This window comes from Miscanthus floridulus, chromosome 11 (genome assembly GCF_019320115.1).
Source record: "Miscanthus floridulus cultivar M001 chromosome 11, ASM1932011v1, whole genome shotgun sequence".
In the NCBI taxonomy this organism is placed as follows: domain Eukaryota; kingdom Viridiplantae; phylum Streptophyta; class Magnoliopsida; order Poales; family Poaceae; genus Miscanthus; species Miscanthus floridulus.
In genome coordinates this window covers 72,431,965-72,503,357 of record NC_089590.1, presented here as the reverse complement: position 1 = coordinate 72,503,357, position 71,393 = coordinate 72,431,965, and the positions used below count along the sequence as shown (strand labels likewise).

At 45.1% G+C, this 71,393-nt stretch overlaps 4 protein-coding genes across 6 annotated transcripts; 1 reads left to right on the top strand and 3 right to left on the bottom strand.

Annotated features, from left to right (window-relative positions):
• Window positions 1-23,668: 23,668 nt before the first annotated feature.
• On the bottom strand, window positions 23,669-27,414 carry LOC136491190 (putative glycerol-3-phosphate transporter 1). Of its 2 annotated transcripts, none has more exons than XM_066487430.1 (3): window positions 27,213-27,414; window positions 25,090-26,193; window positions 23,669-24,423 (listed from the first exon to the last, which is right to left on the bottom strand). In XM_066487430.1, the coding sequence occupies exons 2-3, from the start codon at window positions 26,078-26,080 to the stop codon at window positions 23,855-23,857; spliced, it is 1,560 nt and encodes a 519-aa protein (XP_066343527.1). In that variant the 5' UTR covers window positions 26,081-26,193; window positions 27,213-27,414; the 3' UTR covers window positions 23,669-23,854. The 2 variants fall into 2 exon arrangements, with proteins under 2 accessions (XP_066343527.1, XP_066343525.1); XM_066487428.1 differs by having other exon boundaries at window positions 27,216-27,413.
• Window positions 27,415-32,413: 4,999 nt separating this feature from the next.
• LOC136491189 (U4/U6 small nuclear ribonucleoprotein Prp31 homolog) lies at window positions 32,414-36,811 on the top strand. Of its 2 annotated transcripts, none has more exons than XM_066487426.1 (9): window positions 32,414-32,570; window positions 33,063-33,191; window positions 33,312-33,374; window positions 33,453-33,590; window positions 34,178-35,070; window positions 35,165-35,235; window positions 35,350-35,452; window positions 35,944-36,019; window positions 36,477-36,811. In XM_066487426.1, the coding sequence occupies exons 2-9, from the start codon at window positions 33,189-33,191 to the stop codon at window positions 36,585-36,587; spliced, it is 1,458 nt and encodes a 485-aa protein (XP_066343523.1). In that variant the 5' UTR covers window positions 32,414-32,570; window positions 33,063-33,188; the 3' UTR covers window positions 36,588-36,811. The 2 variants fall into 2 exon arrangements, with proteins under 2 accessions (XP_066343523.1, XP_066343524.1); XM_066487427.1 differs by lacking the exon at window positions 32,414-32,570 and adding an exon at window positions 32,595-32,747.
• Window positions 36,812-38,962: 2,151 nt separating this feature from the next.
• Window positions 38,963-60,159, bottom strand: LOC136491188 (BEACH domain-containing protein C2-like). Its single transcript, XM_066487425.1, is given in 33 exon segments — window positions 38,963-39,342; window positions 39,525-39,647; window positions 39,724-40,511; window positions 41,006-41,372; window positions 42,365-42,478; window positions 42,564-42,660; window positions 43,462-43,582; window positions 43,658-43,742; window positions 43,853-44,002; window positions 44,386-44,502; window positions 44,575-44,661; window positions 44,740-44,808; window positions 45,205-45,261; window positions 45,344-45,427; window positions 45,519-45,588; window positions 45,770-45,918; window positions 46,800-46,976; window positions 46,979-47,299; window positions 47,507-47,647; window positions 47,722-48,273; window positions 49,545-49,739; window positions 51,165-51,249; window positions 51,938-52,431; window positions 52,433-52,561; window positions 52,748-53,083; window positions 53,928-54,009; window positions 54,247-54,323; window positions 54,494-54,607; window positions 54,702-54,806; window positions 55,527-55,661; window positions 56,145-56,849; window positions 57,037-57,821; window positions 58,153-60,159. Coding segments are annotated over 33 exon segments (8,652 nt in total). The 5' UTR covers window positions 59,828-60,159; the 3' UTR covers window positions 38,963-39,276.
• Window positions 60,160-67,725: 7,566 nt separating this feature from the next.
• Window positions 67,726-68,568, bottom strand: LOC136494622 (predicted GPI-anchored protein 58). The gene has a single exon (XM_066490798.1). It carries the CDS (start codon window positions 68,566-68,568, stop codon window positions 67,726-67,728), a length of 843 nt encoding a protein of 280 aa, XP_066346895.1.
• Window positions 68,569-71,393: the final 2,825 nt, after the last annotated feature.

Here is a 71,393-nt window from a genome sequence, read left to right as displayed (position 1 = left end):
AGTGGTCTCTCCCATGTCTTGGATCATAGAACTCTAACCAAAGCTCAAAGAGTCCTCTATGAATTTGATGCACATGCTTGTTGTTTTCTATTGGATGCTTTACATTTTGATTTGATGAAGCAAGTAAACTACAAGGGGACCGCTCGTGAGATATGGGACTCCATCAAGGACACCTTCGGTGATTCCTCCACATGGGATGGTGGAAAATTCAAGAAGGAGGATGAGCCTAAGAAGGAGACACATGAGTGTGTTGAGCATAACCACAATTTAGTGATTGTGGAAGATTGCTCCACCTCATTGTCAAGTGAGGATGATGATGATCAATCCACTACAAGTTCACTTGACAAGGTTGATGATGATGCCACAAGTGTTGCAAGTGATGTTGCTACCCTATGCGCACTTGATGGTGATGATGATTCATGCTCGAGCCATGATGATAATGCTACTACAAGCTCTCCATCTACATCACCACATTGCTTCATGTCACAAGGTGACACTAAGGTATCAAATGATAATGTGGTTGATCATGTTGATTCATATGATGAGCTTGTTAGTAGACTTGCTAGCATGACCATGTCTTTAGAAAATGAGAAATAAAACATTGAAATTAGAAAATGAAAACTCATTTCTAAAGAACTCTTGTGAAGAACATAAGAAATTACTTGATGCTTATAAATCTTCACTTGATGAGCTTAAATTGAATCATGAGACACTACTTGCATCTTATGATGAATTATTAGAATAACATGCTTCTCTCATTAAAGTATTCACAAAGAAACTTAAAAACAATGAGAGTTCATCACATGGGTCAATTGATCAATCACATACTATTGCTAACCCTTGTGATGTAGGCAAGAAGCATGTATCCACCTCTTGTGATGATTTATTAGATATGCCATGCTCTTCACATATAGATGCTTGTTCTACTTCTATGTCTTGTGAGACTAACCTTTTGAAGGAGAACAATGAGCTAAAAAATGAAGTGAAGAAATTGAGCAATAAGTTAGAGAGGTGCTACAACTCTCAAGTCACCTTTGAGCATATGTTGAAGACTCAAAGAAACTTTGGTGACAAGAGTGGAGTCGGCTTCAAGACTAGCAAAGTCAATCATCAAGAAAGCCGCAATGACACAAGTGGCATTAGCTTCAACAAGAGCAAGATCAAGGGCAAAAGATGGGGCAAGAGAAGATATGAAAGAGAAATGAAGAAGCAAGAACAAGAGAAGCTCTCTCATTTCATGTGCTTCAAGTGCCATGAAGTGGGACATCTTGCAAATAGTTGCCCCAATGAAGAAAAGCTCAAGTTGAAGAAAGAAGAAGAGAGGCTAAAGCATGTCAAGTGCTTCAAGTGCCGCACTTGGGGTCATCTTACCTTAATGTGCCCAACCAAGCAATTGGTGAAGCAACAAGTGAAGCCTCAACCAAAGCCACAAGTTGAGCAAGAGAAGACACCCCAAGAGCAAATCAAGATCAATCATGAAGATGGTGATTTGATGATAAAGAAGAAGAAAACAAGAAGGGGTGGAAAGGCAAGGCATCCAATGCAAACTCAAGATGCCAAGATGATGAGCAAGAATGAAGATGAGAAGAAAGATTATGCTCACATCAAGTGCTTCAAGTGTGGAAGTACGGGACACTTTGCCTCTAAGTGTCCTACCAAACTTGAGAAGAAGGCTCAAGCAATCCATGAGAGGCAAGGCAATGAGAAGCACCACATGAGCAAGGAAGAGAAGGCTCAATCAAAGAGAAAGTGCTACTCATGCCAAGAAAGGGGACACATGGCACATTCATGTCCCCTAGGTAACACTTCTAAGCCTATTTCAATTGATGATCATGATATGCTTAGGAAGGATGGCAATGGTACCTCATTGGTTGCAATTGCAAAACATCCCGCTACTCATACTAAGGCGTTGCCTAAATATGTTGCTCCTAACTTGAGAGGACCCAAACTTGTTTGGGTACCATCAAAAAGTGGATGATTGATTGTAGGTACCATCGGCATTGAAGGCTTGGTTTAAATGATATTCATCTTGTTGATCATGTAGTTGAGCCAAGTATTGCTAAGTGATGATCATTATCCCAATGCCATGACAAATTGAATGAAGTCCAAATGTGCTACAACATACAAGTGTAAAATTCAAGTTGTGGTGATTTATTGAATTATTTGATGGCTTGCAAATATTTGAGTTGAAGCTTGCTAATTGGATGGTCATGAGTTAACCAAGGTATATCTCTTGTTGATCATTTTATTTGGGTGCATATGAGTTGATTGAATTAGATAAATATGCAATGTTGCTTGCTATGAGATGTTTGAATGGATAAGTTGATTAGTAATCAAGTTTGGATTGATTTGTGATTGGATAAGTTCATAAGATGACATTTAGTAAGTGTTTTGAATGGATATATGTCTTATGAAAGTATTCAAATAAGTTAGTTTTAAGTTTGGTTCATATTTGATGAAGTATAGCTCAATTGCTTGAAATCTATCCTATATTCAAAATCTGAGCTAGCTGTGATCATAGCCATGTTTGAGTAATCAAATCTTATTGGATTGGCTTGAAAATTGGTATACATGCTTTAGACTTATGGTATGAGATGCTGTAGAAATTTCATGGAAATTGAATAAGAAATGCTTCGGTTTTGGAGTGGTTCTTGTCAGCTTTAGTGCAGCAGTTTTCAGCATGTAGCAGTGGTGGAAGAATTAAAATTTAGCAGTCCATATGAAATCAAATGAAGCTAAAATTTTTATGGCTGCTATATAACTTAGTGAAGCTCATCTCCACCAAATTTCGTGGTATTTGGATTTGTACTTTGAGAAATATGCTTACTTCTTTGGAGAGTACAGAATCTGCCAGAAAAGTGATAAGTAATGGATTGATCTAGAGTCACTTTGATTGAAAGGTCCTCAAGTTGGAAACATGTTTACAAGTGTTTGAGGTACCTAAGTTTGGTTTTTGAGATGATCTAGAAGCATGACAAGATATGAGTACAAGGTTATTTGATTGTGGAGTGTATTTTACACATATTTGGTACTCAAATTGGAAAATCAAGATCAAACTCAAGATGAAGTTGAAGGTTAAGTTCTAGTGACTATTGGAAATCATTTGGTAGAAAGAAAAAAACTTAAACAAGAAGAAAGAAAAGGACTTAAAGAAGGAATCAAGGTTACTCATCAAGTTAAGTCCATCACTTGGATCAATCAATCAAGTCATTTCAAGTGAGTGTCAATAATGGTTCTTGGAGAGAGGTCACTTCTCTCTAGTGTAGGGGCTTGCCGCCTATGTGTAGATAAACCAAGTGTGGTACTTGGAAGGCTAACATGGAAGTGGTGATCCGAGGAATATTTGAGATGCTTAGTTGAAGCAATCAAAAGGGTTGATCAAGAAAAAGCAAGCAACACCCAAAAGAGAGATAGTTATTTCAAGTGGTATTTCAAATAGTTCTCTCGTGAAAGCAAACATCAAAAGAGAAAGCAAGTCAACCACAACAAGAAAGTACACTTGATCATAAGTGGTATTCATGTCATATGGGTGAAGAATGAGATTCAAATTGGTATCTATTGGTCTTCACCAAGCTTTTAATTGGACTTCACATTGCTATTGGAGTAATAAATTAGAATCTATGTGACTATTCTCTACTCCAACATAGCAAAGGTATCATTGTAATGTGCATGATCATTTCATCCCTTACTAGTATGCGGTTAGTGCATATAGTACATGCTTCATAGGATCATGCATTACAAATGAAATGTTTGAAATTCATAGCCTACCACTATTTGCTTGAATGATTACTTGATCTAGTGGTTAGTATATGAATTTGTTCATGAGCTAGTGATCCCAAGTACTTGACTTAATTTGAATTGCTAAACAAGTGACAAGTACAACATTGACAAGATAACCCTTGCAAGAGGTGTGAAGAAGCTTGTCATTGGTTCAAACCGGACTTGGAAGCTTAGGCAAATCAATTTAGTTCAAGTCAACATTAAAAGCTCATGATAGTGATAAGAGTACAAGCACAAGACAACAATATAAATGGATATCTAGTTTGTTTGTTTCAAATAGTATGTAGACTCTAGTACTTTATCAAGAATCTACAAATAATGTCTAGATCAACTCTTGGAGGTTGCATCGAGTGGCACTAGGTGATCGAGTTGCAAGCCGGTGGTGCTTGTTACTCTTGGAGGTTGCCACCTCCTAGATGGCTTGGTGGTGGTCTCTATCGAAGCGTGCAAGAAGCTTGTGCGGCGCTCCGGAGAAGTGCTTGTGAGGGGCATTGTGCTCGCCCCGCGGGAGCCGCGAAGAGCAACTCTAGTAAAGCGTGTCATTGAGTTACCCTCACTTAAGGGGTAGGTTCTTGCGGCGCCCGACGTGCGGGCTTAGCGGGTGATGCTAATTAGCCGCCGAACCACCAAGTGAGCGGTCGACACAACGGGGACTAGCGTGTTGGCAAACACGTGAACCTCGGGAGAAAAATCATCGTGTCAACCTTATTCTTCCCGTTGGTTTGCATCCCCATTACACAAGCTTGCAATTACTTTTATACATATTAAGCTTGTGTAGTTGCTCTTGTAATTAGATAGCTTGTGTAGCCTGCTAATTACCTTCTTGCTTGTGTAGCATAGAAATAGCTCCCTTGCGTGGCTAATTTGGTTTTAGAAACCTTGTTAGTCACATTGCTTAGTTTGTGTAGCTAAGTTTTTGTGCTCTCTAATTAGTCATTGGTTGCCTTGTTATTGAGCATTGCTAGTGAGCTTAGTTAGCTTTGTGCTTTTGCTTACTAGCATGTGTAGGAGCTCCCTTGTTGCTTAAAGTACTAGTGGCATAGGTTTGTGTAACCTTGCTCCTAGAATTGGTTAGGTGAGCTCTAGCTAGCCCAGCACCTTTGTTGCTTGATTAGTATCGTTGCAAGGTGCTAGTGAACATAGATAGAGGGGTGTAGTCTTGGCTAGACCAATAGTTTTAATTCCGCACTTATTTCGGTTAGCCAACGTGATTAAGTTTTAAAAAGGACTATTCACCCCCCCTCTAGTCGCCATCTCGACCCTTCAGTGGGCCAAAGTCGAAAGCGAGCGTCATTCCTTCTCGGCCAGGCCTTCCGGTCGGAGACTTGGATCACCCTTTCTGACCTGTCGTTTAGGTTTTTAGGCCGGCCCAGGAGTTGTGCGTCGTTTGTAATGTTGTCTACTAGGTCAAGCCTTTGTTAGGAAGCTGGTCCATGAGGAACCCTAGGTTTATGAATCCGACAGGAGCCCCTGAGCCCCCGAGCGATTCGGGTAGAGTCATCTAGAGGATTTTTGTCTTGACGATGGGTGCGCATGAGCGCACCCGCAGGTGTAGCCCCTGAGCCCCTAGGTGATTCGGGTAGAATCATCTAGGGGGTTTTTTGTATTGCCAACGGGGAAGTTTTGTTTTATCAGTAGGTGCGCGTGAGCGCACCAGCCCTCGAGCCCCTGGGCGATTCAAGCTGAATCGCCTAGGGGGTTTTGTCAGTGGGCGTGTGTGCATGCATTTTAGTCGAGATAGAGTCGTCAACCAAGGCATCGTGTGTAGCCGATACGGTGTTTTAGGGATTGAGCGAGATAGAGCTTGCAGATCCTGGCGTCGGTGCAGCCCGCGTAGCTGAGGCAGTTAGTTTAGAGATCGAATGAGATGGACCTCACGGACCCTAGCAGCGGTGTGGCCTGTGTAGCCGAGGCAGTTCATTTAGGGATCAGACGAGGTAGAGCTCATAGATCCTAGTATCGGTGCAGCCCGCGTAGCTAAGGTAGTTAGTTTAGGGATCGGGTGAGGCGGAGCTTGCGGATCCTGGCGTCAGTGCAGCCCACGTAGCCGAGGTAGTTTAGTTTAGGGATCGGGGAGGCAGAGCTCGTAGATCCTAGCATCGGTGCAGCCCACGTAGCCAAGGCAGTTAGTTTAGGGATCGGGCGAGACGAAGCTCACGGATCCTGGCGTCGGTGTAGCCCTCATAGCCGAGGCAATTAGTTTAGGGATCGGGCGAGACGGAGCTCGCAGATCCTGGCATCGGTGTAGCCCACGCAGCCAAGGCAGTTAGTTTAGGGATCGGGTGAGACAGAGCATGCGGATCCTAGCATTGGTGCAGCCCACGCAGCTGAGGCAGTTAGTTTTTGGGATCGGGCGAGACGGAGCTCGTGGATCCTAGCGTCGGTGCAGCCCGAGTAGCCGATGCAGTTAGTTTAGGGATTGGACGAGATGGAGCTCGTGGATCCTAGTGTCAGTGCAGCTCGCATAGCTGAGGCAGTTAGTTTAGGAATCGGACGAGATAGAGCTCGTGGATCCTGGCGTCGGTGCAGCCCATGCAGCCGAGGCAGTTAGTTTTGGGATCGGGCGAGACAGAGCTCGTGGATCTTGGCGTCAGTGCAGCCCACGTAGCTAAGGTGGTTAGTTTAGGTGTCTTGAGCTCCTGAGCCCCATTGGGTTTAGTAGAGGTCGGTTGAGTTTTGTGCGTTACCCCGTCCTCGGTTTCTCACAACCGGAGGGGCTGAGCTAACGTCGCTTGCCTCGATGGCTTGGGCTTGAGTGACGTGCTCGGTGAGCTCACTAAAGGGTATGCTCTAGTGAAAGCCGGGTCCATCGTTCATGATGGGATTGGCATAGCCCTCTTGTGACATCGTTCTTGTGACAAACCCGGTAGATGCCTAGATCGTTCCGGAGATCGACCGAGGTGGCCTGCTGGCCTCTCCTCGATGGAGATTCTATGGGTTTGGCGAGATTTAGGATCAAACGAGAAGGTTGAGATGACCCTATTTGCTTTAGGGTAGACTAAGCGAGGGCCGCTCGGGGCTCATCTGCATTTTCTCCCCTAGCTTTGTTTGACGCAAGGCGGCCTCGAGCCCTTCGTGGCCGGCCTTCGAACCCCGATCAGTCATAGCTCATGTTGAATGAGTCAACTGCCGCTTCATGACGCAACACGGAGCGTTGTGATGCATTTAACCGCATATGCGATGCCTTAGTTCCCGAGCCCCCAGGCGATTCAGGTAGAATCGTCCGGGGGGCGCGGGCGTATGGAATGAATACGTGTATGGATGTATGAATGACTATATAAAGAAATAGTGGGGGTTGGTAATGTTACCTTGATGACTCAAGTGACGGGGTTTGAAGAGCTCCAATCAGAAATGTCTGACTGGGATCCATGCTTGTCATTCATGATGGAATCGGCAAGGCCCACATGGGGTGTCCCTTTGCTCCTTACCTACCTCTTGGTGTTTTCCTATGCCGTTCGATTGACTTAGGAAGTCTGATGGTCTCTCTTGGGGGCATCCCGTAGTTGGGCCTTTCCAAGTTCCACCTAGGAAGGCGGAGGGCCGCTTGCGCGTGGTGGCGCTTTGTTTCTCACACCTGGCCGTGTGGTAGTGGTGGGCCATACCTAGGCCACGTCCCATCTGACCAGGCGTTGTTTCGTTGAGCAAGGTGTGTCCCATTGTTTCCCATCCGCATTGAATGGGGAAAGGAAGAGGGTTTCTTGCCCCAATCCTTTGGCCTTTCATCAGCTGCTCTGCCTTTTCTTTAAATAGGGGAAGGGTGAAGGAAAAGAGAACTCATAAACTCATTTGTGATTCTGGAGTGTGATGTTTAGTTGGAGGTCCCCCAATGTAGATGAGATGGTGCTGGCCATCTTTGCCGAGAAGGGGCTGGTTCCGCCGAAGGAGGTGGCGCACTAGAGGGTGTCGTACATCGCCGTCTTCATCATCATCTACGAGACTTTTGTCGGGATGGAGCCATACATGGACTCCTTCTGGCGAGTCTTCTCCGAGCAAACCTTGTTAGAGAGGAAGATGCTCAGGACTACGCCGGTGGGAGGTTTCACCCTTGTCGCTGCTCAGGTTGGCCAGTTCATAAAGTTTAATGAGATATCTTCCAGCCACGGTGGCCATACCTCGGCGGGCAGTGTCCCTACCTAGGAGCTACCTCGACTACATGAGAAGGTCAAGAGCACCATGCTCTTCTGTTGAGCATCTATGGGTACGACGCCCTTGAGGTACCCATTGCGCTAGTCGAAGTCAAGGGAGCGGAACCGGGTGGGGTCCTTGAGGTACCGTTGTGCTCACCGAAGTCGAGGGAGCGGAACCGGGTAGGACCCTTGTGGCGGTGGTTATGTCCGGTGGCAAGTGCCGTGGCCTCTCCTTTGGCATCAGCTGATGCTGCCGAGTAGCTATAGTAGTATTTAGAGTAAAAGTAGTCAGCAAATGTAATCGTTAAGTTTGCGGGGGAGCCCCCGTGTGAATAGTTTTTGTATCAATGAATACATCAGTTCTATTTTGTGATAGAATCACTATCCATTCTTTGTTTTTTATCCTAGCATAGCTTTGTTTTTATCCTTTCTTTTTCGCACCTGCCTATTCGTTCCGTAGGCTACAACTTTTAAGAACCTGGGCATGGCCCGCGAGGCTCGGCTGCTTGTAACTGTAGGTCGTGGCGGGGTGCATTCGGTTGCGAGTAAGAACAAAGTCACGTAGGGTAATCAAAGGAATAGAATGCGCTTTCGTTCAGAGACAGTTTTTGCCATGTGATAGTAAAAAAGAGAGGTAGTATTTAGTATTGTACCCTCATGGTGCAAAAAAGAGAGGTAGTATTTAGTATTGTACCCTCATGGCATAAAAAAGAGAGGTAGTATTTAGTATTGTACCCTCATGGAGCCCCCGAGCGGGCTGAAAGTGTTCGGACTGGGGTGCTTTACAGGAGCAAGTATTAAATAAAAGCGGTAAGACCGAATTTAGGGGAAAAACAACGTAGTTGTTCAATGTTTCAAGTGTTGCTGAGAATATTGCCATTGCCATCCTTTAGTCGGTAGGCGCCCGGTCAAATCACTTCGGTCACCGTATAGGGTCCTTCCCATGGTGGAGAGAGTTTGTGTTTTTTCCTTCGTTGATTGGGTCCTTCGGAGCATGAGATCACCGACTTCGAGGATCCTCCCCCTGATCTTGCTTTTGTGGTACCTACGGAGAGTTTACTGGTAGCGAGCGGAGCGGATGATGGTTATCTTATGGGCCTCCTCGAGCAGGTTGCCTGCGTCTTGCTGAGCCTCCATGGCTCGGTCGCGGTCGAAAGCCTTCACTCTTGGGGTGCCGTGGTTGAGGTCAGAGGGCAGCACTACTTTAGCTCTGTAGGCTAGAAAGAAGGGTATGAACCCTGTGGATCAGTTTAGGGTCATTCTCAGGCTCTAGAGGATCACTGGGACCTCTACAACCCATCGCTTGGCGTACTTGTTGAGTCGGTCGAAGATGCATGGCTTAAGTCCTTGGAGGACCATGCCGTTGGCACGCTCGACCTGACCATTAGTACGTGGGTGTCTGACCAAGGCGCAGTTGATCCTGATGTCGTATCCATCACTAAAGTCTAGGAACTTCTTCCCGGTGAAGTTAGTCCCATGGTCAGTGATGATGCAGTTGGAAACGCCGAACCGATAGATGATGTCGAGGAAGAATTTGACCGTCTCTTTCGAGCGGATGTTGGTGATGGGCTTGGCCTCTATCCACTTGGTGAACTTGACGACTGCTACGAGTAGGTGAGTGAAGCGGCCCAGGCCATTTTAAGGGGTCCTACCATGTCGAGGCTCCAGACCGCAAATGGCCAGGTGATGGGGATGGTTTGAAGCTCTTATGCCGGCAAATGAGTTTGTCGAGAATAGAATTGGCATCCCTCACACCTATGGATGACCTCCTTTACATCTCGTAGTGTGGTGGTGAAAGGGTCGAGATGGCGACTAGAGGGAGGGTGAATAGTCCTTTGTGAAACTTAATCACGTTGGCTAACCGAAATAAGTGCGGAATTAAAACTATCGGTCTAGCCAAGACTACACCCCTCTATATATGTTCACTAGCACCTTGCAAAGATACTAATCATGCAACTAAGGTGCCGAGCTAGCTAGAGCTCTCCTAAACAATTCTAGGAGCAAGGTTACACGAACCTATGCCACTAGTACTTTAAGCAACAAGAGAGCTCCTACACATGCTAGTAAGCAAAAGCACAAAGCTAACTAAGCTCACTAGCAATGCTCAATAACAAGGCAACCAATGCCGAATTAGAGAGCGCAATTACTTAGCTACACAAACTAAGCAATGTGACTAACAAGGTTACTAAAACCAAATTAGCCACGCAAGGGAGCTACTTCTATGCTACACAAGCAAGAAGGTAATTAGCAAGCTACACAAGCTATCTAATTACAAGAGCAACTACACAAGCTTAATATGTATAAAAGTAATTGCAAGCTTGTGTAATGGGGATACAAACCAACGGGAAGAACAAGGTTGACACGATGATTTTTCTCCCAAGGTTCACGTGTTTGCCAACACGCTAGTCCCCGTTGTATCGACCGCTCACTTGGTGGTTCGGCGGCTAATTAGCATCACCCGCTAAGCCCGCATGTCGGGCGCCGCAAGAACCTACCCCTTGAGTGAGGGTAGCTTAATGACACGCTTTACTAGAGTTGCTCTTCGCGGCTCCTGCGGGGCGAGCACAATGCCCCTCACAAGCACTTCTTCGGAGCGCCGCACAAGCTTCTTGCGCGCTTCGACGGAGACCACCACCAAACCATCTAGGAGGTGGCAACCTCCAAGAGTAACAAGCACCACCGGCTTGCAACTCGATCACCTAGTGCCACTCCATGCAACCTCACGATGCAATTGTACTAGAATCGCTCACTCATACAATCGGATGATCGCTATCAAGTATGTGTGAGATGGAGGGCTCCTAAGCACTCTCAAGCATGGACACAAAGTCCCCTAAGGTGCTTAGCACCAGCCATGGCCGAAGGCCACTTCTATTTATAGCCCCAAGGGCTAAACTAGCCGTTACCCCTTCACTGGGCAACTGTCGGGTCGACCGGACGCTCCGGTCGTGTTGACCGGACGCAGAACCTCAGCGTCCGGTCGCCTGCAGACGGCCACATGTCCCGATTCCAACGGTCACTTGACCTGACCGGACACAGCAGCTTCAACTGACCGGACGCTGGACCTCAGCGTCCGGTCGTTTATAGTAAGCTCCCCGAGGCGTATTTCTTCGACTAGACACATCCGGTCCACCTTGATCGGACACAGACCAGCGTCCGGTGCAATACCCTCGGTACTGTGCCGACCGACCAGTTTGACCGGACGCATGCTGCCAGCGTCCGGTGCTTTCAGACCCAGCGTCCGGTCAGTTGACCGACGCCAGCGTCTTTGCGACTAACTCGTTTTCACTTCTAACTTCTTCACCCTTGCTCCAATGTGCTAACCACAAGAATTTGCATCCGACGCAATAGAAAATAGGCATTCCACTTTCCCGAAAGCACCGAATCTCAACCCTGCAAACACCATCTCCTTGGTAAATGTGCCAACACCACCAAGTGTACACCACCATGTGTATGTGTGTTAGCTTTTCACAATCATTTCCCAAAGGATGTTAGCCACTCAACTTGCCACGCCACTCGATCCTTGTGACGATGCAAAGTTAGATCACTCGAGTGGCACTAGATGACTGATATGCAAACAAGTTTGCCCCTCTTGATAGTACGGCCATCTATCCTAAACCCGGTCATAAACTTCTCTACACACCTATGACTGGTGAAATGAAATGCCCTAGGTTATACCTTTGCCTTGCGCATTCCATTCCATCTCCTCCAATGTCGATGCAACACATGCACCAACATGATGAACAATGATATGATCCACTTCATATCATCACGTGATCATATTGGTTCATCGATCTTGACTTTACTTGCTCTTCAACGTTGCCATCGTCCATCGGCGCCAAGTCTTGCTCAAGCTTCACCGCCACACGGTCCATCACTCTAAAGCCTTCGACTTGCCCTTCACGCTTGCAACCGGTCCATCAAGCCAAGTCTTGTCTTAATCTTCTCCACCTTGATCACATGACTCAATGTCTTGTCTCATGTGCAATAAGCTCCTTCATCATCACACGTGTGAGCTTTGCAACATCTCCAAGCCATTTTCACCTTCATGGCATATGTTGCTCACACACATGTATCTGTGGACTAATCACCTATGTATCTCACATAAACACAATTAGTTCACCTAGGTTGTCACTCAATTACCAAAACCAAACAAGGACCTTTTAGGTGGGCTAGTAAAAACCTTAGCGAAAGGTTTTTCTGACCAGCGACCTCGGGGTCATGTGATGTTCATAGATCCCGTCATAGATCTCGAGGAGGAGCTGCTTCCCCTGGTTGGTGGGGATGCACTTCATGAGCACCCCCGATGGACTCCTTCTGTAGAGTTCATCACCGATCACGACGAAGGTCTTAGCGCATCGAGTGATCCATCGGGCTTTAGTCCTTTCAGGCGGGAGAACCTCCTTGAGGAGGTAGGCGAGTAGCGGCGCTCGCCAATCGGTTTGATCGAGTGCCAACACAGCGACGTCAGCGGGTGACATTGTCTTGGAGGCACTAGGGTCAGAGACCCCGAGCGTCGGCTTGGCATCGGGGTCAGAGCCCTCGGGCGTTGGCTTGGCGTCGAGGTGTGTTTGGATTAGACCTTCCAGGATGCGGGCGGACGGCTCGAGGAGATCATTAATGAAGATCCTGTTTGGAGATGGATCCCGCCTGGCGGCCAACTTTGCAAGGAAATCGTCATCATCATTGTCCTTTCGGGGGATATGATGCCGCTCGATCCCCTAGAATTTGTCCTCAAGCTTGCGCACCTCCTAACAGTATGCTGCCATGAGGGGGCTTTCACAAGAGGACTCCTTCATGACTTGGTTAACGACCAACTCCGAGTCATCGCGGACGTAGAGTCACGTAGCGCCGAGCTCGATGGTGATGCGTAGCTCGTTGATGAGGGCCTCGTATTCCGCGGCGTTGTTTGAGGCCGAGAAATGGAGGCGGATGGCATAGCAGAGCCTACTCCTGTCTGGGGAGACCAGAACCACTCTAGGCCCCGAGCCGGGCGCCATTACGGACCCGTCGAAGTACATTGTCCAGTACTTGTGGGTGACGTCCAGGGTCGGTAGCTGCGCCTTCATCCATTCAGCGACAAAATCCACGAGAGCCTAAGATTTAATAGCGGTACGAGGGATATACCTGATGTCGTGGCCCATGAGTTCAAGTGCCCACTTGGAGATCCATCCCGTGGCATCGCGGTTGCGAACGATGTCCCCGAGCGGGTATGAAGTGACGACCGTGACTTCATGGTCGGTGAAGTAGTGCAGGAGCTTCTGGGTCACCATAAGCACAGCATATAGGAGTTTCTACACCTTGGGGTACCAGACCTTGGGAGTGGTGAGTACCTCCCCGATAAAGTATACGGGCCGCTGGACCTTAAGGTGGTGTCCTGGCTCCTCCCTTTCGATGACCAGGGTGGCGCTCACCACATGGTTGCTTGCCATGACATAGAGGAGGAGGGGTTCTCCCTGTTCAGGAGCGACGAGAATTAGGGCCGACGTCAGGGACGCTTTGAAGCTCTCTAGAGCCTGCTGAGCTTCCTCAGTCCAGACTAAGGCATCTATCTTTTTGAGGAGCTTGTAGAGTGGCATCCCCTATTCATCGAGCCGAGAGATGAATCGGCTCAGTGCAGTCAGACAGCCGGTGAGCCTTTGCACGCCCTTGACGTTGCGTATAGGGCCCATGTTGGAAATAGTCATGATTTGTTTCAAGGTTGGCCTCGATGTCGCGCTCGGACACAATGTATCCTAGCAGCTTCCCCTTTGGAACCCCAAAAACACATTTCTCGGGATTCAATCTGATGTTGAACCTTCGGAGGTTCGCAAACGTTGCGGCCAAGTTTGCGGTCAGGTCATAAGCTTGTCGGTTTTGGCCGCTCGGCTTGATCAGGCTGATCGAGCGGGTCGATTTGGTCAGCGAAGCATTGTTGCATACACCTTTGGTAGGTGGCGCCAGCGTTCTTCAAGCCAAAAGGCATGGTTACATAGCAGTACGAACTATATGGGGTGATGAATGAGGTTGTGAGCTGATCGAACTCTTTCATCGTGATCTGGTGATAGCCTGAGTAGGCATCTAGAAAAGAGATGATCTCGCAACCCGAGGTGGAGTCGACTATCTGGTCTATGCGTGGCAAAGGAAAGTGATCCTTTGGACACGCTTTGTTGAGGCCAGTATAATCAACGTACATTCTCCATTTTCCGGTCTTCTTTTTAACAAGAACGGGATTGGCAAGCCAGTCGAAGTGGAGAACCTCTCTGATGAATTCGGCCGCTAGGAGTTTGGTGATCTCTTCGCCTATGGCCCTGCGCCTCTCATCGTCGAAGCGGCGTAGGCGTTGCTTAGCGGGCTTTGAGCTCAGGATGAGGTGCAGCGCATGCTCGGCGACGTCCCACGGTATGCCCAGCATGTTAGATGGCTTCCATGAGAAGACATCATGATTAGCGCGCAGGAAGTCAATGAGCTCGCATTCCTATTTGGCCAGGAGCTGGGTCTCAATCCACACCGTCTTGGTTGAGTTAGTGGGGTCGATCCCCACTGCCTTGGTTTCCTCGAGCGGGCGGAAGGCCGTCAAGGAGGTTTGTTTGTTGCAGTCTAGGACTGCTGGGGTCGATGACTCCCTAAGCTACGGGAGCTCAGACGAGTTGATGACTGTGGAGGCGAGCTCAAAATGCTTGTAGGCGCACGTGAAGGTGTGCGAGAAGGTGCTGCTCATGGTGATGACGATGTTCGGTCCCGGCATCTTTAGCTTGAGGTAGGTGTAGTTGGGGATTGCCATGAATTTGGTGTAGCATGGCCGCCCCAAGATGGTGTGGTAGGACCCTAGGAAGTCCACCACTTTGAAGGTGAGGACCTCCGAGCGGAAGTTGGCTCGGTTGCCAAATGTGATGGTCAGGTCGATCTGCCCGAGTGGGTATGCCTACGCTCCTAGAATCACCCCATGGAAGAGAGCCCGCTAGGCGGAGTTTCGACCAGGGGATGCGCATGGCGTTGAGGGTGTCGACGTAGAGGATGTTGAGGCCGCTGCCTCCATCCATCAGCACCTTGGTGAGGTGCTTCTTGTGGACGATGGGGTCGACGATGAGCGGGTAGCGTCTCGGTCTTGCGACGTGGGAGGGATGGTCCCTCTAATCGAAGGTGATCGGAGATTCCGACCAGCTAAGGAAGGAGGGGATGGCCGTCTCGGCAACGTATGCCTCCCTATAGCGCACCTTGTGTTGGCGCTTGGACCAGACGGTGTCGGATCCACCGAAGATCATGATGCATTCATCAGGGTCGGGGAAGCCATCTCCATCCTTGCCCGCCGCGCCTCCTTTCTTAGCTGTCGCCTCTTTGTCGTCTCCTTCTTTCGGCCCATCGGCCTATCGTAGGAAACGTTTGAGGAGCTCACAGTCCTTGTAGAGGTGTTTGATGGGGTAGGCATGGTTGGTGCACAGACTATCCATGAGCTTGTTGAAGTGGTCAGACAGGCCCTGCTGGGGCTGCTTGCCTAGGCGATCAGCTGCGGCGACCAACGCGGTGTTGTCCAGTCGACGCCGATCCTTTTTGTTCTTCTTACCCCTCTATGTGGAGGGGCCCTCGTCCTGGTCCACGCGCTTGGCCTTGCCTTTGTCTTGGCCTCAGTTAGAGACCGCTCCGACCACCTCCTCACCGGAGGCGTGGTTAGTGGTGATGTCGAGCAGGTTGTGGGTTGTATGGGGCTTTAGGGAGCCAAGCTTGTGGATCAGGGACTCGTAGGTCGTCCCAGAGAGGAATGCGCTGATGATGTCCGCATCAACGACATCAAAGAGGGAGTTGCATCATTGCGAGAACCTACAGATGTAATCCCGTAGGGACTCGCTGGGCTCCTGCTGGCAGCTCTTGAGGTCCCAGGAGTTACCAGGACGGATATATGTCCCCTGAAAATTTCTAACGAAGACCCTCTTGAGGTCCACCCAGTCGTGGATGCTGTCGTGCGGGAGAAATTCAAGCCATGCCCAAACATGTTCCCCCATGTAGATGGGGAGATACTGAATGATGAAATAGTCATCATCCACCCCTCTGGCTCGGCAGGCAAGCCGAAAATCTTTGAGCCAAATACCATGGTTTGTCTCCTCGATGTACTTGGTGATGTTGGTGGGCGGTTGGAAGCACTGTGGGAACGGCGCTCTTTGGATACGTTGGTCAAAGGCCCATGGTCCCAGGCCCTCAGGGATGGGACTTTGGTCATCTGGCCAGCGACCATGCCTGGGGCGTGTTTCACCGCTCGCCTCGATGGTTCAGCCGGGACTCATGTCGCCTGCCCTTATCGCCGCCCGGTGGACGTCATCATTATGCTAGGCCTAATGCCGGTTGTTGATGATGCTGCGAGCGTCTTGGTGCGGACCGAGCCGTTCACGTGCTGGAGGTCGGTGTGGGGCGGGCGCCAGGTCGGACCACGACATAGCCATGGCCTCCCAAGCCGTGCTTGGCGGTTGTAGCGGTGAGCGGATGGAGTGATCCATCTGGTGCGTCCTCACTCCCCTAGTGGGGAGCGAGGGCGCGAGTCGGAGTCACGATGTGGAGCTTTCTGCCTGTTGAACAGCGGCGGCTTCTACCAGCGCCCGGAGGTTCCGGTAGGCCACCCGCTCCTTGGGGTCGACGGGCTCAGGAACGCCGCGCAGAAGCATTACCACAACGGCGATGTTCTATGGGGGTCGTACCCCTCATTCATGATGTCATGCTGGACCTGGCGGATGTGACCCCGAGCGCCACTCGTCGGGTCACACGCATGGGGCGCAACACGCTGCACCGAGCGTGCCGACACTAGCGGCGGCTAGTTCTGCCGCCGTTGTCGTAGCTCCTCGGCATGCTCTTGTGCGAGTGCGAGGGCCCCCGCACGCGAGTCTAGAGGGGTGAGAGTCCGCACAGACTCCGCAACCATCGATGGCTGCTCTGGAGCGTCCACCATAGTGCACTCCTAGGACGGACGGTGGCTAGGTGCTACGTTGCCGATGCTAGAGCCATCGCTCTCGACCTCGTCATCTAGGAGTTCGTGGAAAGTGGTGGGAGCATAGCTCGCCATTCCCATGAATTCGGATGTGAGAGGGGACGGCGCCAGCATCCCTCGGAGCCCCCCGAGCGCACGCGTCCGTGGGGGACGTGAGGCCATAGGGGAACCGGTCATACGTTGTTTGCGGTGCGGACAAAATGGTCCCTCTGGATAATCGGCGGGAGATAGTAAATAGAGTAAATAACAGTATGCACATTACTCACAGCGGGGTTTGAGCAGAGAGTTTGCTCAGAATGAAGTGCAGATGCCTCATCGTTGAAGTCATCGTGCATCCCAGAGCCGATGGAGGACGCCCCTCCGACGGGTGCCAAAACAAGTGCCTCCTTGCGGAGGTGTAGTATATCGAGCCAGTCGGTGACAAAGTCCAGGCTTCCGAAGAGGAAGGCCTAGGATGGCTCGAAGATGGGTGGAACCCATATCCCAACAGATGGGAGTGTAGAAAACTCTAGTGAGCCAAAGCGAGTCATATCACTTGAGCCCACCATGGCAAAGGTGGTGGAAAAGTGGGCCATCCGATGACAAAAAAGTGTGAACGTACAACGTCTTTCCTACGGACGGCGCCAACTATTGGTGCAGAAAGTGACCAACACATAAATATTTATAGTTTTGTTGTACGTTGTGATCGGAGGTGGCCTATCACTCAATGACACAGGGTTTATACTGGTTCAGGCAACGTGCCCTACGTCCAGTTTGAGTCGGTCGGTGACTTTATTCCTGAGCCCAGGTGCTCGAAGTTTGCTGTGGGGTTACAAACGAAAGGAAGAAAGATGGAGGGTACAAGAGGTCCGGTCGGACTCTGGTCTGAAGGGCCAAGAGTGACGGGAGCCCCGCTATATGTTTAGTGTTCGAGCGTGTGCTCGATATAACTTTAGAGTGTCTAAAGTTACAGAGGGTGAATCAATGTAAGTGAACTGATCGATCGTTCTGTTGGAAGAGAGCGCATCCCCTTTTATAGATGAAGGGGATGACCTTACAAGTGAGAGAGAGAGAGAGTACGTATGCTGCTAAGTCTTGCTCCCCACGTCGGCGGATACTAGATGATGGTAGGCGCCCACAATACTGTTGAATGTCAGATGCACGTAGGAGGTTGCGTCGTCTTCTTCTGGTATGGCAGATGTCTGTGCCTGCCACACTGTTGATACCCAGAGACATGCAAGGGGTTTTACCATGTTCTCTGAGTACGGTAAATGCCGGCACCCACAACACTGTTGATACCCAGAGGCATGTGGGGGAGCCTTACCGTGTTTGTCTTGTATGGGAGTTGATGGCGCCCACAACACTATAGGGGAAATGTCGGCGCCCACAACACTGCTTGGGTTTTATCGTGCCAGGGAGGTCGTAGGGTACTATCCTGTAGGTGCACAGGGTACGGTCTTTGGTATTGCGGTTGACTTGAATGCTCTGCCTTACTTTCTCCGTCTGTTTCTTGGTCCTTACCGAGCGGGTGTCCCGGTCAGTTGGTCTTAGTCGGCTCTGATTACGTCAGTTGGAGAAGAGCAGTGAGCAGGGGTTTGACACATCCCCAGTCGGAGACGCGGGCCGGAGTCGGAAGCGGTGTTTGGTCTGGCCTTCCGGTCGGAGAGGCCGTCCGGAGGCAGGACGGAGTTGGAAGCGAGGCCTTCCGGTCGGAGAGGTGGGTCAGAGTCGGAAGCGGGCGTCGTTCCTCCTCGGTCAGGTCTTCCGATCGGAGACGGATCGCCCTTTCGGCCTGTCGTTTAGGTTTTTGGGCCGACCCAGGAGTTGTGCACCGTTTGCAACATTGTCTGCTGGGCCGAGCCTTTGTTGGGAAGTTGGTCCATGAAGGACCCCGTGTTTATGAACCCGACACTACTTTTTTACATTACCCCCTTCATTTCAAATTGTTGATGTTTTTAATTTTTCTAGATACATAACTTTTATTGTGCACTTAGATACACATTATATTTAAATTCATAGTAAAAACAATATGTCTAGGAAAAATAAAACATCTTACAATTTAGAACAGAAGAAGTATATAGAGTAACTAGTGGAGTGATGATGAAATGGATGGCAAATTAAAACATAACAAACAAGTGAACCCCTAAACCTACTAATCTAAAGTTAGAAGACGTATCATATATACAACCGCCACCAGCCACTCTATATCCGTCCCTCTAAATTTATAGAAAAAATATAAATATTTGTAATAGCAATTGAGCACATTATAAAACAATAGTTTATGGTATATTTAATAATACTAATTTAATGTTATAAATCTTAATACTCTTTTTTATATAAATTTAGTTAAACCTAAAAGTCTGATTTGAGACAACTATAGGAATTGATATGCTATATCGGCTTTTATGTGGTTGTGGCTAGTGCTACTTTTGACTAGGATATAAACCGCGGCAAAGTGATAACCGATCTAAAAGAGGACGAAGGTGATCAAATTGGGCCCTCGAGTGCCTGTCTTCGTTGTTATTCACGCCTCCCTTCGAAATCGCCTTTTTTGCATTCGCGCGCCCGGTTACGGCCAGTCTGCTACCATGCCAATGCTATCAGAGCACTTTCAACATAGGAACTACTATAGTTTCTATAGATATTAATTGTACTGTTACCTAAGCGTTTTTGCTGATGTGGCAAGGTAGTTATTAAAGAGAGAGGGCAAAAATCATAGAAACCAGGTCTAAATTAGAAACCATGTCTACAAAAGGACAAAAACATGAAGGGATGTGATTGGTAAAGAATAGAGAGGAAATATATATGATTGGATAAAAAATTATTTTGTAGAAACTATTTATTTACATCGTGTATGGAAATGGGACTGCCCTCGTCCTGCTAGCTCTCCTGTCACGATGAGAACGTGGAGCCGGTGCGGAGGCGCTTGGCATCTTGCGAGTTGCGGTGGTTTCCGTCGGCCGGCCATTTTCCTTGGGTGAAAACGCCCCGCTCCGCTGCGCTGCTCGTGTGATCCGGGCTCCGGCGCTCATCCTTTTCCGTCCATCCACCACCCATCAATTTGCTCGCTCGCTCTCGCGGCCTCGCCATCGGTTTTTACCACCCGGGCAGGCGGCTGGTCCGGATCGCGCTCGCGCAACAGGATAAGGGCGGAACGCCCGCGCGCGTGCAAGTGGCTGCGCTGGCGCTGCTGCGGGTCTGATCCGCGGAGCCGGACGCGCGCGTACGTGCGCCACTACTTGCAGATGAGGACGGGGGACGGCGGCCGATGGCGATCGGGAGAGCCAGGTCGACCAGGCTAAACCCCGTTGGAGCAGGCGGGGCACACGACTGCACGAGGGCGGCGAGCTTTCGCTTCGCGGGGACGTCCGAATTCCCAGTTGTTTGTACCAGGGCCGGGCATGTTGGCTTGAACTTATCGGTCGCAGAAGCAGGTGGAGGACCTCCGATGACTGACGAGATCTATCGCAAAGCACATTTCTAGCACCTGCGTTGCTGGATATCATATTGGCAATGCGGCTCCTCGACCAGTTGCTTTCGCCCGCGCCGAGATAAGATTATAAAGCACGAAATCGATCTGCGGTTATAATACATAAATAAACAAGGAGGGGGAACAAATATCTCGCCGTAAAGAACACCCCCCTCAAAAAACTGTTACGGGTAATGCGTGTCCAGCTACGTGCTTTGCCGTGGGCATCTCCGCATCTGAACATATTCGTGCCGGGCTTCATGAACAAGGCTGTTCGTTGCGTTGGCCTCTGCTGCATCGCCGGCGCAGTGACGAGGCCACGACAGTGCATCATTATGCCGTGTCGTCTCTCCGTCGTCTATCTAGTCGTGACCACAGTGGACTGCTGTTTTCACAGTGTGGCTCGCGTCAACGCGTGTGAAGAAAATGAGTCATTGGATTTTTTTTTTTAGCAACAAATGAGTGATTGGATACCTCCATTGCGTATCGTGTGATCACAAGCGCAAAAAAAGAATTCCAGGCCCATTGGTTGCAAAAAAGAGAAAATTCAAAGAATGGCACGACTAACGCAATGTCACGCGAGGGCCTGGAAAGAGCCCAAGTATACAACTGGGCTTAGAATGTACAGCTTATCCGATTGCAGCCCTTTGGACCAACACCCAACAGCAGCAAATCAAGCTTTTTGTCTGCCAAACAAAAGGAAAACGAGGATGCGTTTTGGGCCAATTTAGCACGACGGTGATGATCATTAGGAGTTTATGGCATCTCTCTCTCTCTCTCTCTCTCTGGAGTTTCTCAAAAAAATCTCTCCTTTTTTTTTTTTTGAATTTTGGTTGTGATTGGAGAAATAAAAGCAAAGCACTTACTCTCCATTTTCTAATTTTTTGCTAACCCATAGTGCATAACTTGAATTTTTTTTCTAAAATAAATTGATGAATCATGGGATGTAAAGAGTTTGTTGCATTCATACAACTTTGGGGGTTTGGGTTAACATTTGGGAAGAAAAGAGAAGGAGATTTCTTAAGCTCACCCAAGGATGAAGATGGGGGTGATGATCTCCATGTGCTTCTTGAGATGGTGATGCTGAGTCTTCCTTGATCTTCTTCTTTTTCTTTTTTTTCTCCTCTTTGCTTTCCTTTCTCTCTCTAGTTTTTGCTTCCTCCATTTTGGAGAGAGTGGGGGGATGAGTGAATGAGTGGGTGAGAGGGGAAGCTGGACCAGCTATTGAGAATCTCCATTTCATGCTGACAAATAGGGCCAAGTGGGAGGAGAGGCAAACGGCTCATCTAAATTGATTCTGCTGACTCAGTGGTTTGGACGGTTCGACACAACACAGATTTTGGGATATTGGATTTGGAAGAGGAGAGACTGATATTAGGGCCTTTGACACTCCTTACAAAGTTCGTGGAAACCATCTAAAAGTCAGGGTTTGCTTCTCCAATGATAATTTTGAGAATTTAGCTAGGTCAACCGTCCTATTTGACCAAGTATGACTCTGGTTGACTTGGTTTGACTTAGAAGAGATTAAGGGTTTGAGAGCCGAATTTGGCGCCCTTGTCTAGTAAGAGCAAGATGTAAAACTTGCCATTGGATCGATAAAGTCGTCCATTGCCAGAGAAGAGGTAAAGAAGGTTTATGTTCTCGAGCCATTGTTGATAAAGTTCGTGATCCAACAGTCTAGCATCAGTAGGGGCTCGGCGGAGCTCCACGACCGCGGCCGCAGCCGCGGAGCTCTGGCGAGACCCTACCGCCTGTGTTGCCGGGGCGGTGGAAGGTGGTGGAGTCGGGGGGGCGGCGGCGCCGGATCTAGAGGGAGTTGAGGGAGGTGTCGCCGGAGCTAGGCGGGATGAGGAGCAGCAGGAGTGAAGAAGAAGATAAGATGAGGAAACAGAAGTTGTGCAGTGTGAGAGGCGTGCCGGTGAGACTGTGCGGGCGGAAATTCCACTGCGTACGCATGCGTCCGCTAGCAACGCGCAAATACATAAGAGCAAGTATAATAAGAGGCTGTAAGCATGCTGAATGCTGAGGTGGAGGAGAGAGGGAAGAAGAAAGAGGAGAAGCGGACTGTAAGCTTACAACCGGCTGAAACACAAGAACCAAAAAACTATTTGAGAGAGACAAATGAGTCATGTATTAATAGTGAAGATGTAACTACTATATGGGTGCTGAGAGGTAGACTGAGCCAGCAGCTGATTGTATTATTAGCCTTAATCTAATATCTAATAGATACAGACCCTCAGCTATCAATGTGTGAGAGTTACCGAAGTCTAAAGACTAGCACAAGCAAAGGGTTAAGGGTGGTCTTCAAGAGAGCTCTGTCTGTACGATCTCCAGGATCACATTCAACGTTCCCAATCTAGATCGACAAACACGTACCGCCGCAGGACATTTCGCAGCTAGTACATGCTTAGTTGTGGAACCTTGTGTACTCTCATTCTTGGATTTGCTTTCGCTAATACAGGTTGTCTGACTATAGCTAGTGGAATTGCAGTAGGTACAGCTCCCAACAAAGCACTGATAGAAACGCCCCGCGATGTACATTCTCCTAGTCGGCAAGACGGCAACCATAACGCATCTATCTGTCTATCTATATATATAATAAGAACAGTACCCAACCCCGATAAGGAACAATACCAACACTCTTTTCTTTTTTTCCCCGACGTTTACTGTTGCCCACGCGAAGCGCGGGGTTACCTGTAAGAACTTTAAATTTGAGGGGTGCCACATCGCGATTGCTGTTTATCCGGGCGCCGCAAGGCCCATATCACTGTAATCAACAGTACCATGTACCCGGGTCCGCAACGAACAGTAACAGATCCGCGACCAACCCTCTTTTTCCCTCCCTGACGTTTACTGTTGCTTCGAGCGGGGTTACCGGCTAGTAAGAACTTTAAATTTGTCTGCGATACTGTTCATCCAACGCTCCCAGACTTAAACCACTGTAGATCGGAGGTACCAGGGGCCGCGATGAACAGTGCTAACCCGATAAGAAACAGTTCAACTCGATACGGCATAGTAAATGCCGACAGTGCACACCCGTTCCATATTTTTTTTTTTCCGCACTCCTTCCCACGCGAAGCGTGGGCACCCACGTCAGTAAGAACTTTAAATTTATCTATGATTACTGTTCATCCAGCGCTCCCAAGACCCAGATCACTATAGAGCACCAACACGGGGTACCGGGTCTGCGATGAACAGTGTCCCACCCGATAAAGGACCATGCTAACCCGATAAGAAACAATTCAAACCTGATACGCACAGCAAATACCCGTTATGAAACAGTGTACACCCGTTCCATCTTTTTTTTTTTGCCCGCACTCCTTCCCACGCGAAGCGTGGGCACCCACGCTAGTTCCATATACATATATACCATGACGAACCAGAAGCAGTGAAGCACGGCACACCAGGAGCAAGATCCCAGAAGCGCACCTGCTCCCCTGAGGCCTAAAATCACTGCTCCCCTGAGGCCTAAAATCACAGGTGGTGTGCTCTCCCGCCACCATTCCACGTCACCACGAGACCATAGCCGGCGCAGCCAGCAGAAGCGATCTACGGTTCTTCCATGGAGGACACGGGCAGGTCGCTAGGAGCGGGGGCGGGCGTCCTCCGGGACTCCATCTTGGCGGCCACCTCCGCCACCACCAGCCTCGACAGCAGCAGCCCCGCGACGAGCGCCGACGCCATCAGCATCGTGAACACGGCGCTCCAGCTCCTGGCGGAGATGTACCCCGTCAGCAGCGGGCCGACGGCGGCGCCGATCGACCCCGTGCCGTCGATGATCGCCGTCACGGTGGCCAGCGCGCGGGAGTTGCCGTTGAGGGAGCTGTGCGTGCCGAGGTCCGCGGACACGGCCGTCGTGATCAGCGCGTAGGGCCCGTTCACCAGCATCCCGGTGACGAACATGAGCGCGATGTTCCACGCCAGCGAGACGTTCCCGTAGATGCGGTAAAAGAAGAGCGCCGGTATCGCGGAGAAGGTAAAGCTCGCGGCCGTCAGCGCCCGGGCGTCCAGGTGGTCGGAGATGTGGCCGGCGAGGATGCCGCCAACAACGCCACCCACGTCGAACAGAGTTGACAGTACCCCGGCTTCGGAGTCTGACAAGTATTGTCCACCGATAGCTGAAAACAGAAACAGACATAGTGTTGACGTTAGTATAAATAGTTCTTAGAACCTGCAATACGATGCAGTAAAAAGGCAAAACCTTTTAATTTTTGTATCGTGTATCCATCTATGGCATGACACTGAGTTATTTCAGAATTAGTCAATAGATTCTTTATCTTTCATAGCCTAAAAAAGCAACTATGCACATTGAAACACAGTCTCAAATTGTTCATGCAGCAGCATATTGCCACACACTTGCCAGTAGCACTCACATCATATGTCGCTTTCTTTCATGGTTTGTTTCAATCAAATACCTAACAGTACCTAAGCAGAGTGCAGACTGCATTTCAGTGGAAGTGTGGAACCCAGTGCAACTGGAATGCTATGATGTTTAGAAAAGTCAGCTCCAATTCTACGAAGTGCTTGTCAACATATATAAAGGGTCATAAAGTTTGATTTGCACATCACAAAGGGCTTACAATTTCAATTGCTAATTTGCTTCGACACTAGTATATAATATCTCAAGCACTCACTCTAACTAGTTATGGGCATCATATCATAAGGTTTCTAACTCTAAACACCAAAACATGCTTTCTGATTATCACAGTGTTCAATAGGGGTTCATTTCGTAGCCAAAAAAGAGAGAGAAGCTGTGGTAACTGCAAAAATATGACTTGACAAACCTGTGTGGCTGATATAAAAGGGAAGCCAATACAGGAAGGTATAGGCCACAAGCTTGCAGAAGAAAAGGCAGAGGGCAAAAGGAGCTACACCAGGAATTCTCCACGCCTCAATAAATCCAACTGCCTTTTCTTTTACATCTGGTGAGCATCGTTCCAACAAGGGAGTGTCCATGTCACTCTTCTGATAGTCCTTCAAATGGAGATCCTCCTGGATTCCAATCACATCAGGCCCAACAGGCAAGAAGAGGAACACCGTGAGCCCAACCAGTGCGATCATGATACCGGGCACCGCAAAGGACCAGGACCATCCATACTTCAGCATGGAAGCAGCAATCAGAGAGCCAGATATGTTTCCTACAGATGTGTGAGCATTCCATATTCCCATTATCAGTCCCCTCTTGCTCTTCCCAAACCAGTTGCCAACTACTGCAACCACTGAAGGCCATCCAGATGACTGAAACAGGCCAGACATCATCTGCATGCCCAGAAAGTAGTAGAAGTTGTGTACATCGAACCAGTAGCCGGCTCCAAAGGCGGCGGTGAACAATCCAGTTCCTATCATTCCAATAGTCAGCAGGATCCTCAGATCCACCCTATCGCCCAAATGGCCAGCAAAGAACATGCCAATTGCATATACACCAAGAAAAGCCAAGTCAATCTCGCCAAGCAATGCAGTGCCATCTTCAGCGTTGAACGGAGCCCAACCGCTTGAGAGAGTCGTATTGCTCTCTGCACCTTTCAAATTTTGAAGATAGAGATGACTGGGCCAATGCAACATACCTAGGTTTGTCTTAGGATCAAGAACACTCTTAACAATGCTTGTAGTTTTTCTAGTGGCATGGTAGCTGGCGTATGATAAGAACGTCAGTACTAGTACAAGAGCCTGGCATGATCTGAAGGAGATGGGGCTCCCCCGGACACACTCAAAAAGTTGAATTCCCAAGGGCTTTCTGCTACGCATTTTGCTTTTCTGATGACTTGAGGAGCCCATGAATGAATGCTAAAATTGTGACAACTAAAAGCTAAATGTTGTTAAAACTGTGTCAAGCTTTTGAGCCTCATTCGGCCTATGCTATGAAATTGCCTTGGCGGTGTCGGTGCTGCCTGAAAAGGTCAAATAGAGCCGACATCAGAACCATCCACAAGACCATATATAAGAGCTGACAATTGCGTTTTGTAATACTAAGTAATCCCATGACAATAAGGAAAATAAACTGGCTATCATTTTGACACCAAAAGCTAGCATAAATACTTAAATTTTAATACGAATTAGGTGGGGTGTTATCGCATCGACAATGAGTTCTAAACTATTATTGCAGAACAGTTCTAATTATCGATTTAGTTAATTCAACACCACCCCTTGACATAAGCATAAGCACACACATACAGCTAAAATTAATCCTCCACCAAAATAGAGTAATAGACATACTCCTAATTGCATAGGGAAGGCGTAACCAAACACTAGTGATACTATCAAACAATCCCCATCAGATAAGTATAGTATATAAAACAACCAATATATCCAAATATAGTTTTGCGAGGTATATCCGTATATCTAAACACTTATCTGTAAATACCTTAGCAGTATTAAATTCCTCTGATAGACAGCAGGAGCTTAGTGTCAATCGGCAAAGAATGTCAACAAGTCAACAAGAGGCAAAACTTATGTCAAACATCTACGGAGTACATGAACATCAAAGGCAACACTGCGATTTAATCCGGTCTGCTCCCTACGGTAATCGCCAAACAAAAGGGAAAGGAACGTGCTTTTCACAATGGATTAAACGAACAGCTGGTGGCTGAACTCCATAGGCAGAGAAGGCAAGGAAAATTCGTTCAGATATGCAACTCAGGGAGGGAAAGAAAGGATCAAAAGCGTCAAAGCGAGAGGGAAGGTACGGAGAGCAACATACCAAAGGATCGCGCTCTTCATCAGGAAAAAAAAGAAGAAGAATAGAAAAGGTTGGGATACAAATGAAATCAAATCAGGTTGCTGCCAAACTAGCGAGGGACCGGCGATCCGTTAGCGCTCATCTCACAAAGTAGTAACTGAAAGCATGCTCATGTAATTTAAAGGAACGGAGGAAGAGCAAGAACACGGGACGAGAGGATTGCGGTCGTACCACCTTGAAGCTAGGAGAAGTGCCAGAGCCGCCGCTGTCGTCGAAGTTTTTCCAAGGGAACGGCAGAGCTGTTCCTGGCTGCGCGGAGCTGTGAGGGAGGCGGCAGGCGGAGGACAGATTTCTGGGGCGCGGCCTCGGCCGTGGCTTCCGAGGAGTTCCGTGTCTTATAGGGAAAGAGAAATCCACAAGAGCCTTTGCCTGGCCGTGGTGAGCCGGGGCTTTTTTTTTTTTTTTTTTTTTTTTTTTTACCTTTTTACCTCTTCTGGTTCAGGTCGTTCCCCGGTGAGGTCACACCCACGATTGTTTTATTTGTTTATTTATTTATTATTAGGAGTACCATGGTCTTCTTCTTGTGTTAAGATTGTCAAACCTTTTTTTTTTATGTCACTGTCACCAGCTCTGCAAACCTCTGAAAACAAACTGACCCAGTAGGATTCTTGTACGTTTTGAGGTGCAAAAAAAAAGGATTCTTGTACGTTTGGTTTACACTGACCGTCTACACCCAAGCAATTTCTATTATGAGCCTACGGTGGTACATAAACAGGTAACAACTAGAAGTATCCTGCACTGTTGTATGAATTCTGCTGTGAGCCTACGGTGGTGCGTCAACAGGTAACAACTAGTAGTAGCCTGCACTGTTGTATGAGCTTTTGAGCTACTACTAGTCGGTGCTTGGCGCGAGGCGATCAAGCAAAGGAGGCTTGCTGGTGCTGCTGCTCCCTACGCACACCGGTTGGCGCACCTACTAGGCCGTTCGGATGGGGAAGAATTCAGCCGGATTTTACTGTTTGAGGCTGAAAATCAATGTTCACTCTGCGAACAGCCCCGCCCATGCATGCATCCGGCAGATTTTGCTGGCGGCCAGTTGGAAGCTAATGACAGAAAGGATATAGCGAGTGGATATTCTCCTGGGGACGGATATTCCCATCCCAGCGCTCGCTAAACGCCTCCTAACCGGATCTTCTGGTTAAGCCCCACAACTGTAGGGCCCTCGCAAACACCATATCATGGCCCGTGCGCATGCATGTGCATGTGCATGTGCATGTGCCCGTTTATTCTATGGTCAAATTGCAGCTACCACAACTTCGATAATATAACATCGTCCGTAAATAGGTTTCATCCGATCCATGTGGTAGCAGGAAACGTTGAAAAAAAAGAAAGAAAAAACTTGCCGGCCGAGGAGGCGATCGAGGATCAATGGATCATCTCTGCATTGTCGTCGTGAATCGCTCAACAGTTGATGCGCGGAATGAAGCCGTGGCGACGTGCCTGCACATGATGGGATGGATGATGAAGATTGAAGAGAATCGAGCGAGGAGCGCGTGAGCGTGCATGTAATCGCAATTCGCAAGCGTCCAAGCGTGCAATCGGTGGCATGAGATGAACATGCTACAGAGAGGAGAGCTACCTTCACCTTGGTCCGTCGTCGTACGGAGGGGTCCCGGTGGAGCGCCATTGCTGGGGCCTGGGAGAGAATAGTAAACGGCCAGGTAAACAACACAAAGAGGAAAGAGCAAAGCAGCTTTTGCCTATTTAGGTGTACGGACAGGCGAGAGATAGTACTGGCGACTCTATTGTCGGTTGATTATATTTATATTCTCGCATAAATAAAAGAACATCGGCTTGAATTATGTACGATTATTAAGTACAGCTGCTAAACCTATTTGCTATACAGCTTCAGATAAAAAGAACTTTATAAAAACAATTGTGGAACACATGCTGGGATCAGATAAGGACTCTGAAGCTTACTCACTCTGTCCCTAGAAAAGAGTCGTTCTCGCTTCCCAAAAAGTCAACAGCTTTTAACTTTGACTAAATATATTTAACAAAATATTAATATTTTTTTTATAATTAGTGTCATTAGATAGATTGTTGAATATACTTTTATAATAAATTTATTTGAAGATATAAATGTTGTACGCATTTTATATAAACCTAGTAAAAGTTGAGAAAGTTTGACGAGCACGATTCCTATATCGACTCTTTTTTTTAAGGGATGGTGGGACTACCTGGAAACCCTGAAGCTGTTCGCTTAGCTGAAAAGTTAGGTTAAAAAATAATGTTCGCTAATTTGTTACCCGATAAGTTCAAACGAACACGCATCCTGGCACGGCGTCCTAAGTCGTCGCTCCGGAATATTGTACGGCTGCCCGGCTAGCTACGCTCCAACTGCAGTCTGCAATGAACCATGGACCCCTGCCGGACTGATGAATCAATCATCCACCGCGCCTTGAGCCGGAGTGATGAATCAACGCACTCGGATCCGCGCGCGGCGCGGAGACGCTCCCGCCCGTCGCATCGCATACCTCCTGGCCGTACTGCCACGGCGGCGCCCGTGCCCGTGCCCGTGCCCGGCTGCCGGCGCCTCCGCGTCCGTGGCCACAAGTTTTGTAGGCGTTTTCGTTCGTGAACGACGGGGCCGGCAAAACAACTCTTGGACGAGAGCGCGCGTTTCGTGACGGGGCCGGGCGGGCTTTATCCGAGCGCATGGAAGGAAATAGCTCGGCTGGCGTATCTGTTTTTCTCTTGGCGGGGGACGAAAGAACGACGGATCGGCGAATCCCAGGCCGGCCGGCTAGCTAGTGGCGGACGCGGCCGGCACTGTCGCTATCTCAGCTTCGACGGTCTCGCCAGGCAGGCAGGAGGAAGGCGAGAGGTGCATGGGGCTGGCACGATAAGGAGATGGCCTTTCTATCTCTCCCGAACGGATGCGAAAATGGTACGAAATTCGAACGATTCCTACACGATGGCATGGGCATGGCACAGCCGCACAGCGCGGTGCTGGAGAATTTCATGAGCTACCGGATAGCTGATCGAGGTGTTCTTTTTTTCGGTGGAGATAATTGGCGCCTCGTTCTTTGCGATTAATAGCAAGAAGAAAACCAGAACGGTACGAACGATCGAACGAGATAACTGGATGCAAGAGGAAAACCAGAACGCTACGATCGAATCGAAGCAGATAATTGGATTAGCCGATTAGGTAAACCTTACGACAATCAGCTCAGTGCATACTTAGGACTTGCATTGTTTGTGGGCAGATATACGAGTACATCCAAACAAGGTCTTAACACTGAATTTGTCGAATTTAAAGTACATCGCAAGAGGTCTAACTTAACCCATATGTGCAAACTTGGAAGCTCACCGTTTAAGGTGGGTGCTCTGGTCAATAAGATTACTTCGTCCAATTCATTGGCTTGATCGACAAACGCAATATTTGATGAAAAATATATACAATATAAAAGATACAGATAGATCCAAATTGCATCTTTCTTTCTTTCTTTTTGCCTCGCTGCAATCTAAGATCTCCTATGGACACTGGACCGACTCGAGTCCCATGGATGGCCTAACCATCATGCTTGCCCTTTACTATATCAGATATAGTCGATGAGTCAACTATCGATCTACTTGTGCGTTGTAGGTGCCTGAAGAAGTTTTGGGATGACATCCAATCCTAGGCGATTAGCTGCCTACCAAGCATTGAACGTTGAATCAATTTTACATCCGTATCACATTTGTGGCACACTGTCGGATGTAGTACCGGGGTCCTTGTTAAGGCAGTGCAATCACTAATTGTTCTAGTTTTATGGGCGTTGTGGAAAGAGCGGGGGTGTGCGAGTGTTTGATCGATGGTTTTTGCCACAACACGTGTCAATCGAGAAAACCAAAGACAAGGTTAGGGTTTGGGTTTTACTTAAATGCCTCCTGCATTTAGCATGATACCTGATTAGGAGATACTAGCGTCTCGATATCCGGACAGAAGCGCGCGTCCGGACATCCGCGGAAACGTCGCGCCTGCCGCTCCTTCCTCGTTACCCTCTCCTCTCTCTTCGCGAGTCTGGACTTCATGCCTCCTCCCCGTGCCCGCCGCCGCCCTCGCACGTTCCTTCCCTCTGAATCCCCTCCTCTCTCCGCACAGGTAGGACCCAGGAGTAGGGATGAGGACGACTGGACGAGCGCCCCCCGTCCGCACGCCCCTAGGTGCATCGCACACCTCGACCGCCGGCCCCCAGCACGCCCCATCCGTTGGTCCCGGCTCACCGCACCCCATTCCTCGATGTCCGGGCCGTGTCTCATGACTCTCTACCTCTAAATATGAAACACTTGGATGCAACATACGTCTGAAGCAAATGAAACATTTAGAACGTCTAGATAAACCACTTGCAACTTGCAGCATGAAAACACTTATTGCAACATAAGACTGAAACGGTTGAAACATTTCGAACATACTCTCGCGACATATATGTGTGAAACATATGCAACATCCAGATCGAAACACTTGCAACATACGTTTGAAACAGATGAAGCATTTTGAACAAACGCTTGCAACATGCCTCTGAAAACACTTGCAACATATGCAATATCTCGATCTACTTTTGCAACATCCGTTTCTTTAAAAAAAACTTTTGCAACATCCGCATAAAATACTTGCAACATACATCTAAAACACTTGAAACATATGCTTGCAACATGCGCTTTCAGCACTCCTTGCTATTTCAGAATGGAGGCTCGTCGGCGCGTGGAGTTCACCGATGGCACGGATCTCACCGCTCAGGTGGAGAAGGCCACGACAGATCCAGTGGAGAAGGCCGCGGCGGGTCCATGCGCTCGAGAAGGCCGCGGCAGGCAAGAGGCATGGTGGAGAGGGAGCAAGACGGGCTGCTACGTCCCGGCTCGGTGGAGATGCCGCCTGGCGGAACGGAGGCACAATGGAGAGGGAAGGCGCGGTGGAGAGCACGGTCGTGGTCTCACGGAGACCTATCGTGGCGCTGCGATGAGTTGGATTTTTTTAAACAGTTCGGGGCGAGAGGATGAGCACATAGAAGGGTGGTCATTGGGCTGGTGCGAGCGGCCCACCGTCTGGAGTGTCTGGAGCGGACAGACACCTATAGGATGAATTAGTGTAGCTGGTTAAGCAATTGTACGGCATTATCTCACTTGCATATTCACGTGTTTCTATAATCACATCGTCTCAGGATGCTTTGTCCTAATATCATATGAGAGCATCAGCACTCAAATAATACCAAAACAAATCCTATAGCAACGCGCGAGATTTCCATCCATCTAATTAAAAAAATAAAATATAGGAAAGAGAGAGAGAGAGAAAAGAGAAAATGCAAAAGAAACGCGTGAGAAAACGGCCCAGGAGAAGGCCCGTGCGGGTTCGCTCCCCACTGGGCCGAACATGCCCGCATCCGTCGTTCCACCCCGCGTCCCGGGCACCCGGCGTGCCGCGTGTGGTCTCTCTCTCTCTCTCTCTCTCTCTGCGACGGCTGGGTGGGCTACAACCTCCGCCGCCGCCGCCCTACGCCAGGTGCCGAGGACTTCGTCGGTCTCTTCGCCGGCGACGAGCACCACCAGGTATTCTCACCCCTTCCCTTCTCTTCCTGTTGTGCAAAACCGAGCACCCAAACCCTAACTTAAATCTATTTGGCTATTTGATGCCTACTGACTTCGAACTTCTTTTGCAAAACCTATCGGGTGTAATGTGTACATCGATGTCCCTTTACTGGGTCCGCTACTTTCCCAAACCCTAACGTAAGCTATTTGGCTATTCGTATTCCGATCTGATCTAAAAATTAGTGTAGACATGTATTATTCGTTTTTCTGGCAAAGATTACCCCCCTGGGTTTGATTCGATACTTTATTATAAAGTTTTGATTGAATTGCTATATACTCCTATTCTATAGATTTTTTTGGTTCGGTACATGTATTATGAGTACTAGAATTCACTAGCAGATTTTCGTTTGTTCTAACCTTCGTAGTGACATATTCTACAGTGATTCTCCTACTTTACTAGCGTTGTGCCTTGTTACAATAGCTGATACGCCCTAACCTGCTGTTACATATTAGGCTGAGCTGACTGTCCCATTCAATAAAGAAGGCGAAGGACATAGATACCAGAAGCAACACTGAACTCATCTTGTTAAACCTAGTTTTGGAGTTCTATCTGCTGTTGGAACAACTTACACAGATATCATGGTGAGTTCATTTCCTCTCCTGTTCAGTATCTTATGACAAGTTAACATTCAGTTTTGTGATTCCGAACTTCCTATTCCATTGCCATTCCATTTTTTGTCCTCATATGGTGCCACTTTACAGGCAAACCTTGCTGATTCTTTTCTAGCGGATCTTGATGAACTGTCAGACAATGAAGGCTATCCTGTTAGTTTCTATTTCATGTAATTGTATTTTTAAGGGGTTTTACCAGGTTTTTTGCTGACCTGCTGTAAAATTTTTCAGGAAGAAGACAATGCTGAGGAAGCGGGTAGAGAAGAAGAAGAAGATGATGATATGCCTGACCTTGAGTCTCTTAATTATGATGATCTTGATAGTGTCTCAAAGTTGCAAAAGACACAACGCTATAATGATATAATGCAAGTATGTAATGAAACCTGCCCCCAATTTCTTGAGCATGCTTGGTATTATATATAAATTTGGCTTTCATTTAGTTATTGCGGAAGTAGAAACTGCATTAATGTGGTTGTAGGGAAAATGAACAATGATATTAGGTTGAACAATGCTTTGCACTAGGGAAAATGAACAATTATCTTAGGTTGTACAATTTTTACATCTTTAGCATACTCTCTCTGTTGGGTTTCAACTCTAGCCTACCCCAACTTGTTTGGGACTAAAAGGCTCTGTTGTTGTTGTTGTAGTTGTTGTAGCATACTCTCTCTGTTCCATTTTATAGGTTGTTTTGGCTTTTCTAGATACACCACTTTTATTATGTATCTAGACATATCGTATATCTAGATGCATAGCAAAAGCTATGTATCTAGAAAAGCTAAAACGACCTATAGTTTGGGACAGAGGGTGGTATATCTTATCCAAGCATTGATGCATGTGTCTTTAAGTGAGAATAAATATCTGTGATTATACTCAATGCCACACTGGTTTGTTCTAAAAATATGACGCTGTCGCTGTTAGTATCTTTGACATTCTACCTCTTTATTGTTTGTTTGCAGAAAGTTGAAGATGCACTTCAGAAAGGCACTGACTTCTCTAGTCAAGGTTTCATCCTGGAGGAGGATCCAGAGTACCAGCTTATTGTTGACTGCAATGCTTTATCAGTAGATATTGAGAATGAAATAATCATAATCCATAATTTCATACGGGACAAGTATAGGTTGAAGTTTCCTGAACTGGAGTCCCTTGTTCATCACCCAATCGATTATGCCCGTGTTGTCAAGAAGATTGGAAATGAGATGGATTTAACACTTGTAGATCTGGAAGGGCTTTTACCTTCTGCAATTATAATGGTTGTCTCAGTGACAGCATCAACAACAAGTGGGAAGCCTCTTTCTGAAGACAATTTGGAAAAAACCATTGAAGCATGTGACAGAGCCCTTACCCTTGATGCAGCAAAGAAGAAAGTGCTTGATTTTGTAGAGAGCAGAATGGGGTACATTGCACCAAACCTTTCTGCAATTGTTGGCAGTGCTGTTGCCTCCAAACTGATGGGTACTGCAGGTGGTCTGGGAGCACTTGCAAAAATGCCTGCTTGTAATGTTCAGTTACTTGGTGCAAAGAGGAAAAATCTCGCTGGATTTTCTACTGCCACTTCTCAGTTTCGTGTTGGCTATCTTGAACAAACAGAAGTATTTCAGAGCACCCCTCCAGCTTTAAGGACTCGTGCCTGTAGACTTATTGCTGCAAAATCAACTCTGGCGGCAAGGATTGATTCAATCAGAGGTGATCCAACTGGAAAAGCTGGACGGAACCTGCTAGAAGAAATTCGTAAGAAGATCGAGAAGTGGCAAGAACCGCCTCCTGCCAAGCTTCCAAAGCCACTTCCAGTTCCGGACTCCGAGCCTAAAAAGAAGAGAGGGGGTCGTCGTCTTCGAAAAATGAAAGAAAGGTAAGCTAGCCTAAGCTTCCCAGAACAGAAATATATGCTGAATGATTGTTGTGATTAATTTTTTTTATTTTTCCATGCGAACTTGCCTCTGCAGATATGCACAGACTGATATGATGAAGCTTGCAAATCGAATGCAGTTTGGGATTCCAGAGGAGAGCTCACTCGGTCAGTATGCTATGACGTATTTTATGCTGTCTGGTTGTATAATTTGAATTTCTGCATGCCTTACACTGGAGAACAATTACCCTTGTGACATAATGACATTTTTTTCATCATCAGGTGATGGCTTGGGGGAAGGTTATGGCATGCTTGGACAGGCAGGGAGTGGCAAGCTACGTGTCTCAGCTGGACAAAGCAAACTTGCTGCTAAAGTTGCCAAAAAGTATGTTATATTTGTTCTTTCTCCAGTATAATATTTGGATACCGTTTTCGTAGCACCTGCATGAGATGGAGTCTAGTGCAAAATGTTCTTTCCAATTTTCTGTTTTAAGTTTCAAGGCAAACATTAGCGAACACGCTTGATGACATGTGTCCTCCATTGCAAGATATGATGGGTCACAATAAGAATAGCAAAAATAGATTTCTACATATTTTAGTCTGATTCACAAAGCTTGATATTTCAATGTTTTGCTCATCCCATCCTAATCGTCAATCGGTTCTTTACACACGTTTAGGCAAGTTACACTGCATGTGTGTTGTGTATCAGGCACAATTACTGCAAATCAGTTCCATTATCCTAATAGTGTTTATCATTGTGTTCTCTCATAAATGTATTACTTAACTGCACAATGTTGCTTGTATTTGGAATATTTGTCTTTCACAATGCCCTATGCTGTAACCTCACTTTGATTCTATACTGCCTTTTGATATCAGATTCAAGGAGAAGAGCTACGGTAGCAGTGGTGCAACTTCAGGATTGACATCCAGTTTGGCATTTACACCAGTTCAGGTGAGACTTGTTTCTTGAGTTGTCTGCATGCCTTGTTGAGGGTCTGTTTAATTTGCCCATGTTTTAAGGACACGCTGAAAAGATAGGGCAACATTTTTTCATGTTCCATCTTGGTTCACTAGTGGGTAGCTCCTATGCCAGTATATACCTTGAAGGGTCTAATTAACCTGTCATTTAACTGTATTAATTATATGCTGAATAGCTTGCATGTTCCCTTTTATTCGAAGTCAGGCGCTATGTAATCTTATAGGCTCCATATTATGTAGCATGACTTTGTTTGAGCATTTTCTCCTAAGGTTAATCTCTAGGTCACACTATGTTTGGGTGCATTTTAACATCTTTATCCACATTTGGTAGCCCACTTTTGTTTAATTTCTAACATTAATTTAACAAAAGGGCCATGCTGATATAGGAGTATTTCTCTTGTCTGATGTTCATTTTCCCTTATGCAATGCAGGGAATAGAGCTGTCAAATCCACAGGCCCAAGGAAACCTTCTTGGAGGCGGAACTCAAAGTACTTACTTTTCTGAGACCGGCACATTTTCGAAGATCAGGAGGACGCAATAGAAGCTCCCCCATTGCAACCATCACATCTCATTTGCACTGCATTTGTTGATATCCTTGATGCACTGTAGAAAATCCCAAAAGTTAATCTTGCAATGTTTCAGAGGCAGAGACTTTAGGATAGCAATACACAGTTATTAGTGATGCTTCAAGCACTTAATCCCAGGATGTTTTGCGACCGAACATGAGGTTCAGCCATAGCAAGCCGAGTTTTGAGATTTCTGATATGCCTCGTGTACAAGTTCAAGCGAACGATTTTTATCTCACGGTTACTATAGTCCAGAGAGGTTGACTTGACGGGTCTGCCGGTCTGGCATCTGACTGCGTGTGATACGTCTTGTATCAAGCGAGTTGCGCTGTATACTGGTACTCCCTCTGTTCCATGTTAATTGCCGCTTTCTGGTCACGGGAATTAAGGAGAGGTAAAAAAAAGGTGGGATGCACATGAAATGCGTATAAGAGAGAGATGTATTGGAACTTGGAAGAATTTAAAGATGCATTAGAAAGCAAAAATGACACACTGATAAAATTCAAATGCTAGAATAACACTTCTGACTGGCTGACCGCTGTCACTGCTGCTAGCAGCTACGTAGAACATATTACGTAAAGATTGTTTTATAAAAGAATCCAAGCAACAAATTAAAATGTCTCGTTTGGTACAGCTCACTGATGGAGAAGCTTTTTTTATCGGGCTTGTGCCTGACGTCCGGACGAACAGGATGTTTGGACGCCCACGCGCCTGCAGTTCGTTTCGCGCGCTGACGAGGACCCGCGTGTCTCGAACGTCACTAGCATCGAGAATAGGGGAGGGGGCGGCGTATGCACAGCCAGTGCGGGAGGAGGAGATACACCGAGACGAGGCAACAGAAAGGAGAAGAAAGATGCAACACCCGATCTGCTTTTGCAACATCCAGATGTAACACTTGCAACATACGTTCGAAGACAAATGAAACACTTAACATGCATTACTTGCAAAAACACATGAAAAACACTTGTAAACCATTGTAAAACATATGCAACATCCAGATAAAACACTTGCAACATATGTGTGAAACATGTACAACATCCAAATAAACACACTTGCAACATATGTCTGGAAAAATAGATGAAACATTTGGAACATACGCTTGCAACATACGTGTACAACAATTACGACATATGCAACATCTCGATCTACTTTTACAACATCCACATAAAACACTTGCAATATACCTCTGAAACACTTGAAATATAGGCTTGCAACATGTTAGACGCGACACTAGTGGACGGCGACCACCATGTCTGGCGAGCCTCGAGGCGGTCGCAAAGTACTGCACGGCCACGACGCCCTTGCCGTCTCTAGCGATAGGAGGTGACGAGGAGGACGCCGGTGCCGACGCCGATGATGAGGTGGCGGATGTGCGGGAGAGGGACCTTATACCAGTACCCGAAGCGGAAGCCATCCGAGGATATGAGCAACACCACGGGCTTGGGGAGCTTGGAGAGCGGCCGCGTGACAACGGATGCCATGGTCACGACGGTGAGAGGTGGGCGGAGCAGGACGAAGGCCGTGGCGGCGGCGAGGGCCACGGTGAGGAGCAGCAGGAGGTGGGGAGCGAATGAGGGTTGGGGTGTGGCCACAGATGAGGAGAGGAGAGCGGTGGTGGACAGCGGCGAGTCAGCAGGGTCCAGACCTCGACTGAGTGGGGTGGTTCTGCCATCGACAAGCGATGTTTCACCTGTTAGACTTAGGGAGAGTGGGAGTAGACAGGATCTAGCAGAAGCTGAATGTGTGCTGCTAGTAGCTTACAGCTTGCAGAGTGGGAGTTTTTTTTAGGCGGTGTCCGTCTGAACGGACGCCCGCACCGCAGCATTGCTGTTTTTTTTTTGGGTCTATTAGCAGCTCCAGTCCACCGGAGCTGAAGATGTTTTGTTAAAACGTTTGGTAAAACTTTCGTAGTAGTAGATCTGTGAGAGCCAGGTTCAGTCCCTGTAAGAAAAATTGAAAGTTGTGGCTGGCCGAAGTTGAAATTTGAGTTGTATTAAAGGACACACGACGTGAATAATACTGATTCCTACTACATCCTACTCAGCCTGAAATAGAAAGGACAAAAGAGGACGTTCCGCCCTCACTTCGTCCCGTCCATCGAACTCTCGAAATGGACAATAAATTCGTCCAGATAAAAACGGTGAACAATCATATATTTAATAGCTTTCCAGAATTTCTAAAATAGTAAAGAGAGACGGAGAACTAGTCCGCTCTTGAGAGACAGCAAATTGTACATAAAACAGTGATGTTGTAGGTTCATAAGTGAAAAACTTCAACACAATATTTTCAACACTGATGGTCCTACAGTCACAACAGATTCATTTCAGATATACATAAGTGCTACATGGACTGTGCTGCAATGCACTGTACTAAAGACAGCAAAAAAATGGGCTGCAAAATTGTGTACAATTACTATCCACTTATTCTACAAAATCATCTGAGATTTTTACAAGGCTACTTCTCTTAGTTCTCTACCAAATCCGTTGGTTTCCTCATCTAAATGACCTAGCCTTTGCACAACCATTGTAAACCTCCTCCTTTCTGTACAAATGGCTTCTCCCACGCCTTCCCTTCCATTACTTTACTACTGTCTATGATAACTAATAGATGGCAAATCTGGAAGCAGGTAATGATAGCTGAACATTGAATCTTTGCCACGGGTCATTACTGAAGTAGGCCATCACCTTCCCAACCAAGCCGCAGCATCTGATCCACTACCTTCAAGCTCAACTACAATATTACCAACTCTATTAGGAAGAAAGTTCAGAGTGATCTTATGCAATTGGCAATATTAACAATTATATTAAAATGTTTTTACAGAACTTCTTTAATATTTAGTTAACATGGATAGTGAATATATTGATTTCATCAAAAGCATAATCCATTGTTAATTAGGAATGGAGGATGCTTACAGCGGGATCAGTAAAGACTATAAGCTGTTTATCAGCAGTAGAAACTAGAAGATTTGTGTTCTCTTTGTTCAGAGCAATTGCTGTGATGTCCTGGCCCTTTGCCAGCTTCAGAGTATGAAAAACCTGTCAGAAAAAAGTTTTCTGGTGAGGATTGCACAAAGGACAACAGTGAAGGTGAATCCAAGTTTTTAATGCTAACCTTCAGTTTATGCAGATCAACAAAGCAGATTGAAGGCACGTGAACAGCTTGCTCAGTTTCAGATTGTTCAGAATTTTTTGATACATCATCAGTGCCATTGGGTCCAAGCTCATGATCTCCAGTTTCAGTGCTGCTATCACACTTGTAGTTGTTGAACAAAGATGTTCCAATTAAAGCAAAATGGCCATCTGTAGAAACATCGATGCAACTAACTTGTCCAGAGAAAGGTAATAGAACTGAGGTAGCAATAGGGAGTCCATTGACAGTGAAGGTAGATAATGTTTTCTTTGTTTCATTCCAAACCAAAATGATTCCTTGAGAAGATAAGCATATTGCATGTGCCTCAGCGACATCAAGCCTCCTTATCAGCCTGCCTGTGCGTAAGGAATGTAGAAGAACGCCTGTTGCGTTTGATGAGGAAGCAACAAGTCCCAAGTCAGGACTAACAGAGCAGCAGGTTACTTCCCCAAGATGTCCTCTCATTACATGCATTGGACCTTCAACTCGACGTCTCTTTGTTTCTGAGAGGCTGCTAGTGCTGCCAGAGAGAGGACTGCGTGGTGTTGTTGGCGTAGTCGGTGGAGGATCTTGAGCATTTTTCTTATGTGAGGAGCCTGTCTGATGAATCCTCCAGAGTATAACCGTGGTATCTCTAGACCCTGTCACAAGGTAGTTGCTATCAGGCGACAGCGCAAGGCATGTCACTGGAGCAATATGTCCAGAAGCAGTTTCAATCGTCTTCGCTCCATCTGGGGATATCAACTTCAATGAACCATCAACGTGGCCACCTATTATTGAGCAAAATGATTTTTAGTTTTATAAGAAGATTTATGGAAAGACGACCAACTAATGAAATAAGCTTGTAATTACAATAGCACACTCCATCAAGAAAACAAGCAAGTTCAGAACTAGTTATATAGCTCAAGCGTAATGAGGTCGTTGACTGCCTGCCTAAAAGACTTCAAAAGAAAACCTAACTTTTAATTTATGTAGAGGGAGAGTTGCTGAGTACAAGAAAAATTGCAATTGATACAGGAAACCATATTAGCAGAGTGACCCTCGTTCACCCTGGATTGTTTCTTCTGTAGACTTAGTTTGAATTTGGAATATTGTAGCAGAACAAAGCATCACTTTCTATGAATTCCAGAAGTTGGGACAGTACATCACAAAGAAAGTGAAATGAGAAAAACGAATGAGGAGCAAAGTAGATCACACATGTTACCAAATATAAATAAAAGAAATAAGAAATCTATAAAGATAAGTAGAGAAAAGAATCAATCACCAGTAATTATCTCTTTGTCACATGTCACAGCAACAACTGCTGAACTGCGGATTGCAGAAGCGGCAAATGCTATAGCCCTTGGGAACCCAAAATCTTCTGCAGAACTAGCAGATCCTTTGAAAATGCGCATGAGTGCGCCACTGGTTGAATTTGTGGAATTTCTACCATGATGGAAAAGGAAAGGTGTTCCCTGACCATCTGGAGTATTAGGCTGCCATTGGTGAAGTGCCACATGCGCTGCTGGGGCATTTACATCTACAACTACAATAGAGTCATTTGATACAAGCATAGCACTGGCAGGAACATTGCAACGATCTGGATGTGGAAGCACATAGGATTTAAGTTCACTTGGATTTCGGAATATTGTCTGCACAGTAAATTAAAGGGTCAAGCCATGCCAAATACTAGTGAGCCACATAGTCTATTATACCATGAATATGAAGTATGACAGTACAAGAATGCTTAGTAACTGCTATACTATATTTAGACGGTAAGTACTACTATACTATATTTAGTAGTTACTTACACAGCACAAGAACTGCCAGAAGTGGTTATCATGGGAATGACAGAGGAAATAGAGACGATGGACAATACATCCTGATACAAATATATCAATAGAAATTACCTAGATGGCTAGGTTCATATGTTCAAGAAATCAACTTACATCTTCACTACCCAATTTCGAATCCTGGCCAACCCAGATTTGGGTGCCTATTTCTTATTTACAATGGAACCTAGTTCCTTGTAAGTCGGTTTTTTTAAAACCAAAATGCAGCAAAGATCAGATTCAGGCCTGGTTTACCACCCCATACATACAAAGAATTTTGGGTTTCCATCCTTGCTTTGTTTCAGTGGATTACCCCAAGCAATATTGTTATTTCTCAGTTCTCTGCACATACTAGTCCAACTATCAACTAAAGTACAGAGGACTAATCCCATCGCCATAAACAATTCACATGAGGAAACCAGCTTCACTGGTAAAACTGTGCCTCAACACTTCTAATGGAGTCACTATGATGGTCTGCTGGTGGGTTCCCAGCAATGCAATTCTTCATATCGTACCTGTAGTAAATTTGACTGCCATAGGCTAAATCATGGTTCTAATCAGGAACAAGGAAGCGGGGTAATGATCAGCTGGTACCAGAATAGGTTAGCAAATACAATGGAAGAAATATATTTAAATTTGTTGCAACTACTTCTCAAATCAACTGCTGGAATTTCTCTTTTTAATACAAGTTGCTTAATTGCCATTGACACACCGATTCCACCAGCAATCAGCCTATAAAACCCTAACATAACTTATAACAGGTTAAACAACAAAAACACTTCAACCCAGTAATAATGCTAATATAAAATTACCTGTAGTTGTAAGACCTCTGCCAATGGCTTCCTCTTCATGTGAGGGACAGTCAACAGTTGAGATGGTGTTTGTCCAAAGTAAGCTATTTGATCTTGTGTAGCTCGCCGTTCCACCTAAAGCGTTTGAGCAAAACATGAAAAGGTAGACAAAAAGGTTACTAGGAAACCTGTAGACTAACTTATGCACCCAGCTACTTACTGGGTCTGTAATTTTGTCAATGTCAACAGTTCCCTCATATGTGATGTAGAAGAATACATTGTTTGCCATTATCGCTTCTTTGCCCCTCTGTTTATATCTGTAAACCAGAGTCGTCAACAATGAAAAGGTGATGTATGTAGGACATGGTGATGAGAAAACATCAGAACTGGCTGCTTGGGGTAACTAACAAAAAGGATGCCTGGCATCTTATTCAAGGTCCATGGATGCTACAGATAAGAAACTCATTGATGAATAGCTAAAAGCAAGAATAATCCATCCAGACCATTTTATCTTAATTAGGAGCTGAGAAATATGAAAGCAGCCAATCCTATTGATGGCCAAAAAGATGCTGATAAAAATGCAAAAAATCAAATGTAGAATGGTTGTAAATATCAATCAAACTTAGGGGGTGTTTAGATCCAGTGACTAAAATTTAGGAGGTATGTCGGGAGGATGTTGCATGGGATATTCGGATAATAATAAAAAAAACAAATTATATAATCCATCAGTACTCCATGAGATGATTTTTTTAAGCCCAATTAATCCGTCATTAGCACATGTTCACTGTAGCAAACATTGTCAAATCATAGACTAATTAGGCTTAAAAGATTCGTCTTGCAAATTAGTCGCAAACTATGCAATTAGTTTCGTAATTAGTCTATATTTAATACTCCATGCATGTGTCCAAACATTCGATATGACAGCGACTAAATTTTAGGAGGGGCAACCAAACACCCCTTTAAGATATTATTGTACATGCAACCCAAATGGAGTGTCCATTGAAGATAGAACAAAACATCAATGGTATTAGCATGATGCAAACCTACATCAAATTATCGTTAGGATGTCTGCGCAAGCACACAAGAAAGTGGTCAAGCTAGGATAATATAGAGCTTACCCGAAAATTAGATCAATCCACTCATGCAAATGAGCAGAGACGTGCTCACTCTCAAGAGCCTTCCGGTGTTTATGGACAAAATCCACATGGTTCTCAGCCCAGGGAGGCAATTCTACGGAATCTGCAATGGTACCAGAATGCATCACTGTTTATATCTACTCAGCTGCATAGTTGACATAAATTGAAATGCGATTACCTAGCTTCCCACCAAGTTGAGTTGTCCCAAAGTCAATGCCATTGATGTTGGTAAATACCTCAGGGAGGTAAAACATCTCAGGTACCTAGATGAATTACCATCAAATAATCAGATTGCTGCAACCTAGACTTGGTTTCAGCCACGAACCAGTAAAGATCGATGGGAACTACTGCAGACACTTGTCGGTATACTTACTAGCTCTTTTACATCACTCATGTCTTCAAGAACACTATCCCATGTACCAGAAAGATCAGAAAACATGCGATCAGCATGGTCAAATTTGCCGCCTTGCAGTTGTATAGACAGTGTTGTAAAAGGCTCCACTCTAAAAAGGTAATACAAGACCTGCAAGGGATAATAGTAGTTAGTAACAAATCAAATGTTGTGATAACCAAGTATGCACTGGACAATAACCAAATATCAAAATTGCAGGCCACATAATCGAGCAAGAAATGACAACTTTGTGTTTCCTAAGTATTAGGACAATTGACAAAAGAGGATTGCAACAAACCAAAGTTATACAAAGGGTAAAATCACAATTAAGACAAAGTATTGACTGATGCAGGCAAAACCATGACACATATGACCTTTAGACTCCTTTATAGTCTGCTTATTACAAATTAATCAAGAGTTAAATACGGCCCAGAGCACTTGCGCACTACATAATTCATATTGCATATCCAGTATTCTAAATAAGCATCGGATTCATATCTACTAAGAAGATATACCATGCCAGCGCTGGAGTAATGTGAACCATAATGAAACTTTGGGATGATTGGATCCTCGAATGTAGAGTACCGTTCTTGGAACTTCTTTAGACGTTCAGGGTTTAGTGCTCCAATTGGCTGCATCAAATAACACAGGCTGTGGATTAGTGATTAGCAAAAGACAGGAGCAACAAATAGGTGAAGGTCAACCTTTGAAAGATCTCGATACGACGAAGGATCATCCAGATTCAACACTCGGGATTTGTAATCTGCTACTACCCAGGGGAAAACAGGGTACTGCACAAAAGCAGAAACAATATTAGGACGACAAGTCGCTAGATTCGACCAGAAATATGAAGTATGCAGGATACTGACCTGAGTAATGTCATTGTAACTGCGCCCAGCCAGTGTGTTAAGTTCCATTAAGTACTCAAAATTGCTGATCTGAACAAATTAGACATAGTTAGATATCAAAACTGTTGGAAACTGGCTGGCCTGCACAGGTGAGCAGCACCACACTCACACAACACTTTGGGGCTGGAGGTAGAAGAGGAACAGGGTTGAGCACAGCACACACTCGCACACACAAGTGCAGCAACTGAACTGAACAGCCTTCAGCCAGCTCTATTACACGACTCTAGCCAATTACAAGTACAGCTAGTACACCTTACTATAGCCACTACTTGGCACTATTGCAATACTGCTACAGTAGATAGAGTGGACAGCAGACTAGCAGAGTTGACCTATTGCCTAACCTCTGCTGCAGCAAAAGATCAGGAGCAAACAGCAAATTATCTTACAAAAACTACCAACATATTGCATAGGACAATGTATGTGTACCTCCCAATTAGCCCAGCGCTCCATCAACTGAGTTCTTTTAAGAATCTGCTCAGCTCTCTGAAATAAAAAGGAGACATGACTACCTATTATTGCATATTGACAATGCTAGATATTGGGTTAAAATGCTCAGAACACAAACCTGGGTAGCTAAAAAGATGTCATTCAAGTTAGGAGGTTTGGTATGAACAATGGCCCGATAAGCGTTTTTACGGGCATCAATATCCTACAGCAAGTAGACACGAATTTAAGATAGTTATTCAGATGCAACAGGTAACGAATTAAAATTATGCGATAGTGTTTCGTTAAGGATGTACCCCAAAGTCAAAAAAGAAATTCGACCTATCTACCATGAATAATTCCAAAGCACTTCGACGTAGCAAGTATCTGCAACAAGTCATTTTGACCCACAAAATGAGTGAACAGCACACAGAAAATACAACTATACTGTAAGGTAACAAGTCACATATAGAGTGTGATTTACTCATCACAAAAGAAAAAAAATGAACTTGATGATAGACCAGAAGCAATTTATAACAATAGCACCAGATCAGAAAGTAAGGTTTACCGTCTGCTATATATCTGATGAAGTGATGAGATCAACCAGCTTCGATCTTTATCTTGTTGATCGCATTGGCCACTAGTAGATGCATCATCATCAATGTTACTGTCATTAGAACGCTCAACAATTATGAAGTTAATCCTCTTTGAAGTTACCTGGGAACAAATTAAAGGGGGCAAATGACATGCATTAGAAACTAAAGTGGAAGTTCAATAAAAGCAGATTAATCGGTAAAAATATAAAACCAAACATTCCAACAACAAAATGTGATATAACGATGACTGCTAGTTAAGCGAATCACAAATCAAACAATAGAAATGTTACTTTTTTTTTGCACAATCCAGAGATCAGAATATAATATATATCATGGTAAGTAGCATAGATAATTTTCACAGAATGACCAATGTAACATCACCGGTATGTCAGACAATGTACATGAGTCTTTTGTGTTTTCAGCTCAAACATGTTAGCTTACATGTATCAGCGAATAACCACCAGAAATTTAACCTACTTTGTAGCACACTGTTAGTAACCTCTGTAATACCATTAACTTACTGTAGTGGCCAAAATGAAATCTTGCCGAGAATTAGTTGAGATATTTGTAACTAATGCACCACGACTTTTTCATAGAATTGTGTATATTGCTCTAGAACTACAGAAGTTCACTGTACTATTGTCTCAGAATACGTATGAGAGCTTGTGTATCTTAGCATTAAGAAGGAAGGTCACTGTACCATACTACATAATATTGGACAACACAAAAAAAGTTCATATTTTATATATATAAAGAAAAGAAAAATTCCAATATTGTGCATGAATTGTTGTACCAATTCACACTTAGGTTATGGTTTATGATTAGATAGCTACAGATTTTCCTGATAATATCTGCAATATGCATTCATATACTGAATGTGAAATGTGTAATTAGCTAATTGGCATAAACTGGTAACCTTCAAATAATGGAAAGAAAACATTTTAAACTTATGAATTCTTATGAGAAGACACTAATGACAAACACGTCCTAGAAATCACTTACTTGGAATGTTCCTCGAACAACCTTCAATGGTCGCACCATCAATGATGGCAGTTCAACAATAATTCTCTCATCGGCTTCACTAGGCACATAACTAGGTGCAAGAACTGTAGATCTAACCAAATTCCGATCAGCACAAATGTCAGAACTTCTTGAACCTATCGATCCTTTACCGATTGTTGATCGGCTGCTGAAGAATGTTGAAGCTGATCATCATCAACACTGCTGCGAGTAGTGTCAGTTTCTAACTGCTCATTTTCCACATTTCTGTCATCCATTGACATGGCATCAGCCATAATTGCAGAAGCAGATGATGGAAGAGTGCTTGTTAATGAAGAATTAGCATCCTCAGAGTTGTGTTCATTTGACTGTGCAGAAGTACTAAGAAGCTTCCGGTCCTCATAGTCAGCAGCTGCACCTAAATGATCACATCCCTTGTAATTTCTTTTCATAAATCTTCTCATCCTTGAAGAGCTTTCAGTAAAATCTAATTTCCAGAAAACCTGCAACACAGAGTAGTAAAATTGATTATTACATATACACAGTTGAAACTTCACACGGGTTCTCATATGTAGAGCATGTTACAGAGCAACTTGCTAGGTTCAGATTGTACTAGTCAAACACTAGTTGAAACGTCACATGGGTTCTCAGCAGATGTTCAAAAGGAGAACCCATGTGAAACAGATTAAGAAATTATTATCAGTACGTACACGAACAGGAGTGCACAGATGTTCAAAAGGTCCATATAGTCTACCCATCTCTGTTAGGCAATGAAGAAGATGCCGCCATGCTCGAAGCCCTGTTGAGGCACGATGCCGAATTAACACATCAACTAGTGTTTGCCTCTCCATCTGCATTTTCCTAATTTTAGAAGGCATAAAAAATTATATAAATAACTAAAAAAAAGTGTTCCAAGTGGATTTACCTCAGCTCGTTGTAAGTTTCGTGCTAAGGCCAAACAAGAAACAAGAGCTGCAACATATTTGTATGAAAGGGCTGAAAAATCCCTTCCTGCAACTGATTTAGAATCAGTTGATTGCAGACACTCCACCCAAGCTGCGCTCATAGCTTCTGATGTATTCCACCTCTTTGCACGCTCAATATCGCCTGAACTCCTCCTTTGTCCTGATGTTGCCATTGCTACAGCACTAAGGCCCCTTCTTGAACCAATCTTAGCAGTTCGCTCAAGGTCACGAGCGGCTGCCAATGCGGCAGCTTTTGCCGCTGCCTTGTCCTTTGGGGTGGACCCAGGCTTGTTCGCTGCTGTTTCTATAGGCATCTGGAAACTCGAGAAAGCCTGTAGTTTTGCTGCTGCTTTGCGCTCAGGCAATGCTGTGTCACGCCTATTCAAGGTATTCCTAGGAGGTGTTCTTGTTTCTGTCCCTGAGGCACCAGCAGCCATCATGGCCAATGCCATCGCAACTGGTGGTGACGCAAAAGCAGCAGCCCAACCAGGCGATACCATCAAAAGTGCAGCCTGAGAGCTCAAAAGAAATGAGACCAAAAAAACACTTCCAATCAATACGGTATTCTCTGGAGAAGACATGATAACATATGATATTAAGTTATTAATCTTTAAACAAAAAACGACCAGCAACTTTTTTTTTCTAAAAATTCCTCACAGGGATTGTCATGCTAAATGACACAATGTTTGTCTTGAATATCGGGACAACGAGATCAGTTAAATATCAATGTCCACAACAGCAAATACTATGTTTAACAGTTGTCCAATAAGAAGCAAAATATAAAAGCATGGATGGCTTTTAACAGACTAGAGCAAAGAACAGAACTTGAGACACACGCGTAATACAAATTATGATCCATTTCTGGGTTTCACGATAATCAGATTACCCAATTAGGTGAACATGGACAAAAACCATGCTGCCTCCATTTTTTTATCCTTAAAAACTCGACCTGCAGGTGGTAAGACAGCCCCCAAGCATTTTGCTAAGAAGAAGACCTCATGCAGGTCGAGAAAACCCCCGAACCCTTGCCCCACCCATACACAGCGGCACCGTAGCCCATGTGAGAACGCCCACGGCCGGGGTTGGACTTTAGACCTATGCTTTGGTGTGGGACAGATGAGGGGATTTTTTTAATCCCAGCCTAAAATTCACTCCCACCGGAGGAGTGCTACTCGAGACACCTAACCAGATACTTTATATTTGTGCACAGTGTGCTCACTTATTAAGGAAGAGCACAAGATGAGCATACACAATAAGTTTTGTGTTGTTTGCAACCACGTCAAATTTTGATGTCCCTTAAACCACCCTCTTTAAGCCTAGAATGAATCTTGTAAAACATATCATAATCTAAGGTTCAATTTGTAAAGTAGGATTTTTTTTTCTCTGGCTACCATAACAAATCAATTGTTCCCTTTGAAATCCCTGAATGAATTCCGAACAGGCCATATGAGGTGTGGACACTTTAGGAAGATGTAACCATGTATTTCCTAGAAACCCTATACCATAACACTTCTCCACTCTAAAACATCAACATAAAAAAACACGATTTAGTTAGAGGCTTAAAGCTACCAGTCTATGGTTAGTTACACATACTTAGAACCAATCCAACTATTCTCTTTCATAATTCTATAGCAAAAGATACATATTTTTCTGAGTTGCAGCTTTTCCTAGTTTAAGCGTGAAATATGAGTAAAATAAGCACAGTAAAATTGCCTTCTTGATTTGTCATCAGTATGCCAGTGATACAGAGTTTAGCAATAGCCTCCAGGGAGACAGCCAGTACCTCAATGGGTAATGCATCTGCTGCCAAAGCACGATCATCAGCAATCAGTGGATTTTGTCCATCCGACGAAGTAAGCTCATGAATACCAGACAAAAGGGGCCGCCATCTTCTAAGAATTGCTATAAATGGTGGTAAAATCAGCTCAATGTATTGTTTCCTTAGGGGTTTCCTGTCCCTGCCAATAGCGTGCCATACCTGCATCAAAGGTAAGATAGCGCAAACTCTTATGACTAACAAATAACAACAACTTTATACTCCCTGAATATCATTACAAAAATACATGAACAAAAAATTAGAAGCCTAAAAGATGAATATGGTACGCTCATTTATTTACAACGTTCCCATGGATTCATTAATATAATAGTGTTTGGCCAAAAAAAAAAGTATTTGGATGAGCAAGACAGGCATGTATAGCATAAAAGTCAAGGGATTTAGGACAGGCCAGAGGCCACCAAAAACTTCCAGTTTTATCCAACATGGAAATCTTCACTTGAAAATGGAAAAGAGGGAAGGACGTTAGCACATAATATTGCCATATTGAAGATAAAAACTGTTACTATACCAGATTACACATCAAGAAAATGGCTGATAGCCCTCTTATCTACAGCCTTGCCCCATTGAGAAGAGGCTCTGATCATAGCCAAGTTTGGTAGGCAAAGCCCTTTATAAGATTGACTCTTGTTCCAAGAGTTTCTGAGCAAGGCTAAGGCTACCTTTGTATACCAGGTGCAGGGCTGACTCAATTAGGAAGATATGAAACAAACTAGGACAGGGGATAAGGAAATATATTTTAAAAATGAAAAATATATGGCGCCCTCCTTATCTGGACCGTTGCCTGGTGCGCTGAGATTCGCTTTGACAGAAGCATGTGACAGTGTTTCTTCCTCCACCTCCCTCCTCGTCTCGTGTTTCTCCCTGCCCGGTCCGCGCCTCCCCCTAAGTGCGGCACGCCTCGTCCGTGCCTCCCTATGAGAGCATGCGGGCCTCCAATGAGCGTGCCCCTGGCGCCCCTCCTCTTCGTGATGCAGCAGTTGGATCCAGGAGAGGATGGGGAGCAGAGGAGGTTGTGGGGAGCAGAGGCAGCCCCTCCTCTTCGTGATGCAGCAGCTGGATCCAGAGGAGATGGGGAGGAGCAGAGGAGGTCGTGGGGAGCGGAGGGAGCCAGTGGATCCGCCCCTCCTCCCCGTGATGCAGCAGCTGGAGGCCAGGAGATGGCGAAGAGCAGAAAAGGTTGTGGGGAGGAGCAGGGCCATGGTTAGCGTGCTTGGCGGTAAGGAAGACGGGCGGCATTGTGAGCAGTGAGGAAGAGAAAGATGGTTCCATTAGCTCTTTTTGCTTCCGTTTATTTCTATTAAGATGGACGCTGCAGATAAGGAGGGCGCCAGCCCCTATGGGCACCAAATCCACTCTCTTTTAAAAATGTGAGCTGCACACTGAACCACCAACAAATTCAGAAAATAAAAAAAAGGTAATGTTGGGACCATACAATCCATAGCACATGCATGAAGAAAAGAAGTTAAAAAGGAGTTCTATGTTCAGTGACTAGTCTACTAAGGCGCATGACTTAAATTCATTATGAGACAAATTACATGATTAAGTGATAATGCAAAAGAAACTCACCTCTGAATAGAGAATAGAGGAAGCAACCAACACTCTTTGTCTCTTAGACTCCGTTATTGGCATATTGAGGATGGGGCCAAGCACACTGTACAGTCACAAGATTTAGGAATTAACAAAATGGCCACCCATGATCGACTAAAAAGCTGAATCATATAATATGTATTTAGCTGCATGCACTGACTAGTTGCACCCAAAAACCAAATCTGATGGGGAAAGGTGGAACACTCTCCCTCACCCTCATGTGGAAATGTGGAATTGGAGCGAGCAAACAATTCTTATTAAAAAATTGTGCCAACAGTTGCACCCAAAATCCTAAGCAGATGGGGAGATGTTGCCAATTCACTTCAACAAAATATATGAAAGCAACTTGCTACTGTTGAAGTTCTGATTATTAACTACTACTCCATCCCAAGATACTTGATGTTTTAGGATTTTTAGAATAGATTAGTGCTCAATGGAAACTACGTATGTACCCCTATTTATTGAAGGTGATCCATGCTAATTAAGGAATAAGGCCCTACTTAAAGGAATGCATGGAGGCATGCAGGCTGCAATCTCAAGCTGATATAGGCCTAATCTAGTGTCCAAGAGCTAAAACATCAAGTTTTCTGGGACGGAAGGAGTAAATTACAACAAATGCTCCAACTCCTAACAAAGATCATTAGGACTTTTTTTTGAGAAACCACCAGCAGTTTAGCATTAGCACAGCTACATTGTGTTAATTCAGCAACAAGATGAGCTGTGAATCTGACTTTGCTAAATGATGCAGTTACCTCCAAAGAAGTGCAGATCGAGGTTTTCTTGGAGATGAATAACTGTTGCCATCAAAAGGCATCATGCTTCCAGCCTGGTGGTCCATTCCTTCTGATACCACATCCTTTATGCTAACATCTTTCGTAAAAGCATCACCTTCACCATTGTCATCCTCCCTCATCGAAACAAGAACCATTCTGAGCATGCAAAGAAATGGTTGATCGCTATCTAGCAACTGATAAAGGGCAGTCATAACCCCCATACCAGGGCCAGATCCCCCTCCAATACCAAGACCACCACCAAGTCCAGATTCATCTAACAGAAGTGCCTGCAGCACAGCAACTGATTTCTTCACAAGTGAAAATTCGACCCAAATCCCATTTGAGTCCTTCTCTAGAACAGATTTCCAAGATTCCCAACCGCTTCCACCACCACCAAATATATCAGATTTGGGTGGAATGCCAACACCATACCACAAACGGCTTCGGTACTTCCAACTTTCTCCAAGATCAGCCTATGCAGCTCCCATAAGACACAAATGCATGCTTGACAGATTCATAAGGTTCAGCTGCTGTTGCTGCTGTAAGACGTTCCATCACGGCAGCAGAGATTTGTCCATTTGAATCAGCCATAGAAGTAAGCAACTGCTTCAATCACAGCAGACAAAAATGAAGAAAGTATTCATAAGAATAAAGTTCAACTATGTGTTGGCAATAGTCTATCAGCATAAGCCATGAAGGCATGAAGGAACAGTCAAAAGTTAATTATTTTTTATTTTCATTAGATACCAAGAAAAATGCAATGACACATAGCCATCATGTGTTACATACATCCAGAGGAAGGCCACCAGCATCACTGGACAAAGATGCCCGTCTTGAGGCCCCAGCAGCCATGGGTTCTTTACCAGCTGTGCCCAAAGAATTTGACCGACTGGCAGCCAATGAAGCCATTGCTGTGGAAGATGTGATGCTATCACCTGTAAGGGATGTGCAAAAATGTTGACCTTGTGATCTCAGATGATCTTCCACAAGCATCAGAATAACTATTGCATTCTCTGCTAGTGCTACTGAGAGATGAGCAGCATTCTCAGCTTGAACTTTTGCTTCTTCAGGAGACAAACCCTCAGCTGCAACACCAGCTGCAGCTGCTGCAATTACTTCAGTCTGCTGGACATACAAGCAAAAGAAAGACATTAAAGAAGAATAGCCACTAGAACTCAGGGAAAAACTATCACATTGCAACAATCTGCATGATGTGCCAAAGCATGCTAGACCAGCTGCTTAAGCAGTTCCGGCGGCACCCCTCAGGTACTGAGTTCGAACTCCCATGGGAGCGAATTTCAAGCTGAGGGTAAAAAAATCCCCTCGCTCGCCCTAGGCCAAAGCACAAGTAAAGAGATCGGCCCTTCTCACGGGTAACGTCTCCCTGTGTATGGATGGGGCGGGGGTTCGGGTATTTTCTCGGTCTGTGTGAGAAGACCTTCTTAAGCACAATACCTGGGGGGCGGTCATGACCCCTTGCAGGCCGTGTTTTATGATGATATAATGTAAACCATTCAGAAATACAACAAATCTATTACAGTTATCCTCTAGGATCAAACAACTACAAATAGAAATGTGGTTGAGTGTCAGTATTCATGACAACATAACAGAAAAAATGTTGTTACATAGCAGTGCTACTGCATCTAGGTGCCACCAACCTGTTATTCTTGAGCAGAGGGAGTAGGGAATGCAGTCAAAGCTACCAACTGTCCAACTCTACTATTTCAAGCATAAGAATTGCCGACAACCATAATCTATATATCATTTGTACCTATTCCTATTTTCCCCCAATTAATATATCACAATTCAAGCCAGAGAAGGATTATTATTTTATAGGAAGAGACATAAAAAACAAAACATGAAAAATTAACTATAGAAAGTAGCAACAGTAAGAGATATAAGAAACAACTGCCAATACAATGTATAAAAAGATCTATGCTTAGGCAGATCATGTCGAGAAAAGGAGTACCTGAACTTGAAGCTCCCTGGCAGAAAAATCAAGCAGGTCACCCAACAATCTCCTTTTAAAAATAGGTAATGATTCTTCACGCCTTAAAGAATATAAAGTAGAAGGTTGTCACAAAAATGCAGGGCAAAAAATCCCAGTAACCGAAAAGGGTAACGGTAAACATAGTGCAGAGAAAATAAATAGTGTTGCCTAAGGAGTTTGAGAAGTAAATCCTAGGCTTTTGAGTGCAGATATCTTAGAATGAAGTTCTGAAATTATTTCTTGAACAACTACCCTGATATCTAGCTAACATACAGATTTTTAAGAGTGAAGGGACCACCTGATCCTTTGGTCTCCAGTGCTAGATCCTCCAACCATTGACAGCCACTCCGCACAATGAATTGTTGCCTCCACATCCTAAATAGTTGCAGGGAAAGGACAAACAAGATCTTATGAAAAAAAAACAAAATGAATTTGGCTGTGATACAACCATCACAAACCTATCCACAAAGAAGGGATGGTCAGATGGCCATGACACTATGAAACATGTATGCTACTGAGGATGTTCTGCTTAAAATTTATCTTGCCTTCCACCCATCTTTTTGTCGCATTGAATGCTCCAACATTATAATCAGGAAATTGTGTATGAGGTCTTCAATCTCACCAATGCTTACACCATCAGCATTTTTCTTTGTGCCCATCTACAGTTTGAATACGTGAAATGAAGAAATACAGTTTATGTCATCTGAGCTCGATTCTTGTTAGAAAAATATGTAAAAGGCTTGTGACACTCACCTCATGGTTAGAAATCAAAACTTCCAAAATCCATTCTGGCCACTCTGCAATTGAGGTCATTGTAGTTCTGTTATCTAGATGACTGCAAGCCAAAAACAGAAGATCCTGAAACGACATAGAAATATTTTGACACCATAAGAAATTAAACAAGATCTAAAAAAATGAAAAATAAAAAACATACAAGCCTTAGTCTGTACAGAACAAAGAGCATATAACAATGTAGCACAGTACAGGTGAAAACATATGTGTAGTTGTTTGGTTACATGGTGTCAAAGATGAATGATTTGGCTGACTTTTAATGATATAAACATGGCAACTGGGGCTATGAAGTTGATGGAGATGTAAGGCATCCAGATATTAGCAACACTGGCATGTAATCCTAAGATTTCAAAATCTACCCTTGGAGTAGTTTAAGAATGCAAACGAAGCTGACTAACATACATCATAATTTCGAAATTGGTAGTTTTCACTGCTGCCAGTAAAAAACGATATTACAAAGAGAAAAGGCAAAACTATACACAGCATATATGAAAACAAAGTAGCTTTGACTTTGTTCAAGAGTCAAGACTTATAGCCTTGACCATAGGATTATGCAGGTCTTAGATAAGTTCTGTTAATGATGTGCAATTCTCCTGCGCGGTCAAGAAAAAGTCCCTACTGCATTAGTCTATTAATAAACTAATATATTTATTTTAGTAAGGACCCTTTGACGCCTACCCCAACTTGTTTGGGACTTAAAGGCTTTGTTGTTGTTGTTGTAAGGACCCTTTAACATGATAATATACAAATAATGCAACAATTCACTGTGAGGCAATGAAAACAGACCTGTATGGCACGAGCTTGGAAGGCCCTAGATGCATATGGAAGCGAGCGAAGTAGAACCAGTAAAAGTTGAATATGTTCAAAACGGTGACCAGAATCATAAAGATTAAGACTTTCATCAGCTGATGAAACATTAATCTGCATTCAAGAACATGGCAAAGTTCAAGCTATAAATTTTGAACTGTAAACAAACAGTTCATCAATAAAATTGGGAGGAAGGATCAGATCATTAAACTTGAAAAGTTTTGGTTTGCTTGTATGCTACTATAAATCAAAATAGTAAACATATCAAACTGCATACTACAAAAACCAAATGAAAATTCTTATGGTCCCAGCCCCTCATTTAGGCAGAGTCAATTTAGCGTTTCTGCTCATTTTTATTTGGATGACCATTGAAGAACAGATCAATAGATTCTTTTGTTATTATTTCCTATCACTTTTATTTGAAGCATCAAATTTTAATAGGACCTCTATGTTAAGAAAAAGGGTTATTATACTTCACAAGAGGGTTGAAAGTAGAGAAGTAAAACAAGAGCCACTGTCTTCAATTAATCACATGAAGCCAACCAGTGTAGGTAAATAAATATATCCAATTATGTAACATTCAGAAAAACTACATACCGCAGCAGAAATCAAAGCCATATAGACATTTGCTGTCATAAGCCTCCTTTGGGCTGCTTGGAATGCCTTTTGCAATGCAAAAAGTAGCAATGATACTTTATCTTCTGACATAGTATTTCCTTCTTCATTAAGTGTGGTCTGATTACAACCAGGTATATTTGGACTTCCAGCACCAGAATCAAATTTCAGGTGACCTGATCCAACTAGAGCACCGAGAATGTGAATAATGCCAACAACAATTCCATCACCTTTATCAACATTGTAAACATTATTCCGGACATTATCAGAAGTAATTGAGAAGCTAATGCCACCCAAGTTCTTCAAGAGCCCATTCTCAGAACCAGTCACTTTACTTCCAATATTTGAGTCCAGCATATCATTTGCATTTGTGGCTTCATGTTCAGCGGCTTCTTCATGGAAGACAGTTTCATGACGTTCAGCTGATTGAGTTTCATCAACCTGACTTCTTGTGTCAGCACTATCAGCTTTTCTGTTGGAACTTCCATCCTTGGGCACATTATTTTCACTAAAATTTGCACCAGAATGATTCAAAATATTTTTATTACCCGCTTTAGCTTCCCGTTGTAAAAGAACAAGTAGTGCTTCCACACCACCACTAGTGATGAAGGATTGAGAAAATAAGTTGGCTCTAGAGATGTTAGGATGTACAATCAACCTATATATGAGGTGCAACACCCTTGCAACCTGCCAATAAATACATAATTAATAACCCACTTGTAGTAAGACATGGAAGATTTATGCATTTCCCATTCAGATTATTCATAGCTCAACAACGACAACAACAACAAAGCTCAGCAGAAAAAAAAGGAAAGGATAGAAAGCACTGGTGAAAGTTTAACAAAGTTTGTCTAGTAAGCAAAGTCCCAAGTACCTGATTAGGCTGTGGGCAGTCAACAATAAATCCAATCAAACAGCGAACATCATCTGCGGCGGCTGTTGAAGATGCTGCTCCTAACAGCAGTTCAATAACAACCAAAAGTTCATCGACTAGAGCATTCACTTCCCCCAAAGATCTCTTTGTTCCAGTAAGTGCAAAGTTATCGATTGAATCTGGTTCCTGAATTACCCAGTAACACCTTCTGCAGCCATCAAGAAGCATTTGCATCGCTTTGGCATCTCGCATGCAAGCAGACTCTGTAAATACCATGTCTGCAAGAGAGGACAGAAGCTTCTTCTGTAAACCATAACTGCATGAACTCCATAGATTTAGGTCCAACAGCAAGCTGCTGAAAAGCTGCACTTTAAGTTCATGATTATTTCTTTGAGACTGGCACAAAGATACAATGGCAGCAACAAGCTCCTCATCAGTCAGTGCCTCTTCTCCACTTTCCAGCTTTGAAAGAGCTCGCAACAGATAATGCAAAACACGTGATAAAAGCTCTGGTGCAAATGTCCGGCATAATTCTTCATTATTTCCAGGGTGTTGAATAGCTTGGGAAATAATCCTGAAAACTGGGGCAGAAAGGGAAACAGTAGCAAGGGACGATGGCAAGTCCCCAGGTGTAGGCTCAAGGCTGTCCACATGCACATTGCCTATGGTTAGTGGAAGTAAAGCCATTGGGCCCCCATAAGCTAAGGCCCATAAAGATTCTGCAGGTCGCACACGAGATGAGACATGAACCAATCCAAGAACCTCTGCAGGCCTTCGATGAGTGCCTAAAATTCAACAGAAGAAGGTACCAGTTAGATACTTAGATCATATATAGAGTACGAGAGACCATGACACAATGGCATCCACGCATAGCAGGAGCAACAAGAAATATGATACACCCAGTTTCAATAGCTTTGCGATCCTATTAAATGATTCAGTGATTGTCAACATTTATTCTCTCCTTTAAAACATTTGCAATGGGTATTTTCAGATTTGGAAAGCAAAGGTACTAACATGGATCATAGATTTCAAATAAATGGTAATGCTGGTGCAGGTGCAAGAAACATAATATAGTCAACTCTAAGTACAGAGGGAGGAGATGTGGGGAGTTAAAACCTGATGAACCAGAAGGTGAGGCATCTGGGCAAAACCGCCCAGTGAGAAGACTAGGATGGTAAAGAAGATGCAAGCTTCCCCCAATCTCATTGTTGAGTGTAAAGCTCTCTTCAGCCATACTCTTAATGTGATCATTAGTTGCCTTCCATGGCAAGCCAGCGCCATTTACAAAACTGGGCAGTGTATCTCCTCCTCGGGATGCTAGCCGTCTCATTCTGTCTGGCCCAACTGGTTCCTTGAAGATGTAGACAGGCCCCATTTCAGCAAATAATGGGCATTGCCGCCTGCGCCTCTGCAGGCCTGCAATAGTTGGTGGTGGATTTGTCCCAATGCAGCAAAATGCAAGTGGTTTCGAGATACGCGGAAACTCAAAAGGACGGCTCTCATACAGGCTACCATCAACATACAGCCTCAATTCACTATCACCCTTTCCAAGCAAACTATGCTTGTTTGTGTGCTCCAAACCAACAAAATACCAGCACTGAGGCTTGAACGCATATGTGAAGTGCAAAGAAGATTTCTTACCCCTCCCACCCACACTCTCCACCACCAAGAACTGGCCATGAAAGTAGGCTTCCACGCCCTGGTTATCTGAAGAGAGAAAGCTGAAAAGCCGGGGCATGTGTGTTGTTCCTTCTCCCGCAAGGGCACTGGCTGCCGCAGCAGCTGACATTGCTGATGATTTTCCAGATGTTGCCGCCGCAGCAGCAGCAATGGCTGCGGCAGCTGTTGCTGTGCTAAGCGTATCCGAGAATGATTCTATATATATCCAAGTAGCGAACCCATATCCATTTAGGAAGGGCCACCTGCTGTCACCTGGGCCAAGCAGACCAGAGCTCTCTCCGTCAAACTCAAATGTCACAGCAGGACCTTTTGCTTCCACGCTGCCCATGGCCTTCTCAAGCGCTAGCATAAGTGGTGTGGCCCAGCTAGTTCCAAGTGCCTTTCTAACCAAATCAAGCCAGGAATGCAGGTCTTTCACACTAAGCGAGTGCCCACCCAACATCTGAATGCACTGAAGCAGTGGCGTCCCGTCCCATCTACTACCCTGATCCATTTCGACGAACAGCTTCTCTGCGGACGCGAGGAGGGTAGCCAGGAGGCCTGCGGAAGAACACATGGCACGGTTGCGAGTGCAGGCGCGGAGGGCGGCGTGCAGACCCGAGGCTGCACGAGTGCGCGGCGACGGCTCGTCGTCTTCGGGGAGATGGGGCAGCAGCTCGGCGGCGACAACAGCAGCACGCGAGCTGATCATGACGGTGGGAGGAGCGCCGGTGCCGGTGGCGTCGCCTGCCTCGTCCGCACCGCCCATGGTGCCGAGCAGCACGTCGACGACGGAGTGTGCCAGCTCGCCCTGCTCCTGGGAAACCACCTCGTGGAGGAGGTCCGCCCCGCCCGCGATCGCCTCCTCCACCGCCCGCACCACCTCCTGTGGCGCGTCGGCCGGCACTCCAGGCGGCCGCGGCCGCCGCCTGGGCCGCGGGGACGGCTCGTAGGGCGTCGCGGGCGTGGCCGGCGTGCTGGTACTCATCCCTGGATCCGACGCCTCCTCCTCCTCGACCTCGACGACGCCTTCCTCGTCGCCGAGCGGTACGGCCGCGAACTGCTCGTCGGAGCCCTCCTCCCGCGGCGGCGCCGGGGAGGAATCGGACAACTCGCGCGCGTCCTCCGCCATTGCTAGGACTTCACTCCATCGAGACCAATTCCGAACAGAGTGCGGGGTGTGGAAATGCGAGCGGGAATCGGTCAACGGAAGTGAAACAGCGGGCGGGCGTAAACTGGAGTGGGGGAAGAATCGGAGAGGAAAAAATGGCAGCGCGCGGTGCGCGCGTAGATCTGGAGAGATCTACGAGGTGTTGGGTGCTAATGCGTGCGGAGCGGTGGGTGGAAATTAGGGGCGGTGCACGGCGAGATCCGAGAGGCGGAAGCGGATGATGAGCTTGACGAGGGGGCAGAGGGGGGAAGGTCAGGATTCAGGAATCAGGAGGGGAGAAGACGTGGCGCGGCTCCGTGTGGGTTCACAAGCTACGTAAATAAAGTAAAAGGCTGGTTTTTAGTATAAATGGAGGCCATAAGAATAAGCGTGGTGAAAATAAACTATTAAAAAGATACAGCATTTAGCTGATGATTTTAACTTATTTTTGACTATAAGCAATTTATAAGCTGTACCGAACATGCCCCTAGCCAGCACATGTGCCTCCTCGGTCGGCACGTCTCGCGTTTGTGCGGCGGGCGGGTCTGGGCGTGCAAAGTACGGCGCCCGTCAAGGAAACAGGTCTATCCCACCTGGCGGTGACAAACAGTTTTACCGTATACTTCTAGTACGGTGTATGAATTTGAGTAGGTGCATACACGCTAACACATGCAAGCCAGCACTATTAAATCATCCCAAATCAGTCGCGCTACAGTGACCAAGTGTCCCAGCCGAACACATGTCTAAACGAGATCAGATCAAATAGTAGATTGGCTTTGTGTCACCAGCAGTAACTCGTATGTTGCACGCTTTGTAGACTGCCCTGGTTACCCAGCTTGTTTTGCTCTTCTAGTGGATTGCTTATAGTAGAGGTTACCATAAGTCTAATAGAGGATTAAGTTCACTTTTAACTCCTCAACTATTGTGTTAGTCTAATTTTAACCTTCAACTATAAAATCGTCTAGTATCGGTACCCTAACTATAAAAACCGTTTACTTTTAGCATCTGGCCACAGGTGAGGCTGTTTTGTCCAGCGTGAAGCGGTTTTGACACGCAACCTCCATCTCAGCGACATATGGGGCCCATGCGTCATCGATGTTGTAATATTGTATTATGAACAGTAGGAAGTATGGAGAGGAACAGCAAAAGTGAAGTTGTCAACTTTATTGATGAACAATACACAGATATATACATGCCCACGATGGGGCAGTTACAGTGAACGTGGGAGAGCCCCGCTCCCACGTCCCGTCTGTACGACGCCTTTCAGTGGTCATGGTAACTGCAATTAGCAGTTGCTAATTGCCCACTAATTGATTATTAGGAATATTAGAATATTCTTAACACTCCCCCATAATCAATTATCTTCTGGAGCTCCAATGTTCATCATAATCATTAATATTATTAATTCTTAGAAAACCCTGTGGGAAAAACTTAGGAACACATTGATATATCAGGATAAAACTCCTTAAAAAACCCGATGGGAAAATATAGGAGAAAACACCATGATAATCATATAGCAATGTCTTAATATATCATCTCCTAAAAAACCCCAGTGGGAAAAACTATATGATATGACATACATAATGCTGATACTGCCTCGTTAAAAACTTTATATGAGAAAACCTTTCAAGGTAAAACTCATACAAAGAAAAGAGTATAATACGATGTGAAATGGATTAAGTATCGAGAGATACTCCCCCTGATTTCTGCAAGTCTCTAAGTCTAACCATACCAATTCCTTCAATGCATTTATGAAACGTAGAATATGGTAGGGACTTTGTGAATAGATCGGCAAGATTATCACATGATTTAGTTTGCAGAATCTCAATTTCCCCATTCTTTTGCAACTCATGGAGATAAAATAATTTGGGGGTGATATGTTTCGTTAAGTTACTTTTGATGTAACCTGATTCCATTTGCACAACACAAGCAGCATTATCTTCAAAGATAATTGTTGGTGCATCAAGTGCACCAATTCCACATGATTTCAATATGTGGTCTACCATTCTGCGAAGCCATACACATTCTCGTGAGGCTTCATATAATGCAATAATCTCAGAATGGTTGGTGGATGTAGACACTAAAGTTTGCTTGGATGATTTCCAAGAAATTGCTGTTCCACCATTTAAAAATACAAAACCAATTTGGGATTTGCCATTATGGGGATCAGATAAATAGCCAGCATCTGTATAACCCAATAAATTTTGATCTTGATTCTTTCTATAGAATAATCCAAGATCTCTTGTGCCATTGAGATATCTAAAAAGAGTTTTAACTCCAACCCAATGACGCTTGGTAGGAGCGGCACTATGTCTTGCTAATAAATTAACTGCAAAAGCAATATCCGGCCGGGTACTATTAGCAAGATGCATCAGTGCACCAATGGCACTTAGATAAGGAACCTCGGGTCCCAAAATCTTTTCACCTTCCTCCCTTGGTCTGAAAGGATCTTTCTCAACTTCCAAAGATCTAACAACCATGGGGGTTTTACATGGGTAAGCTTTATCCATATTGAATTTCTTTAACATTTTCTGGATATAGGCAGCTTGATATACAAAAATCCTAGATGAAAAATGCTCAAGTTGTAAACCTAAGCAAAACTTGGTTTGACCCAAGTCTTTCATTTCAAACTCCACCTTCAAATGATGACGTGCTTCATTAATGTCATGTTCGTTACCAATGATATTTATATCATCAACGTATACAGACACAATGCAAAAACCCGTTACAGATTTCTTAATGAAGACACACGGGCAATCATCATTATTTGTGTATCCCTTATGTTTAAGGAACTCACTTAACCGATTGTACCACATTCGGCCCGATTGTTTTAAGCCATATAACGACTTCTGCAACTTAACACAAAACATGTTGCGATTTGCCTCAGGATTTGGTATACTAATTCCGTCAGGAACTTTCATGTATATATTAGAATCCAATGACCCATATAAATATGCGGTCACCACGTCCATCAACTGCATAGACAGACGATTTTGTACTGCCAAAGATATTAAATATCGGAAAGTTACGCCACTCATGACTGGAGAATAAGTTTTGTTGAAATCAACGCTAGGCCTTTGCGTGAAGCCTTGTGCTACTAGCCTTGCTTTATATCTCACCACTTCATTGTTTTCATTCCATTTCCGGACAAAAACCCATTTATATCCAATAGGATGGACACCAGGAGGTGTTGGCAATACGACCGAAAACACTTCCGGTTTTGTGAGCGAGGCTATCTCTGTTTCTATTGCATCCTTCCACTTATTCCAGTCCGAGCACTTCTTGCACTCTACCATGGATTTTGGATCTGGATCATTTTGAAGGATTTTTAGCAATTTGTTCAGAGAAAAAGATGTCGACAGTTGTAGCATTTCGATCATAAGACTCTCCAGTCTCTATATAATTAATAGTAATTTCATCAACCCTTAATAGATCATCATGATTTCCCAAAACAATAGATTTAGGGCCTTCCGATGTCCCAGCCTCAGTATTTATGCGCATGACTGAGCTAGGAATCAAATCAAATCTTTCTAGAAGATATTGATTAGTAACAAGGTGATTCACATCAACAGATAGTTGATCTTCGTTTACCACTTTCTTTTGTTTCTTATCTTGCACCTTGGAATTGCCTCTCCCCCTCTTGCTTCCAAGAGGGATAATTTGAGTGGTTTTATTTGGTACCTCCACTTTTTCTGGCACATTCCTTGCAGGATAGAAAGATTTAACAACACCTTTATAGTTGGTAAACGCATCTGGCAGATTATTTGCAATGTTTTGCAAATCTATAAGTCTCTGAACTTGATGTTCAGTTTCCATAGTACGTGGATCAGAATAGGAAATGCCTTCCACATTCCAATTAATTTCCCGGCATTCATTTTTATGGTACAAATCTCCCCCTAATGCTGGAAAATGATCCTCGTTGAAAATACAATCAGCGAACCGAGCCGTAAATAGATCCCCGGTGAGGGGTTCTATATACTTAATGATCGACGAAGATGTAAATCCCACATAAATCCCCAATTTTCTGTGTGGCCCCATAGAGGTATGCTGAGGTGGTGAGATGGGTACATAAACAGCACACCCAAACTTACGCAAATGGGAAATATTTGGTGGATTTCCACGTACTAATTGTAAAGGGGAATTTTCATGATATGCAGTCGGTCGTAGTTGGATTAATTCAGCAGCGTGCAGAACTGCATGTCCCCAACACGAAGTAGGCAACTTGCAATTCATTAACATTGGTCTAGCAATGAGTTTAATTCTCTTTATCAATGATTCAGCCAAATCATTTTGAGTGTGTACATAAGGTACAGAATGTTGAACCTCAATTCTCATTGCCATACAATAATCATTAAAGGCATGGGATGAAAATTCAGCAGCATTGTCCATTCGAATTGATTGAATTTGATGTTCAGGATAATGCGCTTTCAACTTTATTAGTTGGGACAATATTTTGGCAAAAGCATGGTCGCGTGTCAATAATAATGACACATGAGACCATCTTGTAGATGCATTTATCAGAACCATGAAATACCTAAAAGGTCCACATATTGGCTGAATTGGACCACAAATATCTCCTTGAATTCTCTCAAGGAATTTTAGTGGTTCAGCTCTGATTTTAAGAGTTGATGGCCTTAAAATCAATTTCCCTGATGCACATGCAGTGCATATAAAATCCGAAGATTGTGGGAACTTTGCTTTATGCAAATTATGACCAAATAAATTGCAGATAATTTTTCTCATCATCCCTATTCCAGGGTGACCTAGTCTATCATGCCATGTCTGGAATGAATTAACATTTTGAAAAATTACCTTATATGCAACATTAGATATAGGTTTTATGTATGTATAGTACAATCCAGATTCGAGGGAGGGAATTTTCTCACAAACTTGTTTGCTAGATCCAGTAAGTCTAGTGAAGAAAATGAATTCTTCTTTGTTATCTACATGTGTTTTAACATGAAGACCATTCTTACGGATATCTTTATAGCTTAACAAGGTACGAGTTGATTCTAGATACAATAATGCATCCTCTATCGTTAATTGCGTACCCATAGGGAGAATAATAGTGGCTCTACCCGAACCTACTATTAGAGCATCACGTCCAGCGATGGTCATAACATTTCCTTCTCTTTTCCTAAGAGTCTGGAAATATTTCATCTCCCTAAGAATAGTGTTTGTGGTTCCACTATCTACAAGACATAATTCCTCCTCAGGATTGACATCAGAAGACATCTATAGTAAAATAAGAATGCAATTAAAATTTCTTATTGAACATATAGAATCACATACATAAATACAATGTATTACAATACCAACATATGAGTATGACATTACAATACATATTTATTCTCACAGTACTCCCATCACTAACAAGTATGTACAACTCAAAGAACATAGAGTTTGCACAACTTAAATTATTACAACACTTGACTTGCTTAACATAATAATTAAACAAATATCAACTACGGATCGAGATCTTCAGTTGAAGTCTCCATACATGTCATTTGAGTTGAACTCCACGATCATGTCTTCCGTTCCTGGAAGCCTCTCATCCTTGTGAGCATTGTTGTTCTTTGGTTCCTCAAGAGCCTTGCTTGAACAACCCACTTCCTTTATAGCCTCAGAAGCAAGATTGAAATGAGCTTCATATCTTGTCTCTTTATCTTTGCCTTGCTTTGCTTCCTTTAAGGACTTTTGGTAAAGTGCAACCAAGTGCTTAGGAGTACGACAATCCTTTGCAAAATGGTTGAAAGTACCACAACGATGACATTTAGTGTCATTTTTGGACTTAGCCTCGCCATTTTGCTTATTTTTAGCATTTGGCTTTTGCTTTTTGTTGAACTTGTGCTTACCAGGCTTGTTCTTTGGATCATCAGAAGAAGATCCTTTGAACCTTTTATTATTCTTAACTTTTTTCTGTACATTATGAACTTCAGGAAGAGGTGCTGCACCAGTGGGGTGCTTGTGATGATTCTTCATAAGAAGCTCATCATGTTTCTCAGCCTGAGTTAATGTATGAATAAGTTGAGAATACACAGTGTAATTACTAGCCCGATATTGCTGCTGCAAGACTCGGTCAGCGGGAAGCATGGTAGATAGAGTCTTCTCTATCTTATCAGCATCCGTTGGCTCTTTCTCACAGAATTTCAACTTTGAGCAAATTTTATGAACGGCATGATTATAATCAGCAACGGACTTAAAGTCCTGCAAACGCAAGTGGTTCCACTCATAATTAGCCTCAGGCCAGATGAGTACCTTTTGCTGATCATAACGCTCCTTAAGAGCAAGCCACAAAGTACGTGGATTCTCTTCCAGAAGGTACTCTTGTTTGAGATCCTTATGGATATAATACCTTAAAATCATTAAGGCCCCGAACTTCTTTTGCTCATCAAGCACCTCCCCCTCAATGGGTTCATTTATATATGCCAAAAGTCCACGGGATGCAAAGTTTATTTTGATATCCGAAGCCCAAGTAGGGTAATTGTGGCCATCTAAGGCAAGTTCATCGAACTCCTTAGCTAAGGCCATAGCCTACAAAGTAGGACCATTTGATTCATTAGACTTACACGTGGTAAATTAAAATTCAAATGGTAAAGCAATGTTGTAATAAATGCAAATTAATTTAAATGACATAACTCATCATGATTAAGACAATCCAAGGTAGACAAATAAACATGTAAACCCCAATTATAACTCTCATCAATTGACTATATATGGTTAGATAATCTCAAATGCCAAAGGACATAGAGTAGATCTTAATAGCAGGCAAATAATTTGCTACCTAAGCACGGTCTCAAGGCTGAATAATTCATTTTTGAATTAGACGCAGCCAATGCTTAAGACTCTACTACACCATGTATAGTACAAATTAATGATTAAACAATGGTAATCACTACAATAGTGTAAGCCATAAATTTTCTTTAGTCTTAATCTTTTATTTTGAGAACAAAACATTATATAGGTAATCATCTAGTCCAATGGACATGATGTAGACCTTTAGTAATAGGTGAATAAATCACAGCCATGGCATGGTCTCTGGGCAAAATAATCCAAAAGGATTAAATGCAGCCTTTGCCTGGACTCTATTACCTAATGCTTTCATCTCAAAATAATAGAGATATGCATAAATTAATTGCCACAAGTCATTAGTAATTATAAACTAATGAGAACAGCGTTAAGATGGAGTATGTGATTTAAAAATTCGCAATAACGAAATAAGTATGAAAGTGCAAAAGAATAACACAAACATACTTGCATTCTATATTAGAATTTGAAATTGCATAGGTACAATGTAAACAAACACATTTGTACATTCACATAAACATTAGATGTCTAATCTCACAAGAACATAGACACTAATACTAATGAACAACAGTAATTAACAAAGTCTAAACACAAGGATTAAAGACTAAAACTGCTGAAATTTACGAATTCGGAAATAAAACAGATAAATGATAAATGGCTTCTGGCCCACGAGCACTGGCTGGCCCGCGAGGCCACTACAGCCAGCCCAGCAAGGACCAGCAGCAGACCCAGCCAGGACCAGCAGTACAGCCGGCGCTGGGGCAAGCCGCAACCTGAGCCTGGCGCTTCGTTGCCGCTCTGGTCCACAGCGTACGCGCATGCGCTGATGCCGCAGAGCCGCGCCGTCGCAGCGCCCAGGAGCCACATCGTCGCCATATGGACCGCCGCTGTCTTCCGCGCCCTCCTCCTCTCCCTCCGTTGTTCCACGCCCTCCTCCTCTCCCTCCGTTGCACCCTCTGCAGCCGGTGACGAGCGCCGGCGCAGATCGGGGAGGAGCCCGCACGTCGGCCCCAACTCAGTCGATGGTGACCAAGACAGAGGCCAGCGGCTCCCCCTCCCCCTCCGGTAGAAGTTCAAGCGAAAGGAGAGGCGCCCCCCCCCGAGGAGGACGAAGCGCCACCACCGCCGTTCGCGCGTGGACTGGCGTGCCCGTTCTCCAGCGCCGGGACACGTCCGTTCGCGCGAGGACTCGCCTGCGCGCGTGCGGACGGGCCATGCGGCACGGAGATCCAGGTCCGACGCATGGTCGGGCTCACCGCCTGGTCGGCTATGTTCACTGCTAGAGGAGTGGACGTAGGTGGTGGAGGCGGAGCCTGCAGGGCCGGATCTAGGATCTCGCCGGCCTCCCTAGAGAAGAGTCGGAGCGGTGCCGTGGACCTGCGCGTAGCGAGGGTCGCGCGCGCCCATGGCGTTGTTGGAGACGGAGTCGCGGCTGCGGCGGTTCCGTTGGCCAACGGGGTCGCAGCTGCGGTAGCCGACCCTGTCGCCGGTGTAGGTGAAGCCGCCAGAGCCAAAGACGATGGGCCTGCACCGATCGAGGAAGAAGGTTCGGCGACTGGTGGCATGGCGGCGAGCGCCACTGGTACCCAGTCAGAGGATCCTGGCGCCATGTTCGGCCATGGTGGGTGGTATAGAGCCACGCCATGGCCCGAACTCCAGGACGCAGGAACTATAACCGCTGCTTGGGTCGGCGCAACGGGAGCAGATGCTCCGTGACGACCACGGCGTCGGCGACGAGCAGGGCCCTCCCTGGCTCCCCCACGTTCCTCTCCAAGGAGGTTGCGTAGGGCGTTGAGGAGGGAATCACGGATGTTGTCGTCGTCGAAGGGGACTCCAATGCGGCGCGCGCGGTAGTACACCATGAAGACGAGGCGCAGAACGAGCGCCGCAGAAGGTACGTAGGGCATTGGTGGCATCGTGTACCTTGATCAATCCAGCGATCTCCTGTCTTCACGAAGTCCTTTAGGCACTATTCCCGGCCTTCTCGCTCAGCGGTAGAACGCTGATAACATGTTGTAATATTGTATTATGAACAGTAGGAAGTATGGAGAGGAACAGCAAAAGTGAAGTTGTCAACTTTATTGATGAATAGTACATAGATATATACATGCCCACGATGGGGCAGTTCCAGTGAACGTGGGAGAGCCCCGCTCCCACATCTCGTATGTACGACGCCTTTCGGTGGTCATGGTAACTGCAATTAGCAGTTGCTAATTGCCCACTAATTGATTATTAGGAATATTAGAATATTCTTAACAATCGACTCAACCCCTCCCTCTCCATCCTCATGGACACTCCCCCGACGCGTCCTCTCTCCGCGCACGGAGAGGTGGGCGCTGCTCCCTCTGAAGCGACGGCGCTGGCCTCCACTCCTCTCGTGGGAGCCGGCGCTGACCCTCGCGCGGCAGGCGGCCCCGACGCAAGCGACGCGGCGGCGCTGGCCTCCACTCCTCTCGGCAGTCCTGAGGTCGTCGTGGTGTTGTGTCATCGCCGTGCTGGTGTTGCGTCCGTGCTGTGCCGAGCAGTGCTGCTGCCAGAGTTGATCCAGGGCTCGACGGTCCTAGCAGCTTGCTGCACGCTAATGGACCCGACCCTGAGCACGTGGACCAGTGAAAGGTCATAATGGCTAGAGGAGGTTGAATAGCCTATTAAAAATTTATACAACAACACTTAACAAATCGGTTAGACAATTATGATGCGAAGCGAGTGTTGCGTTAGCCTACTAAAAATGCAAGCCACCTACCACAATTCTAGTTTATTTGGTTTCTGTAACAGAACCGACCAATTTATAAGAGCACAAGTACGAAAGCAATCACCAGAGTGATCAAACCGTCATACTTGAACCCATATAAACCCGGTAGTCAACTGAAACCACGAAGGATTTCAAACCAACTTGCATACAACTAAGATCGTAGTGATTCAACATAACCAGCCACATGTTACATCCATTTTACAAGTAGTTTACATAGTTATTACAACACGAGTTCATAAATAGCGAAAGCAAAGTAGTTTGGGACCCTCACACACACTTAGTTCAAATACAAGCCAGTTCCATAGTCATATCCAACAAAAGCAACATGATAAGATAGCATAGATGATCATGCCCCATGATCTAGTCTTCATTCCCCGCGGGGTGGAGACAATACTTGCAGTAGTCGTTATAGAGCACGTCATCTATAATAAGAGGAAATAAACCCTGAGTACAAGAATATACTCAGCTAGACTTAACCGTCATAAACCAAAAATAAATGACACCAAGGAGTCTGCAAGACTTTCAGCCTGTTCGGGAGGCCGTATCGTATCGTGGATTATTTACTGCTGGCTGGTTTGGTATGAAAGAAAAACACTGTTTCCGGCTAGAAATTTACGATCGTTTACGAGCAAGCGAACATGCTATTTATCAGTGGAACTTGCTAGACAACCTTTTTGCATAAAAGCTTGAGTAATCATTATTATTATTCACCTGTACTAGCAGTGACTTTTAGCCATTACCTACCATCTATATTAGCACATGTACTAATCAATCACTTGATTAAGTTGCAAACAATAATAACCATATTAGGTATTCCATGGCTCATTATCATTATCAACATCATCATTTAACCATATCTTTAAATTTAGTGAATCTACGTTGTCGCTGCTCAGTCAAAGTTCTCACTATCCGGGAGAGACGACGATTCGAATCGATTCCTATCTAGATGGAGGGGTATTTCTAACACAAACCCTGCTTTCCCCATCGGGGTCGCAACCAAGTCACATTTGGTACAACTTAGGAGAAAAAAAAAGTCGTGGGTCCGGACAGCGCCGCATTCTCAAGAGTGACACTCTGCCAGGAAGTGCAGGACTTTTAAACACCTAACCCCTTGGACTCACGTCAATGTCCCCAAGCACATCCTTACTTCCTCCAGAATGCACACGTCCCCTTGGTTCCTAGCTTGAGTCAAACTACTAGGCTTCGCGGTCGAAACGACTTATTCGGCCAGCTAAGTGTTAGGCTGCGTTCAACATGACATGAGGACGTACAACGTATCGGTCCTTAAACAACACAGACGGGGATAGATTCACACTCAAGACATCCATGCTTTGTTGCTGCACTACCGTCATCCTGTCCGGTCTCTTTTCATTATTAACACATGGTTCTTTTCCACGATAGCAAATATAGCCAACCGTGACCAGAGCTCATCCTGCATCTCGCAAGTGATAGAAAATCACCCGACTTCTACCGATCTAAGAATAGCTAAGCATCATTCGATCCTACACTTAATTAGGATTCATAGGATTTTATCTGGACAAGGTAAGGATATAATGCAACAATTGGTTCCAATTAATTCCTATACTTAATGCATCATCAACAATAAAAGATACTCAATATATTTGTAAAAACATGAGAGACTTAGAATGCTCCGGGGCTTGTCTGAGATCTCACACTGAGTCAATGTTAGTTAGACGACACTCGTTAAGTCTTTCTATCTTCGGGATAGGTTCACCATACACCTTCCTCGGGTTCGGCTCCAACATCTCATTCGGCACGTGGCTCATCTAGCATATCTAATTGAGATACATGATGCAAGTACATGAATGAGGGGAATGGTAATAAAAAATGCATCACATAAAAACATTCAAGACAAGCACAAGGCTACACCACATGACATGAGTACTTAGAGAGCAAGCTATTCACATCAAGCCCAACATAGAGATAGCAAGTACATCAAGCATGGCATATTAGATTACTTAAGTTCTA

Excerpts from the sequence above, each read along its gene's own strand:
- LOC136491189 (XM_066487426.1), top strand. Across the intron at positions 35,071-35,164 it reads CTTCGAAAAATGAAAGAAAG|ATATGCACAGACTGATATGA; the intron begins GTAAGCTAGCCT and ends TTGCCTCTGCAG. Across the intron at positions 35,236-35,349 it reads TCCAGAGGAGAGCTCACTCG|GTGATGGCTTGGGGGAAGGT; the intron begins GTCAGTATGCTA and ends TTTCATCATCAG.
- LOC136494622 (XM_066490798.1), bottom strand. The coding sequence starts at position 68,568 with ATGCCACCAATGCCCTACGTACCTTCTGCGGCGCTCGTTCTGCGCCTC.
- LOC136491190 (XM_066487430.1), bottom strand. The coding sequence starts at position 26,080 with ATGGGCTCCTCAAGTCATCAGAAAAGCAAAATGCGTAGCAGAAAGCCC. Across the intron at positions 24,424-25,089 it reads CTTTTATATCAGCCACACAG|CTATCGGTGGACAATACTTG; the intron begins GTTTGTCAAGTC and ends TTCTGTTTTCAG.